Consider the following 70234-nt stretch of genomic DNA (forward strand, 5'->3'; position numbering starts at 1 on the left):
GGTCCCCCCGGGCCGAGCCCTGTCCCCCACCTGCCCTTGGGACAGACATCGATGGGCGCATCCAGCACCAAGGGGCCGGGGCCTGGGGCTGGGGCCGGGGTGTCCCGGGGCTGGGGCCAGGGCCAGGGCTGGGGGAAAGGCAGCTGGGCTCTGAGGGTCTTACTGCAACTTGGCGATCACCAGTTCCTCCTGGAGGAGGAGAAGGCGTCTCTCGCTCCTCTTGCGGCCCCGGGTCAGCCGCACGTCCGCGCTCAGCACCGCCTCGGCGTCGGCGAGAGCCTCCCTGCAGAGCAGAGAGCGGCGGGCATGAGAAAGGCCGCTGCCACCGCGGGTCCCGGCCGTGCCCCCGAGGCACAGGGAGAGCTCACCTGGAGCCGCAGCAGCAGTTGGCCTGGCCCATCCTGCCCGGGAGAGGAGGACCCTCGCCGTGGACCGAGGACGCGGGCCAGTCGGCGACAGCGGGGATGGGAGGCGAGGTGCCGGTGCCGGTTCGGTGCCGCTCGGTCAGATCCTGCCTCCTCCCAGCGCTCCTGCGTGCCAGCACAGCTCCGTGCTGCTGTCTCTGGCGGCCGTGGGCTCCAACTGACCAACATTCCGAGCCCAGCGACCAACATTCTAAGCCCAGCGACCAACATTCTAAGCCCAACGGAAAGTGGGAGGGGCACTGGGGGGAGAGTTCTTTCCAATGTGGCCGTCTCTGCCTGGCACTGGGAAGCCCAGGGCTCGACAGAGCAGAGGGGAAGGGCTTGGGACTTCTGCAGTCTTTCTTGCTAGGACCTTCATGCCCCAGAACTGTGCATTTCCCTAAGCCACTGTGTCTTAGTCACAAGTGTGTGGCTATCCCTGGATTCCCCTTGCTTGTCTATGTAGCACCCTTCCCATTCCCGCCCTTCATGCACATCTCCCTGTGCCACTGCGATGAGGATTAGAATTGTGTGGGTTTTCTCTAGCCAAAGCAGTGGTCAAATTGGGGAGGCTCTCTCTTGGCATGGGACAGTGAGAAAGAAGATGACCATGCTGATAGGGTGCAGATACAGTTTCCAACTTGGTAACGGTAACTTGGTGTTTTGTGCTTTCTGCATTGCTCTGTGTGCCTCAACACTTCACACTGCAAGAGAAAGGGAATGTCATGGTCTGGACCCAGACACCAATATGGACCTCCCTCCCCACGAGAGGGAGAGTCTGTGCAGCATCACACTTTTGCTCTGCCCTCATTAAGACGAAAAACACTTTCACCCTAGACGATTCGTCCCTGAGAAAGACAGCTCTCAGACCATGCAACACTAGCTGGGACAAACATCCTCTCCTGGATAGTGGCATTAAGATAGGCTGTGTATTTTGAACCGTCTGAAGGTCATTGAAGAATGGCCTTGTGAGAAGGTAATCTTGGTGAAGCTGTCGACGGGGCTTCTACGGACATGGGCTCACACACTAACAGACATAGCCATGTGCCACTTATTCTCTTGATCAGCTAAAATATATGATCCATTCGTGAATTGATCTCTTCCTGAATAAACCTCAAACTTCTAAAACAATGACCTAACCAGCTTGAAAAGGCCCCAGGACAGAAACTGAAGCCATAGTCTTAATGGTCACTTTCCTGAAGAGAGATACTGACTTTACAACCTCACTCTGGTTATAATCACAGGATTTATCTTTGCTGCTGCTGCTGCTTTCTCCTCTGAGGCTGGGATTTTGTTAGAGCTATTTTAGACCAGGTCCATGTGATGCAGTGCTGACTCTGGTCAGGACTATTCCATGCTCCTGTCTAGAGGCTGCTGCTCACTGTTTGGAGGGAGGAAGGGAGCCTAAAACTTCCTATTTTATCACAAAACTGTCTTTTTATTGGTAGCCCAAAATATTATTGTTTTATGATCTTCTCCAAATAGAAAAATCCCTTACGTAAGTCATTTCACCTGCAGCTGGTACCACTTTCACAGCCCTCTCGATCCTCTTCTGTGAGTGCATTACAGGTACAAGCACGTGGCCATCCCGTGGGGTAGCATGTGAGCAGACAACAGAGGGCTGAAGTCTTTGAAGTGGTTTGTTGGCAGGCAAAACAAGCAGGAGAGGCTTTCCAAGCGCTCATGGTGCTGCAGTCAGAAAAGCGTGTCAAGAAAATGTGTGGAGATGAGCTGCACGGTGAGCGTGGGGCTGCCTGTTCCTGTCATACCCAGAAAAGTTACTGTAATTTGTGGTTCTCCTATTCTGGGCCAGTGGGATGAAGCTGGGGTATAACCTTGAGAACTTAACTGGTCGGGAACACAGAGGAAGCAGTCAAGCACAGAATCTGAGAGAAGTGTAGTCCTGAGCATGTCCTTTATCAAGGTGCCTTGAAGACATTCTCATAGTACAGCACACAAAAAAAGAATTGGGCAGCACGTGGAAGAAGACTCAGAAGAATGCCAATACTACTGCAACTTACCATAAGAAAAGTTGCAATTTCAGCATTTCTTTCTGTTCTCTGTTCATTCTAGCACTGTTCAAGACAATCTGGAATGTCCAAGAAGTGACTGTGTCTGGTCCCGCAGTTAGATGAAATCTCCCAGCTGTAAAAACAGCTGCTGCTGCCTATTTATCACACAAAAACATGATTTCTTGATGGTAAGTCTAGTTCCATGTTGCTCTTTGCTAATGTCAGCAGATGTTGATGTTAATATATACAGCATCAGGAGCAACAGAAGGAATCACTGTGGCAGCTGTATTTTTTCCTCTGCAATGAAGGGCATTCCTGCCTTTTATTTGGACTTTGTCTTCAGAAGTAGAAGCAATGCACTACAGTGTACAGGTTAACATCACTTCAGTAGGCTTTTGTGAGTAAATAACAGTCCCATAAGCTCTAACGACATGAGAAATGTGGGATGTGAACTAAATATGATAAACCACTGAGTACAGGAAAAAACCAAAATGAAAACACCATGTTTTGGGATACAACTGACATTTTCCAGCAGGAAAAATTCACTGTGTGCAGCAGAGTTCCTGCTAGGATAGCAACAGTGCACACTGCGGTTACTCTTTGGACAGTTCATGCTAGCTCATCCTACAGAATGGCCGTCTTGCCAGGATGATTCTGAGTAAGAAGTTTTACTGCCTGCATGCTCTGTTAAGTTAGCCCATATTTGGGGTTTTCTGTTTGTTTTGGTTTTTTTTCTTGATGTTTGCTTGCTGTTGTGTTGCATTACAAGTTACAGGAGCCTTACATTGAAGGGAAAGAAAAACAATGTTAATGTATGAAGCCCTTTTTGTGACTCTAGTGAGCACTTACTTATGCCACTAATCCCATGAAGTTGCTTGCATAATTATGCAGCCAAGTTAGAAGTTACCCACATGAGTCAATTTACTCATGAAGGTACATCATTGTTAAGGATGATGTTGTTGTTCCAAACAAGGCAATACATTTTGCTTTCTCTCTCAGCACCTGCTCCTCAATAAATAGAAGAGGGCTGATCTGGAGTGAGAATTGCAATACAAACACCCAACTACCTGGAGTTTTGTTCTGCAGAACTCATGTTAAAATCGGGACTCATTCTAATTGGGGTCTGTCAAACAAATAGAAAGATAAGCCTTGCTTTTGTAAGACAAACATGAAAGAGGTTGATTATCAGGCCCGATTTCCCTTATATAGTTCACTGCATCCCAGGTTACATACATCTTTTCATTTAGAAGTCTGGAGGTGAAGTGAATGCTGCGTGTGCTTTTTTGTTTATTTATTTTTTGTTCTGTACAAAACAATCATCTCATGTGGAACCTTGCAGATGGCTTTGCAATAGATTGTAGTGGGTATATACCCCCTTACTCTAGTCTCACTTCTAGATTTCAAGTTAATTGTTCTTTTGTATTCAGAAGGAGAAAGCTTGTTCAAATACCAACTGCAATTGCCGGGAAACTGGCAGGCAGGCCTGTTGCTTTCTTTGGAGGAAAAAAAAGCAGCTAATTCTTGTATTCACAGGCAAAACATTCATAGCTTTTTAGTAGGTGATTTTTAAACTATAAAGACGTTAGAATTAGGTGAACACATCTTTGTTTTAATGTGCCTCACTCAACACTTTGTATTGTTATGTGTGAGGGATACATTTTTCATGGTCAAATTTCAGCTATGTTGCATGTAAATATAGCAGCATTTGTAAAAGCTGAGAAACACAGCATGTTCAAAGTTTCGTACAAATATGTGATGGTAACCTACCTTAATTGTCATTTTAATCAGTAAGTACATCCTCACGTATCATTCCTGAAGCAAGTGAAGTGAGGTGACAGTTAAATAACTCAGGCAATTAGACATGAAACACTGTGAAGTTTTCAGGTGGCTGCTTTTGTTTCATAAACCAAAATATCAGAAATCCATATACCCAGTCAACAAGATTTGATATAGCAGTTATTTATAGTTTATAAAGGGAAAATGGGGTTTATATGGAATATACACTTTAAGTGAATTCAAGGCACAAAAAGTTTAAAAAAAATTAGCAGAGGAGCTATAGGTATGTTACCGATGGATAAACAGAAAGAACATACATAGGTTTTTTCCCTTCATTTCTGAAGGAAGAAAACAGCTACAGTGAAAAGAAGGATGCACCAAACTAACTTACAACCAAGGGAATGTGGAATAAAGCAGCAGGAAAAAAACGGCTTTGTGAGACAGGGGTAGCAATCATCTTAAACGCCTAAGCATTTGTATGTGTTCCCTACTTTTTGTGGGTAATCGCTCATAGTGTAATAGTGTGTGTTCAAAATTCTATTCATCTTGTACTTGCATTTCACATTTTAAAAATTCGTAAGCAAGAAGTTTTTTATTGTTCTCCTGCAGTAGAGGTGAAATCCAGAGGCTTACAAAAGTCAGGAATCTCAGCAGGAAAGAAGAAAAAGATCATTTGGTTGTAATCTTTAAAACTAGAGTTATTCACTAAAGCCTTTTTATAAGACAAGCATCTAGAACACTTTTGTTTCACGGGAAAATAATAAAATCGGTAGAGGAATGGAAGTCTTTCAAGAAGGAAAGAAAAAAGGTGGTGCTGATGTTACCCAGCAAAAATTGTGATTTCTATCTTGGATCTTGTGGTGTTTGGTAGGGTGTTTTAGTCCTGGTTTTTGTATTGCTCAAAGTCTGTGAAAAAGCTATCATCTTATCTTGAGATACAGGCTGAAAATATATTGGCTATTGTAAAATCTCTCTTACCTCATTACATGTGGGATTGGAGGTATGGGTCTGATTTGCATTTCATGAATGTTTGGGGTTCTTTGTGTCAGGACAATATCTCACAAGGCCTTTCATGCTGAGTGCAGAAGGGAACCTGACTCACAGGTTCCTGCCCCACGGGGCTTCATCGTCCTGCCCCTTTGTCCTTCCCCTCCTCCTTGTCCTCGTCCTCGTCCTCGCCCTCGCCCTCGCCCTCGTCCTCCCCCAGGCAGGCGGCCATGAGGCCTGCGGGGGCCGGGGCCGGGCCGGGGCCGGTGTCCCTGCAGGGTCAGGCAGCAGGAAGGAGCGCCCCGGGGCATGCTGGGAGCTGTAGTCCTGGGGCACGGGGCTGCCGGGGGCCCTGGTGGTTCCCGGGGCATGCTGGGAGCTGTAGTCCTGGGGCACGGGGCTGCCGGGCGGCCATGTTGGTCTCTGCAGTCTCTGCTCCAGCTGCGGCCCGGCTGAGGTGAGGGCTGGGGCTGCCCGTGAGGCGAGCGAGGCCCTTGGGCGGGCGTGGGGGTGTGGGAGCCGGGCCCGGCTGAGGGAAGGAGAGAAGGGGCAGGGTGAGGGGGGTCACAGTCCTGGGTTTGTGGGTTTCACACAGACTCCCTCTTCAGAAAACACAGCCTCTGTGTGGGTCAGCGGTCCCTGCAGAGCTTTAGTATTTGTAGCCGTTTTTATAAATACACAGCGGGCTCACACGGTGCTGTGCTTCTTGTAAACTGCATCGCTTTTATCCCGGCTACAGCCTGGAGGGAGCAAGTGCCAGCCGGCAGATTAAGATGGAGATGAATGCAAGCGATACACTTGCGATGGTGATCCTGCCACAAGGCACGCTGCGTCTTTGTTATAAGTTACGACGAAAATTTGTATGCCAGCCCGGGGATAAACCAATCCAGGTTTATTGTAGCAAGCAACAAGCAGGCAAAACAGCGCTGGGTGGCCGGGGAGTCTCCGCTCCACCAACGGCACACACCTGATGTGGTCACGTGTTTGACAGTTAAACAGTTAAGTGTTACATATGTATGGGAGTTGCAGGTACGCCTATACATATGCATGACCTATTCCCGCTTTGCATTCAAATTAATTCCAAGAGGTATTACAATTAGTTCCGAGAGGTATTACGATTAGTTCCAAGGGGACACTCCCTCAAGTTTATCTGTCCAAGCCACGGAATCGGCCTTGGCCGGTTTCTGGGACCAGTTCCTTATTTTCTCAGAAAACTGCTCTTGAGGAGCTATATGATAAGGTAATCAAGACTGGCTCATCCTGCTTACTTAGCTCAATATCTAGTTTCTGCACTTGTTACTGTGGTTATTACAGTTAAAAGCAGCTTAGTTACTAAGTTGTAGAGATCAATATATTTTAACAATCAACAGGTTTGATGAACAAATTGGTTATGCAAAGTTTATTACAATTCCCCCTTTTTGTTTTTCTTATTTTGTTCCTCAAACTGGGCAAGAGCTTCTCGAGCTAGGGAGAGAAGGGGAGTTTCTTTAACAATTTCGTCTTCTTCTAGGTGCTTATAGTGTCTTCTTATCAACATTAGGTGTACAGCTTCTAATTGATTTTTTATCAATCCAGTAATTCTATTCAATATACAAGGTGCAAAGGTTAATATTAACATTATGAGAACTAGGACAAAACTAAAAGCCTAAGTTATGTAGACATGGGTCTCTGGGTACGAGTTGACATAACGATTGATTAAAACTTGGGGCCCCGGTAGCAATTACTTGCTGTAATATCATTTGATCCTCCCACCTATAGAGCGTCCATTTATAAGGTTGGTGGGGGTTCCCTTTACCTTGGGTTATCCCTATCAGCATTAGTAACAGTCTTATCATCCAAATGCTTAATCTTAAGTTCAAGAAAAGTGGTGTACCCTTACCCTTGCGACAGGTATTCCGAGTTTGTTGATAATCATTTTGGTTTTTGTCTTTACCCCTGGTGAGAGATGGGAGACTTCGGGGAAGCTCTGAGGACGTTTTGTTTGGGAGTAATAAGTCAAGAGGCTCCGTGAGCCTTCTCTGGAGGTGGTTCATCAACTTTAATCCGAACAGCAGTACGTCTCTGCCTTCTTCTCTGCCTACTCTGTTGCTTAGAGCAGTGAGGTGTACCATCTTCTCGGCAGCAGTCGTATTCTTCAGGGGAACCTCCTTTATATTTGATTCGCTTTGACTTATATGCGTCCCAGTTTTTATCCTTCACTTTCTAAGCTCCCCACCCCACTCTGACCACTGTTCGTCTGCAAGATATTGGCAGTATTTCAGCCTTCGTTGAACACGGCTCGTTGGCGTAAAGACAACACCTCTCAGGGTTTATGCCTTTAGCAAAAATATCCCACCACTCTTTGGAGTCCTTTGTAATTTTCCCGGTTGATACTCCCACACGTAATGCTTGCTCAGTTAATTCCCGTTTGTAATAATAACATTCGTGGCAAATACCACTAGAGGGGAATACCCATAGGAGCAATGTGTGCACCACTTTTCTCTACAGAGTTTACACCTGTAACATACAAAGGGATAACATATACAGTGAGGATCTTTACAAAAGATAGTCTCACTCATCCGCTTTTCTTCGGAACTTAATTTTCAAGCTGTCAGGGTCTCTGGTCGCCTCCCAGTGAGAATTCTGCATTGGTCTTTTGATTCTGCTTGCACGAGTCCATGCTCTTTTGGCAGTCCGGACTGCAGGATCTGTAGTAAGCAGAACAAGAAACGGTCCCTCCCAACAGGGAGTTAGAGATGATTCTTTCCAAGTTTTGATCAATACCTTGTCTCCAGGCATAATTTTGTGTATTGCAATATCTAATGGTGGCCTCTGCACTATCAGTCCCTTCTTTATTAGTTCTTGCCGTCTCTTCATGAGTTTAATGATATACTCCTGTAAGAATTTTTCTTCTATCTTTGGGTGTTCAATCGGCATTTCTAGGTCATAGGGCATCCCCTATAACATTTCAAAAGGAGAGATCCCAGTGTTTGCTCTGGGTTGTGTCCTTACATTTAATAGTGCTAATGGTAAACATTTTATCCGGTTCATTTTAGTTTCAATGATTAATTTAGTCAAATGTTTCTTCTACTATAGCTTGTAGGCAAGTAGGCCATCCCCTACTAACTGGATCTAATAATTTGGAAAAATAACCTACAGGTTTCTTTCTTCCAGCCCATTCTTGGGTTAATACCCCAAAGGCTGTTCCTCCTTCTGCATTCACAAACAAATAAAACGGTCGTTTAGTATCAGGTAAACTTAATACCGGAGCATTTACAAGGTCAGCTTTGAGGCTTTCTAGACTCTGTTCATCCTTCTGAGTCCGTTTTATTAATCTTACTCCTACTAATTTCTGATACAAAAACTTCACTTTGTTGCTGTAATTTTCAATCCCTTGTCTACAGTACCCTAAAAGTCCTAACAACTGCCTTATCTGTCTCTTGCTTGTTGGTGCCTGGAGGGATAAGATACCATTCACTCGTTCAGGATCTAATTTCTTAGTTCCCTTACTCAGCCAGTGTCCTAAGTATTTTACTTCCTCTTCAGTAAACTGTAATTTAGACTTTGAAACCTTGAACCCCTTCAGGCTTAAAAAGTTCAATAATCTAATGCTCTCATTTCTAACAGTCTCTTGATCTTCCCCAGCTAACAACAGATCATCTACATACTGCACTAAAGTTACCTCTGAGGTTGATTCAAAAGTTTCTAGTACTTGTTCCAGAGCTTGCCCAAACAAATTTGGTGATTCTGTAAATCCTTGTGGAAGTACAGTCCACCTTAATTGTTGTTTCCGGTGGGTTTCTGGATCTTCCCATTCAAAGGCAAAATAATTTCTACATTCCTCCTTCAAGGGGCAAGCCCAGAAGGCATCTTTCAAGTCTATAACACTGTACCACTTCAATTCCAGGGAGAGTTGGCTCAACAACGTATACGGATTAGCTACGACTGGAAACCTGGTAACAGTTCTTTTGTTTACTTCCCTTAAATCTTGAACTAAGCGATAGGAGCCATCTGACTTCTCTATGGGCAGAATGGGGGTATTGTGTGGTGACATGCAAGGTTCTAATAATCCCTGCTGTAACAACCTTTCGATTACAGGCTGTAATCCATGTCTACCTTCTTGTGCCATGGGATATTGTTTGACTCTAATTGGAATTTCCGTGTTCTTAATAGTGACTTCAAATGGAGCAATGTTTAATCGTCCTACTGACTCTGGAGTGTACCACACTTCGGGGTTAATTTTAGCTTCATCCTCCGTTGTCAAGACACACAATTTTACTGCTATTTCTTTGGTTTTTATTTCCAAATTAATTTCCAATTCAATCATTAAATCTCTTCCCAGTAAATTAGATTCTGCTTCAGGTACCAACAAAAAGGATCCTATTCCAAGTCGAGATGGAGCTTCTATTTTTACTCCCTTTATTAGTGGTACCTGAAACGGTTCCCTTTTTGCTCCTATTACTTGTAATTTCTCCGAGGACAGTGTGCATCTTCGGGGCACTAACTGGACACTAGATCTCTCTGCCCCAGAGTCCACAAGGAACTCTACTTCTTGATGCTGGGGACATAATTTTAATTTTATCAAGGGCTCTGTTTTCTTAGGGGTCCCCAGCAAATAGATCCCCTGACCCCCCTAATCTTCTTTAAGCATTTAGTGGGGGTCTCATCTTTCTTCTGGTGTTCACTAAATGCTTTATTAATATTCTGTCCTCGAGGAACAGATTCCTTAATGCCTTGAACAATTATAATGCGCAGATCTGCCATATGAGTTCTATGTTCTGCATTTTGGTTATCCCAGTTTGGCCGCTGTAGTGGCCATTTAATATCTGCGCCTGGACCGTGTTGGTGCTGCTGATCCCAAACTCTCATTCCTGCTCTTCGAATCATTTCCCTTTCCTCTGTTGTGAATAGTATACTTAAAATTGCCTGTAACTCTTCCCAGGTATATATATATTAGGACCCAAAAACTGGTCCAACCTTTCGGATACTCCCAAGGGGCCTTCTAAAAGGTTCCCCATCTCCTTCTTGAATTCCCTTACATCTCCGGAATTCAAAGGTACTGACACAAATCCCATGCCAGGCTGTGGACCCCCTATAGCTATTTCTCTCAAGGGGTATAATCTTTCTTCTAACTGCTTTTCTTTCTGGTCTGACTCCTCGTTATTCCCCTGTTCTCCTCAGGGGAACTCGGAGGGTCTAAGTCTGGGGCTGGGGCTGTCGGGGAAGAGGAGGAAGGGGGGGGTTGGGTCAGGTGCGAGTGTAGGGGGAACATAAGGGGGAGGAGGTGTGGGAAGTTCTTCGGGGTTTTTAGTTCTTTTTTTTTTTTTTTTTTATGGTTCTTTTCACTTAGAGCAAATACATGGATTTGGGTATCTAATTTTATCCATAAATGAGCATATTCACTCTCTTCTAAACTCAAGGGTTCCTTAGAATTTACATATATGTTTAAGGCTTGACATATCCAATCGTCAAACGTCCCCAAAACAGGCCGAAATACCTGATCTCCTCTGATTTGTTTACCACCCCACCCCTGTATGCATTAATATATCATTTTCTCTCTGCTTTTGCCCTGTCTGGGCAGCCAGTCATCCCAATGGGCAATCATTACCCTAAAGGACTATCTGGCGGTATCATAGGGAGACTGACCTTAGGATTCCCTATGGAGTCATCCCTCTTCCCAGGCGACCTACACCCCGGGGAACCCACCATGGAGTCAGAAGGCTTGCTTTTCTTCTGCCCCATCTTCCGAAGTGCCTCTCTCTCACACACACACACGTGCCCCTCGTTCGTGGCTCATGCCCTCGTGGGAAATGAGAACCGCACTACAAGAGGGTCCGCACTCACTTCGCTCCTCTCGGGAGCGTCTCGTTTATGCACACTTTGGGAAACCCACCCCGACTGAACGGGAAACGCTTTCAATACTCACTTAACCTGGAGTCTTCGTCCGGATCCTCGTGCACGAAAATTATGGGGTACTGCAGTGTTCTTTTGCCTGCTTGCCAAATTTAGAGTTCAGAGGTAAGGGTCTTGGAAAGGATATCGTCCACTCCGGGGCCATCCAAGGATGGGGCGCCTCCCCAGGGTTTAGATTCCAAACGAAGTTAACCTTATCCGAGTCACGGCACCAAATTGTTATAAGTTATGATGAAAATTTGTACGCCAGCCCGGGGATAATCCAATCAAGGTTTATTGTAGCAAGTAACAAGCAGGCAAAACAGCGCTGGGTGGCCGGGGAGTCTCCGCTCCACCAACGGCACACACCTGATGTGGTAACGTGTTTCACAGTTAAACGGTTAAGTGGTTTTCAGTGCCTGCTTTGGGAAAGAATATCCTCAACTAGTCTAAGGTACAGATCTATTAGAGGAAAAGGAGTATGAGGTAAGGAGCATCATGCTGCATTTATTGCTAAACGTCTGCTTTCATTTCATTCAAACTAGAAAGTAAACAAAGATTGGACCTGCCAAAGAATTTGTTTCCCAGAGTGAGCATTCAAGCACTGGGGAGCAGTTTGCAGGATCAGAACTTCAGCCTGCTCTGGGTGATAAACCCTCAGGAGAGGAAAGAGAACCCCCACTTTTTTAAATGCATCTCTACTTATCTTAATAGTTCTTCTTGTTAGATTGTGTTGGCGGTCAGACTCTAAGCACGTGACTAAACTGTCAAAAAAATCAAGATATTTAAGGATTATTTGCTGTATTAAATGCTCTTACAAGCAGTGCACTCTATTGCCCTGTGGATAGTATAACGTCATGACTGGCAATTTTCCTTTTTTAGTACAAGGACGCATGTGTGAAGGCAAATCGAGGGTACAAGTGGTGCCCCACAGCAAACCAACCTGCCAAAACCCAGGCATCCACTGTTACAAACGGGAAGAAGCTATGGGCCTTTGCTTCAGACTCTGCAAAGGCTTTACCAAGCCCGAGGAAAGTGACAAGAAGTGACGAAATGCCACAGCGTAACTTCAGGATGGCAGGTGAGATTTCCATCCATGTTCCTCACACGTAGCTGCCTTGTTTTGTTTGCGGACGCGGTGTTGGAATCGAACTGCAAGACCAGTTTCCTTTACTGCACCTGGTACTGTAGTGCAAATACCTTTCATGTCCCAAATTGAGTTGCCAAGACTCTAGTTAAACCTCTGCATAACAGCCTCAAATTTCCTAAGTGCATGATTGCTTTCGATAGTCGAGTCCAGATGTGTGACATATCATAAGCCGTACCCTGTTTGGGGTCCAGATTTGATTGATGTTTAGTTCAGGCTTATCTGCTGTTAGAGCTTTTCATAGTCATAAAGGGAAATGCTGATTGTGTGCATTCTTTTTGTCTTTCATAGAGTGTTGTACTATGTTTAGTAATTTGCTGTTGACAGAAATAATTTATGGTTGTCTATGAAGTTGGAAGTGCTAACGTTCCTGTGGATGAATGTACCCGTGGAGCTAATTTCTTGTATTTAAATCAAGAGAAGCGTAATGATAGCTTGGAGGGCTGGATTCTCACCATTTTAAACATTAAAAGGTAAAATAAAATCATATCCATCAAGAAGTGGATTGCCTGAGCTGGTGAAAGGCAGATAATCTCACACTGATATCCACAAATGGCAGAACTGTAGCAATCATGAGCCTGAAGTAGAAACATTAATGTTAAATACTGGCAGCTTAAGAGCCTAACAGTCAAGGTAGAAACTGATTTTTACCCCACCACCCTTTTTTTCCTTTTTATTTTTCTTTTCTGCAGTTTGACATTTCTAATTTTATAAATACTGATGTATTTGAAACTTTGTCATATCCTACCTAGGTTATGACAAGTGTGTGGCAGATAGGACTTTCCTGCTTAGAGAGATCGTGAGCTGGAGAGTGGGAAATGGTTTTATGGAACAAGTATAAAAGGAGAAGAAGGAATAAAAAGGCTTGTATGCCTTTTTGCCAGTTTAGTGGTTTGAAAATTCCTGTAATGAAATTTCTTCTGGCTATGAAGGAACTGTGAATTGGGATCAAAAGAAAGTGTTTCCTGCTACATCGTTCTGATATATGGGAGACCAGTTCTAAAAATCTCAGGCCCCTTCATCCCATTCTGGTTTTGCTCTCAGAGGAGTCACTTTTATGCTCCTTCAGGTTTATTGACTTAACGGAGAGAACAAGGAGTAGGTGTTGGTCTGCCTGGCTGCTGTCCCCCACTGCTCCTGCCAGGATATCCAACTGTAGAGCTTCTGAGTACAGAGAGATCTTGAATCAACACCTATCAGAGCAGAGGACAGAGAACTTAAAGAGTTCCTGAGAAACTGATCTAATCCATTGTTTTATCTATGGAGCCATTAATTTCTGAAGAAGGCCCTCTTTTGTGCTACATGTGACTTTGAAAAGATGACAGAGATCGGCAGCTTCAGCAGTTCCCTGGATAATATTCTAGCTAGGATGTTCCCTGTCAACCTCAGCTTCATCAGTTCTTGTGTCTTTACATTTATAGTTTCTTGCCAGATCTGCATAAGGCTGTATGACTTAAATCTTCATATGAAAAGTAGCACTTGTCTTGACATGTGAAAATTGGGACCCCAGCTAGTGCTTATACAAAAAGAGGTGAAATTTGTGCCAAGAAATACTTTTCTAAAGACTCCTCAGTCTGACTTCGATACTGCAACTGAGTCCTGCTGAGTCTTGTATAAGCACATGCATCATAGCAGGCATACAGAAATCATGCTGTATGTTAGAAAAGCAGTGACAGTTTTGGTGCTGCTGTTTTCAGTAAGACAACTTCAGTGCATTAGTCTTGGTCACCTAGCTTGTGTATTTACAAGTGAGTGAAACAGTGAATGGCAAGGGCTCGAGCACTGCTGAGAAGTCATCCATGCGTTTTTATTGCTAGCATACTCTGGCATAGTTTTGATCTGCTCCAACCTAGTAATCTCCCAGACAGTTCTCAGGAGTGGCTTGAGTCAACAGCATATGCTAGGATCTGTTCCCAATAGGCACTTTAGATGTTACTGTACTATTTTGAGGACAAAAAAAATTCTGGCAAGTGAGTAGAAACTGCTGTGTTGCCAACCTGCGAACCAGAGATTAGTCCCTAGCCCATTTTATTTACTCTTTTCCTTCTCTAGACCAGTGTCAATCTCAAAAGCATCAGGGATTTATCTGGAAGTGATACAGTCTATCTGTGGGCCTTTTTGAGTGTGGTAGCTGTGTGATACATACAGGACATTACTCTTGTCCGTTTAGTTAGTTGAGACTATCTAGTGGCCTAGTATCTCTCACAGGTTGCTCTTTAGTCCAGATGGTGTTCTTTATCTCAACAGTACATTCACTGACTGGAGATCCTTCCCTGAGAGCATTCTCGTATTAACATTTTCATATAGTAGAAGTTGTTTTGAAATTTAGGTCCATTTAGGTCATATGGAGATCTCGAGAGTGAACATACAATGTTAGAATCCTTACTATCCTTACAGTATCCCTTTGGGTCCTATTGGAGTTCCCAAACTATTGCAGATGAACCTTCCACATCTCCTTGGAGAGTCCATCCATTCCTGCTCCCTGAGATCCGGCTCCTGTTCAAGAGCCTGAAAGATATTACAAGATCTCATGTTTTTTTAAAACTCGAGAGTCTCAAACCATGACTGCAAACAAGCTCAAGGAAATGTGAAAATACCAGGAAATTCAAACAAAAAACATAGAGATATTTAGAAGAGAGTGGGAAGATACACACAAGTATTATGATGCACTAAAAAATGTCATCATAGTAGGAAAATGTTCTCCATCTGATAAGCTGAGTATCATTAATGCTATAAAAAGAAACAATGTACATTGCATATACCAGTACGCAGATCATCAGTATATCTGCAGATACTATATGATTGTAAAGAACCTAAGGATGGACATGTGTAATTGAGGTAATGCAAGGAATAAAGTTTCTCGTCTCCTGCAATGTGTCCTCATGAAGAATGCTACTGGGACGTATAAGCGTAGTTGAACAGGGGATTTGGCAGCAAACGTAACAAATCAGGCAGCACACAAACTGTGGCAGTCAGGCAGCCTGAAATTAGTCTAAAATCTGTAAAGATGTGGAATTTTTGAGAGTTGAAAAGCAAATTTGTGTCCCTGTATGGACACAAAGCAAAAACTGTCGTCCTTACTGTGAATTTTATAAGAAATGGCTTGCTGAAGAGCTCACAAAACAATATTGCTGAAGATAGGCAGTATGAGTTTTGTTTCAAAGACTTGGTTTCAGAGCAAAAGCTGGAATGGGAACTTTTTATAATTGCCATTTCTAAATCTTGCAAGGCAAGGAAGTAGTCATTTTCCCCATTAAATTGCACATTGCTAATCAACCCCTAGGGGGAATTCAAAGTTAAAGGAAGTGGTAAACAAGACAACAAAAACCAGAAACAATAATACCAAAGCAAAATGAATAGCTAACTCTGAAGTTAAACAGAAGAAAATTAAGATTAGACAAAATGCAATGGGGTAATCCCTTCCATTAGTGTTAAAGTGTCAGACTTAATTCAGCTTCTGATATCAATGGGTAATAGAAAGTGGGAATGCAAAACCATGCACGTGCTCATAATTTAGAGAGTGTTTCTGAAGTGATGACAAGGGAAATTCACAAAAATTGTGCTTCAAGAGTTAACAGGCTGCTTGAGTTGCTTCTAATCCAAATCTTGTTCTTCTTGTAACTGTGAAGCCCTTTTCTGCTCCTGTCTTCTGCCCTCAATGTCATGCAAAAGAACTTCATCCCTAGTATTATGTTAACATACATTTATGAATTTTAAATGCACTGTGGTTGTTCAAGTGGTCAGTCATCAAGTATGGGAAAATGAAATGATAGAACAGAAACATGCAACTGCTGTAGCTGTGATGCTTCATTAAGGTTCCTGAAATAAAAACGTTCCTGAGAACTTGACTTTGAAGTCCTTATCCATAAAGCTATTTTTCAGAAGTACTACCAGAAGTACTACTAGGATGAGCTGATCAAGTCAGACGAGGTCTTTTAAGGCATAATGAACTATATAGTATCTTCCTTGCAGCTGCGTCAGCTTCCATAGGAGTTAACAGGGGGTTATTTAAACAGGATGTAGACACAGGCTGGCAGAAATTTGGATTCCTTATCAGCTCTGTCACGTGCACTACTACTTACAGTCATCAAAAAAAACAAACAACAGTTTAGTAGAAGAAAAACATAGAAGGACAATTGGTTTGATATCAGGATATTGGCTGCAAATCAAAGTAGATGTGCTTAAGTACACAAGACCACTGTAGCTAAGAGGCACTTTTATTGTAAGCATCTCTTTACAGACACACATGACTTTCTGAAAAACTCTTTTAGCTGAAGTCTATCATTTTTTTTTCAGCAAAGAGATGATTTTTATTTTTTTTTTCAGATTTATGAAAACTGATTTGATACATGAGTTGTGAGCTTAAAATGAATACCTCATCAGATGAGATCTTTTTCAATTTTTTAAATCCAAACTGTGGGATAAATTACTATTCTGAGAATTTATAATTTTTTTAAAAATTGCTGTTGGCTTGTCAAAAATATGTTTTTCATACAGTGAAATATTTTCATTCAGATGCACCAGCAGCATATAGTAAGAGTTAGGGCGGAGCAAGTAAGGATCTTGGTTTTTTTGTTTGTGAGACTGCATATTAGGAATCTAGAAGAAGAAAACCAACCAGCTGGATAGAGAGGATAACTGGTAACATTTGTTTGCAATAAAGTTAAGTCTAAAATCCATTGGAAAAACCCCCGCAGTGGTTTGTTTTAATCCCTTAGTAGAGAGAAAAAAATGGAAATCATGTAGAAAGGTAGGAAATCCTGCTTGAAAATTTGAAATCCAGCAGATGAATTCCTCCCCAAAGTAATAAATATGTTAAAAGTAAGTTAACTGAACAAGAAATTCTTTGAAGCTTTAAACTGAGCTTCTCCTGTCTCTCTGTTCTTCTTCAAAATTGTATTTGAAATTTTTCAGTTTACAGAGAGATTGTAATCATTGTCTCTGAAGACACAGCCTGAGGCTGGAGCTTTAGGCTAAGATTTTATTTTCTATATATTAGCATTCAGAATGTTGGGGAGAAGAAAAATACCATTTTCAAAGTGTACATTCAACGCCATGTATGCAATTCCTTTACTGTCCACTGGTTTGTATAGTGTTAATTTACTGGCAAGTGATCAATCAAAATCATAGTGCACAAAGAAGGATGGAATCTTTTTTACTCTCTTCTACCGGTGCTGGAATTAAGCACTTCAAAAACTTTGAAAACCTAGAAAAGCACTTTTACAGCTTTATTCAGTAGGGTGAACAAGTAAGTGTTACAGATATAAGCATATGTCATATCTACTGAGTAAAACCATTTTTTTTGTTTTTCCTGGTCCTGAGAGGAAAGATATTCTAAATATACTGCTCACTAGTGTTGCCTATTCCGTAAAGCTCACATACTTTGTTTTCCACTAATATTTTTAAATGACACAGAAGTTACTGCTCTTCAGTCATATCCCTGCATTCAATTACACAAGAACCTCATTCATTAGGTGGTTGAGAAAAGCTTTGTATTTTAGACTGTGAAATGATGGTAATTAAATGACAAGGATACAGGAGAAAGTTTATGTTTGTATCTCTACTCTCTACCTTCTTTGTAGAGCAAATAATTAAAATTTAGAGCCTAATTACATACAAATGAAAAAATCCGAAGCTTTCTGCACTCCAAATAGGAATGCACTGAAATATCAATAGCTCATTTTATATAGCTGAAGTATTAGCCACTACTTATAGAGCATTAAAATAAAACACTTCAAGCAGTTTGTGCTCTATTTGGCAGTCAAAAGATAGCTTTCTACATTGTTGATTAATAGGCTGGGATTCAACTATACAACTTGAAATATATTTCATTAGCAAAATATACAATGGTTTGTCTGTAACAAGAAAAGAAAATCAACAACAAATGCTGAACGGAAAAGCAAAATAAATATATTCTCTTTAATAAGATGTGGCAGGAAGAGGTAGGTCTAACACAAGTGTATAAAGCCCAAGAAGCTGGTTCTCTGCAACTTACTTGGTTCCAGACCCCTTTGCTTGTGTACTTTTCTCCTTCTCTTATCCTGTTTTATTCGCAAATAGTACTTTTTTTCTGTGAGCACTACTCCATCTGCGTGCTCTACAAACATTTCTCCTTCTTCTTGATGGTCCTAAGACTCATTTCTTTACTCTTAGTAAACTTAATTGCTTTAATGTTCTGCCTTTCACCTGACTTGATCCCCATCCACTGCTGCTTGTTCTTCTCCAGACTCCTGCCTTCAGGCACAAGGGCCTGGGACACCCCACCCGTATCAGTCCCCTGCCGAAGGAAAAGTCTTCTCTTCTGAGAGAGAAAAGAAGTCCCAGTCTTCCCAGGGACAGAGCTGGGAAGGGCTGTCTGGAGCAAGTCTTTGCTAAAACTGTTTGAGGACCATGAGCAAATTCAAGGGATGGAAAATCCTGCATTTCTGGGCCTGGGGGGTCCCCAGGGTGCTGCTGCGTCCCCAGCACATGTCCCCATGTCACCGGAGCCCTCTGTGAGGTCACAGTGGTTGGGCTCTACATCTTCCTCCTGGGGCTGGTGCTGCCCCAGTTGCTCATGGCTTTTGCCTGGAGGAGCAGCGTGTCGATCCGTGGGATCCTGCTGCCCATGCGGAGGATGAGAGCGCTCAGAGGTGAGGGGCTGGTGGGAGGCTGGGGTCTGATACGTGCTGGAGGCAGTGTCTGTCCCAGCCGGGTGCTGGGGGCTGCGTCCCATCACCTCTCATCCTGCTGCCAGGCACGTCCCAGAGGGTCCTGGATCCATCCTCTCCCTGCCCTCCGTGAGGCAGCTGGGGACCGCTCAGAGGTGACTTGGGCTGGCCGGCTCTTGTCAGGGCTGCCCAGCCCCAGCCCTGCCGGCCTCTCCTTGCGGAGCCCGTGTCCGTCCCCTGGCCAGCTCAGGGCCCCTGTGCTGGACTCACTCCAGCGCATCGCTGCCGTTCTGTCACTGAGGAGCCCAGGATGGGCCCAGTCCCCCAGGGTGGTCTTCCCACTGCCGCGGTGAGGGGAAGACTCCCTCCCCTCATCCCACTGACTTCCCTCTTGCCAGTACAGCCCAGCACAGGCTGGTAGTGCTGGGGCAGTCTGGGAAGATCCTCACCCCTCCCTGGCGCGAAGCCCTGCAGCCAGCAAAGCCATTTCTTTCTTTTCTTGCAGCTCTCTGCTCATGCGTGCGTTCCCAGTCCAGACCTGCGCGTTCTGAGGACAGAGGCGGTGTGACGGGGACTGTCCCTGCGGCCGTCACTACCTTTGTGGCCGTCGGGACTTCTCTGCTAAAGCGACTGCAAGACCATGAGGTGAGGTGGGGGTTGAGGGCTCCCCTCCATGCCCCTGGCTTCCCCGGGTGCCGTGGCAGAGGGGCGTCTCACCTGACAGCACCTCTGCCCTCCTGCAGGCGCTTTGTCCCCAGGCGCCGATCCTGCTGCTCAAGCTGGACTAATGCCATTGCTCCCCACTCCTTTCCCCGGGAGCTCCCAGTGCTGGGGCTCCTGCCCGTGCGAGGAGCAACACTGGGCCCCAAGGCGCAGGGTGCTCACGGCTTCCCCTCCTCGGGGCATGGTCTCGTTCCCATGCCTTCCCCTTTGCCACGGTCCATTTGGATCTCTCAAATGTACAGGACAACATACGCTGTGATTTCAACTTTATTTCATGAGCTCAGTAAGAAATACAATGAAAAAACATGACAGGGGCTCAATTCCCTTCTCCCAGACTCGTCTATCACCTGAATTCACTCCTTCACCAGTCAAGTCATAAGGTTTCATAACTTATAATCTGTAACTCTTAATATCGTGCACCTATGAGCAAAAAAAAGAATTTTTTTGCTATGAACCTATGAGCCAACCAAGAGAGCGCTCACCCTTCCTCCTCCATCACGGTGTGGGCGTCCCCTGTGTCGCACCGGGAAGCATGAAAGCCTCAGCAGTTCAGCTGCTGTTGGATCTGCTTCAAAAGCTTTTTGAGTAAGCTGATGTTTTATACCCTCCAGCTTGGAGGCTGGGTCTATACCATTTCCTTACGTTAGTGGATTCTGAGGAAACTGCCAGACAAAAGGTAATGGCTGCCGGAGACAGCCATCCGCAGCTGGTAACGGCTGCATCATGGCCCTTTAGCTCTCTCTGGCCACCCGTCCTGCCTACGCGGTGCTCTCGCTTTGACCTAATGGTGCTGCTCCCAGCATACACCAGGCCTTAGCAGGAGCTGGGTTAGCCAAAATCTAGGCAGGAGTTGAGTGAACAGTCACACCCTTCCTTGTCCGGCACTTTCCCCCTGACCTCCGCCATCCCCCGTTTTCAGGAGTGACCGCCCAGGCTCCCATGTGGCCTTTTGCCCCGGTGGAGTCGATCTCCCTGTCTGACTCTCTGCTCGTGTCAGAGGCACCGCGGAAGATCCTGCTGTTCCCCGTGGCTGTCCTGACCGATGCCTGCAACTCGTCCCTCGTGCCCGTGTCACGCAGATGATTTGGGGGGCAGCAGGTCTCTGTCGTGGCTCCCTGGGAACAAGGGCAAAGCAAGTCCCATCACTCCCCTTTGTGGTCCGTCCCCAGGGTGACCGAGTGGAGACGTACCGGGAGCTGGAGAGCGTCTTGTGGGGAGACGACGGCTGTTTGACGAGTGGCGTTGTGAACCGCCTGATAGCAGAGGCGTTGAGTGACATGCGAGCAGCCCAGGTGAGCTTGTTCTCTTTCAAGGCCACCCAAGCAGCCTGCCTCTGCCCCTGGTTTTGGGGGAAATACAGAGTGGCGCAGAGATGTTCCTCGGTTGTTCAGACCCAGCAGAGGTCCTAAGGGAGAGGCTCTGGGGACTCGTCGTGACAGGGAATTTGGAGAGGGGAGTGTTGTGTTAAAGGGTAAAGACTTTGGGCAGAAAATAACCCCCCTTGCGTTCCAGCTTGTCTTTAGATGTCCGAGGGGCTGGGGGCGGCTAGGCTTAGATTCTGGGTGATGCCCAATTCAGCACTGTAAGTCCGGTCGCGTTCAATATGTTGAACTAACACGATTACGGACGCACAAATAGCGCATTGTACTTTCAGTTTAGTGGCGTTCAATGAACTATCACAGCCAGACTTAAGGAGCTTGGTTGCGTTCAATGAACTATCACGGCTAGATTTTAATGAATAGTACAGTTTATTAAAGCAACAGGAGTACAGGTTCTTTTGGATTGCCGATGATAAATACACTGTCTGCAAGGCACGTGCAAATAATAATACAGTCGACTACAAGCGCATTAAATTATGGAAGGAAAAGAGCTCTAAAGAATTCTAAGTTTCCCGGGAAAGCACTCGGTACAGCCGAGTGTTCGAATCTCACCCAAGAGGTGTCCCTCTGGGGGGAAGAGAGGTTCAGCCTGTCGACTGACCCCAGAAGGCAGTGATGTCCTCCCAACTTGTCCACGACGGTATCTTTCCTAATAGTCACCCTTTCTTTGGGCCTTTTTACACTATTTTCCTATTTAGGTGGAGCTCGAGTGACTCAAGTCATGCATGCCTTTACTTTGATTGGTATTAAGTTCTCTCGCTTTGCTTTTAAAAGGACATGCTAGAAAAAAATTCAGAGCGCAGGCTCAGTGAGGGGTGGTTGCACTTTGGAGGCGGGTAGCTTTTGGGATGGAGGTGTGTTTTGGTATTCTAATGAGCAAAGTTCACCCAGAGGACGTGATGTTGCGTGTCAGTACCCCAGGACAGGGCACTTAGGAGATAAATCAGAAGTAGGGCAGTAGATCGACAGAACCCCCATGATTTTACCTCCTTGCTTCCGTGGATTCAATGCAGGGACCTACCCTTCCTATCGTTCCAGTTCCCTATCCCTGCGATAACATCACAGAGACTGGCCGTGGCGTCTCCGCTCCACTCCACCCTCCGTGTTACTTCTCTTAGGGTCAGCACACCAAACTGCCTTGGTGTTGCTAACATCTAAGGTTGCAGGTTACATTGCACAGAGAATTATTAGGGAACCAATTCCTTGCGTGTCCACTGCATTCCACCCTGGAGGTTTTGCCTTCCCTCAAGGGGGTGCGGGGAACATACTGATAAGTCGCTTCTAGCAGTCACTCCACAGGGAGGCAGGGAACTGTGCAGAGAAGCGGACTCGGGGCTGTTTCTAACTGAGCGACAGCTGGGTTCAAGCTCAACACTGTTTGTCCTGGTTTGAGGAAGGGCCGTGGCAACCCACCAGCCCCACGGAGAGGTCCCAGGGGGGTCTTGAGTCTGTGGCAGTTTGATCCTGGCATCTGCATGGAGAGGGAGAGGAGGCAGCAGCACAGGGCTGTTCTGGGGCAAAGCCTCCCTCATCTCGCCAGGGAACTGCTCGCCTATCCCAGGGTACAAGAGGCAGCAGCCGCTCGGCCCCGAGCACAGCTGTCCCGAGGGGTCTTGCAGAGGAGATGGGGTCATTCAGCCTGCCCTAGTGCCTCAGCCTTTTTCTCCGGAGTGTTTAACCTGTGACGCTTTTGCAGGGTGTGACAGGTGACGTGAAGATGGCCGCTAGTGACGTCCTGGTAGCTCTGGCCCGCTCCCACTTCCACTTTGTCATGTCCGAGCTCCAGAGCCACCTGAAGGCCATGAGGAAGGTCCCTGATGAGATTGTGCTCCTCACCTTGGGCAAAATGGCCCGCAGCTATGGTATGGCACCCTGGGCCTTGGGTAGAGATCTGTGATAACAAGGAGAAGGGATCCTCCCCCTCCCTAAACGCCCTGTGTTGAACTGGGGGGCTACGGAGTTGCCGTGCCTCCTTGCTCCGCGCCAGGGCCAGTTGGCAGCTCTGCCTTATCAGCCCGATCCCAGTTCCCAAAGGGTGGGAACCTGTTGGAGACAAACCCGCGGGGTCTTGGCCCCCCACCGTCCTCCCCGTTTCCCCAAAGGGCTTCCCCCCGGGGAAGGCAGCCCGTCCCACACCCTCCGGCACGTCCTGCGTGGCCCAGCAGCCCCAGCCCTGGCAGGGATGGACCCCAGTCTCCCGTGTCTCTCACCGACCCTCTCGGTCCCTCTGTCCCTGCCTCCTCTGCAGCCCTGCGGTGCATCCCCTTTGTGGGAATGACGCTGCTCGCCCTGCGCACCGTGCTGACCCAGGTGGGGAGCGGCGAGGTCCTGCATGCCATCTGCAGTGGTGAGTGTCGGCTCCTTGGCTGGGGTCTTAGGGGCAGGGGCGGCCTTCGATGCCTCCATGTGATCTCAGAGGGAACGTGGTGGGTGTGAGCCCGGGGCAATCCCAAACTGCAGCGAGTGTGTAGGAGGAGCGGGGGAAGGCCAGGAGGTTTCTGTGGGCGGGACGCGGCAGCGCTGCACGGAGAAACTCCTGGGTCCCTTCCCACGGTTTCTGTTCCCCCGCTTCCCTCTGGGATTAAACTCCCTACTCTGAAAGGGCGAGTATGAGGGAAGGGAAGGGAAAAGGGAAGGGAAAAGGGAAGGGAAGGGAAAAGGGAAGGGAAGGGTGTGCAGTTGGAAATGCTGGAGGGGAAGGGGCCGTTGAGGAGGAGAAGGTGCGATGGGTGTGAGGAGGAGAGAAACGGTGGGGTGTTTGAACCCAGGCACCTCAAGAGCACAGATTGCCCTTGGATCCAGATCCAGATCCAGGGAAGCCCTGCTGAGCCTGGGACCGTCCTTAAAGCAGGCTTGGGCGTGAACGCAAGGTACCGTCCCTGCTGCAGACTCTCACGTGCTCCCTTTTCCTTTGTCCTGGTGCAGTCCTGGAGCAATGGTCGAAAGGAGTCAGTACATACCTCTGCAGCTGGGAGCAATGCCCCTTCCCTCGCAAGGGGGTAGCACAGTTCTGTGAAGCCATTTACCCGGTCTTCCGCTATGTGGTGGCAAATTGGCTGGACTGCAAGGAGGAAGAGGTGAGAAGTGCTGCTTTCCACGCCCGGGGCTGCAGCAGGGATGTCCATGGCGCTGGGTCCGTCTGTGCCCAGTGGGGTGCGAGCAGAGGGCCGAGGGGAAGGGGGCTTCCCGACGGGAAGCAGCCGAGCCTTGGGGCCTTTCTGCAGGGAGGGCTGGGGTAGCAGGGTGGGGAAGTGCTCTCTCTCCTCTGGAGCGAGCCCTTCTTCTGCAGGGCAGAAGGGAAAGGGAAACCCCTCCCAGTGGGAAGGGCAGACCGGTGTTCAGGGGATGCTGAGCACTAGGCAGACCTTCAGCCCTCCAAGCGGAGCCTCTCCCTTCCCTCTTCAGGACAAGCAGGCTGTCCTCGGGGCAGTGGCTGCCATGCTGGGGGTCCTTCTGCATGAGGAGCAGCACCGAGAGCAGACCTGGGAGCAGCTCCTCTGGCTCCTGCAGCAATACCAGGAGGTCCGAGACAACTCCCGGCTCACCGAGGTGAGATGTTGCGCAGGGCCTGGCGTGGCTGCTGGGGTGGGTCTGCGCGAGTGCTAAGAGGCACTGGGGAGCTGTGGGGTGCCAGGAGGAGCTGGGAAGCCCTTAGAGAAGGAACAGGAAGAGCAGAGGAGGCCTGAGGTTTCCTGGGCTCTTTGGGCAGAAAAGGAGAAACCCGGGGCAGGGCGGGAGGGAGGCAAGAGTCCCTGGGGCTCATCTGCTCAGGAAGGGAGGCACTGCCAGCTCCCTGGGGCTCTGTGTGCAGGAAGAGCTTTGCCCGAATGCCCAGGGCCATGTCCAGTCCCATGCGGCGACTGGCGAGGTCTGATGAGTGGGAAACTGAGTTGTCAAGCCCGGGCTCCGTTCCGAGGAAAGAGACCCTCTTGATGCTGCTCTGCTCGTCAGGCTTTTCCCTGGGAGCTGATGTTAGGGGCTCCCCTTATCCCAGACGTGCTGGGTTTCTCCATTCCCAAGTGCCTTTAGGTGGCTTGAGCCTCCTCTTCCCCCCCGTTCTCTTGTAGAGCCTCAGCTATGTCCTGGAGATCCTGGAGGGAGTTCAGACCCCAATGCCGCAGGGCACGGCTCTTGCCATCAGCACCGCTGTGCGCCGCCAGGTAAGGGGAGCCCTGCGCCCTGCCGCAAGCCTGGGGCCTGCACCCATGATTGCCACGGAAGGGAAGGACCTGCCGGCTGGCAGGGCAGAGCAGGGCGTTCCTCCACTGGGACCTTCCTGCAGGCCTGGAGCATGCCAGGACTTCGATCCAGGTGCCATCTTAAGGCTGCAGGAGGCCTGATCCTGGCTGTTTGGAACGGGCCTGAGCGGCAGCCCGGTTCCCACAGCCATTTCCCTCTCGGCCAAGTCGCAGGAGGACTCTGGAGCGCCAGCACCCTGAGGGCAGCCTTTCAGCGCTGCTCAGCCTCAGCTCCTGGGCAGCCTGGGCTGCCGCAAACCTCTGTGTGTGCCCGGGGCCACCGTGGGGTGGGCTGGGTTTCGGCTGTGGGTCCCATGCCCAGAGTGCCCAGGGAGAGGAGAACGGAGAGCGCCATTACTTTTCGGTCCCTCTCAGCACTGATGCCGCTTTCTCTAAAATGGATCTTGCTCCCACAGCTCCCTGATGTGACCGAGGAGGCTGGCCCGGCCCAGAAGGCAGTGCTGTCCCGCTGCATCATGCTGCAGGGTAAGGAGAGGAGACTGGGCGATGGCCCGCCGTGCCGTGGCAGCTCTCTCCCTGTCCTTGGCTGTTGGGGACAGCTGCCTGCTGATGCAGAATGCGATTTCTTCCCCGCAGCACGAATGCGCCCCGAGGAGACAGGCATGTTTCTGCACTCCCAGCTGAGCGGTGGGAGTGAGGCCGGTCGCGTGGCAGCCCTGGGCCTGCTGGGAGCGCTGGCCCGCGCTGACGGTCAGTGCCACAGACCAGGGACGCAAGGCAGGGGTTGGGGCTGCTGGGCTGACAGCAGGAACGGGCCGAAAGTGGTGCACCTGCACCCAAAGGGAGCTGCGAAGAGCGGGTCCCCCAGCCGAGCTGACGCCCCGCAGCAGGGCTCTCCCCCGGCAGTTAGAAATGCCGGCACACCAGGGACGGCGCTCCACGGGCGTGTAACACAGGCAGGCTGGTGGGCGGGCAGGTGGGCTGCTTTGCACAGGAGCTGCTCGTACCCGTGCTGTTTCTCTTGTTCTCTCTGTTGCCATAGCCTTCGGTCCCTGTAAAATAGCCTCTGGAAGTGGGGTTGCTCCGACTACGCCGCTGCTTCCCGTGAAGCCAGTCAGGCCCCGCTCTTCTGTCCCATTGGAAGCTTCAGGGGATCCCTTCTGCCACTGGGGCTCTGCCTCAATGCACACCTCTCCGTATCTCTTCCAGCACCTGCGGTGAGAGAGAAGCTGCCCCAGCTGGTGGAGGCCATGCGCGCCTTGTGCAGTGACCCCAGTGCCCAGGTGAACTGGTTTGGGAAGAGAGGGTGCCACCAGGGGAGGCAGAGAAACCCTTTCCCTTGGGACAGAGCCAGAGGGCCTGGGGAAGTGCTGGCGCGTTGCCCAGGTGGTGGCTGATGGCTCCTCCCTGGGGAGAGCTGGCAGGGCAGAGCGGGGAGGTCTCTGGGCTCTGCGGGGCAAATGCCCGTCCAGCCTGGTGCTGAAGCCCAGCCCTGACGCCAGGAGCGAAAGCTTCTGCCGTGGCCTTGCCACCTCTCTGCGAGCCACAAAGGCGCAAACTCTTTGGGTTTTGAACAGGAGGGTCATAACCACACTCTCCCCTGGCAGGTGCGGAGGGCAGTTCTGGAGTTCAGCAGGGAGCTGCTCAGCTCCGGATCCCAGAGCTGCTGGCCATGGGATGTGGTGGGGCACATCTTCAGCGAGTTCAGCCGGACCTCGGGCACACTGGTAAGGGCAGAGCAGGACACCCAGGGCTGGTTGTTTTGACCAGTGCCTGGACCGTGCTGAGGGCTCCTGCCGGCGGCCTTGGCCTTGGAGAGCTCCATGCTGCAGAGCCATCGGCGCTGGCACTGCCGTCAGAGCCGCTTCCGAATGGCCGTTCCTCGTGGGTGTCTGTGCCGATGTTGGTGGAGATGTCAGTGGATGATGTGGGTTTACACCTCGGCATGCCACCCAGCACTGTGGTGCCGAGCTGTGCCCACGGGCGCCTTCGGCAAAGCCGCCTTGCAAAGGGAGCGTCTTGTAGGGGCAGGACATCTTCCGTCCTTAAATGCTGATGGACGGTGAGCAAAACACAGCCAGTGCGGACAGGTGGGCCTGGCTAGAGGAGCTTTCTGTGGTGTTCTCGTGCTCTGGCCCTCCAAAGCACACCCTGCCCACCCAGTAACAGTCTGGGGGCCCACATCCCTTCTGGCAAGGGGACGGGCCGTTTGGCAGTCCCTGTGGTGAGCGTTTCCCAGCATTCAGCTGGGTGCCCAGGAGGTGAAAGCTGGGGATGGCCGAGCCTCCCGCTGACTCGCCGAGGACATTCCCTCTGGCCGCACCTTCCCTCTAGCTGGGAGATCCATGTGCGTCACTCTGAGGCTCGGGGAGGCTCTGCTTTGGGAGCAGGGCAAAGGAAAGGGCTTCTGGGTGCTCCTCCACATCTGTCGGGCTGGGTGTGCTGCCTCCAGGGCTGGCACTGAGCACAGCCTTGCTGAAGGGCACGTTCCTCACCTCTGCTTTGGTGGCACGACAGCAGCATTTGGGCCCCAGGGGACCGAGTCGGCAAGCAGCGGCACTGTCTGCTCCCAGGCTTCCCAGTCCTTCCCAGGGTCTGGGACCCGGTCCTCGAGCTGGGTCCGTCTGGCCATCGGGAGGGGGGCAGGCACAGGAGCAAGAAGAGCACTGGTGAGGGGTGCCTGAGCCTCATCAGTTGGGAGCTGAAGGTAATTGGGGGTTTGCCAACTCTGTCTTACAGGTGGCAGGAGGCCTTTTTGCCTGGGAAAACCCAGAGGATGGAGCAATTCGAGCCCTGTGCCTGGACATCGTGGGCTCACTGGACGTCACTCTGAGAGGGATGACCAAAGTAAGTTGCCCTCTGTCCTGCTGCTGTGGCCGCTTCTTGCCTTCAGGACATTTTTCCGTGTGCTCCCCCATGCCCTGAACCTGTCCCCTCCTGCGCTGAAGCGCACCAGGCTCAGTGAAATGCAGACCGTCCTTTTCGTCTTCGCGCTGAGCGGAAATGCCAGTGTGGCGAATTGCCCGGTTCTTCTCTGCAGCTCCTGTGGCCGAGGCTGCTGCAGTACGTGGTGCCAGCCCAGTACAGCGGCATGCTGATCCCGCTCTCCCGCTGCCTCCGAGCCCTGGTTGAGAGACGGGAGAGAGCGGGGTGCGAGGAGGAGGAGCCGGATGCCATGGACTCCCAGGAGCAAGGTAGGAGCCCCAGCGAGTGCTGCTGCTGGGTTTGGCCAGGGGTCAGGCCAGCCCGCGTCTCCCTGCGCCCCACCAGCCCTGAGCAGGAGCCCAGGAAAAGCAAAGGGCAGAGACAGGCTCTGCTGCTGGGCACGAGGGGCTCTGCCCTGCGTGGCCCCTTGCCCGGCGCAGAGGCCTGGCTCTCCTGCTCGCAGCGCTCTCCTGGTGAGCCGGGGCTCGCTCCTGGCCGTGCTGGAGCTGCCTTCATCTCCTGCTGGGCAGCCCTGGGGAGCCCCCCAGCCAGCGCTATTGCAGCGCAGCTGCTCTCAGCCCTCAGCCCTGTGTGGGGCTATCGGAGGCGTGAGGCTCGTCGGCTCACCCAGCCTTTCTGCCTCCCCACAGCCCGGCTGCCGGCTCCCCAGGCCCTGCTGGCTCGACTGCTGGTGAGTAGCGGGGCCCTGGGGAAAGAGCTTTTCTGGCCAGGGGTGGTGGGAGATCCCGGGGTAGAGATGCTGTTGAGGCCAGCGCCGGGAGCCCCCAAGGAGGAGGCAGCATGCCCGAGCCCATCAGGGATCCCACTCCGTTCTCAGGGCTGGCAGCACCCTGGGTGAAGCCGTCGGCTGCCTGCTGCCAGCCAAGCGGCACCGAGCTCCCTCCCGAGCTCCCTCCTGGGAGAAGCTGTGGCTCTGGCGGCAGGAGCGACCCTTCTCTCCTGCCCTCCTCTAGGTGGTGGCGGCAGCTCCTTACCCGAGCCGCGAACGCGCAGTCGCTGCCTTGCAGCTGCTGCAGGCCCTCCACGGCAGGATCCACAGAGGCTTGGGGGCGGCGTGGGCGACCGAGATCCCCCTCCTGCTGCAGTACCTGGAAGGTAAAGTGCGGGTGGGGAGGGAGAGGCTGGAGGGGAGGGAGGGGGGCAGGAAAACGCAGCTGCCTGGCGCGACGGAGGGCAATTGTCCCCAGTTCCCCAGCACTTGCTCTGCTGCCTTTCCCCTTCCAGGGAGCCGGTGCTGAGGCTGGGGGCAGCTGTCCCCTGGCATCAGTTCGGCCCAGGGGATGGAGGGGGCCGTTGATGTCCCCTCGGAGGGCAGGTGTTGGCATCACCCAAGGATGGTGTCTGGGAGAGGGACGTGACTGGTGCTCCTGGAGGGGGTGCAGCCCTCGGCTTTGGAGGACCAAGTCCCCAGGCCAGGCGAGGTTTGCAGCAGCTGTCCTCGGCAGTAGCCTGGGAGAAGGGCTGGAAATGGGCAAAAGGCAATGGGTGGCTCGGGAGAAAATGTGTGTTGGGACTGGGTGGTTGGAGTTGTTGTGGGAGCTGCAGTCGCTCAGTGGGAATCTGCTGCGGCCAGTGCGTCCTTCCCCAGATTGAGTCAATGCCTCTGACGACCGCCCCTGGGATCCCTCCTGTGTCTTTGGCCTCGCAAGGGCTTTCGCGTAGGCCCTCTCTAGCCTGATGGCCTGGGACTTTTGGGAGGTCGGACTGCAGAGGAGAGCGCCAGACTCGTCTTTGGTGTGAGCTTAAATAGCTGCGAGAGCTTTTGCTTCCTCTTGCTTCCTAGGCAGAACTGAGAGCTCCCTGGCCTCTGCAGAGTGGGAGCGCCGTGTGCTTAAGGTATAGCATCCTTGCGGGGGGTGTCACAAATCGAGGGGGGAGAAGAGGCAGCAAAGTTGTGGGAGGAAGCTCGGGGCTGCTTGTGTAGGCACCAGGAGGTGGGGGCACCTCCTGAGCACCCTGCGCCTCCCCCGGCAGTAGGTGCCTGCCCACTCAAGAGGAGCTGCTGCCTGCACACGTGCCACGGCTGATGGCTAATGCCCTCTAACGCTGTGGCACGCGCCTTAGCGCTGCCTCCTCCTCTAAGTCCGGCCTGCCGGGGGGTCTCACATGAGGCGTTAGGAGAAGAGGGAAGCTGGTGAAAAGAGGCTTGGGTGGGGTGAGGGAGGAGACTGCCGTTCCCGGCAGCTCTCCCCCGCAGCATCCCGGGACACGTGAGCGTGGAAAGGGCCCTGGCCAAGGTCTGGGGAACACTCGCTTCCTTTCCCGTTCACACCAGTTTCTGCGAGCGTCGCTGGAGCCCGTGGAGGACAAGGCCTGGACCGTAGGCCTGAGCCAGGAGCTGAGCCAGCGGCTGGGCAGCTCTGCTGCCGGCTCCTGGGAGGAGGTGTGTGTCCTGCCCGGCACTGGGGCTGGAGCTGGCGCTGGTGCTCTGCCCACGCAGGCAGATTTCACTGCTTTCCTTTCCCTCGTCCCCAAAAGGCGTTTCCCCTGGGCTGCCCCAGCGGCTGGCCACAGCCTGGCATCGTGGCCGGCTCTGCCTGCTCCCGGAGGTGGTGGGGTCCATCTGGGGCCAGCCCTCTCCTGACGGGTCGGGCCATGACTGCATCTCGGGCTCGGCTTCTTCTCTTTCAGCTTTTCCTGTACAAGGCTCTTGGGACGGTGCTGGCAGCTTGTCAGGACCTCAGACACGTCCAAGGGCAGGTGCTGAGGTTCCTCCAGGAGACAAACCCTGTGGAGCTGTCTGAGGCCAAGGTGAGGTGATGCTCCTGTCCTGAGCAGCCCCTGGATTTTCCTGGGGGAGAGGGAGGGCTGCTCCTGGCCCAGCTCCAGACCTCCTTCCTTTCCCCGTTGCTGCTGTTTCCGGCTTGCTGCAACGTCATGCCCGGCCACGGTCGCTGGCCACGGCTGAATGCCTGGACTGGAACCGACTCCCCGTTTCTCCGTGGTTGCAGGGAATGATTTCTGTTGTGTCCCACGCTGCCGAGAGCCACTTCCACCTGGTCTTGGGCACGGTGACTATGTTCTCTGCCGCTTTCACCAGAGACTGGTCCCGCCAGGCTTCCACGGGCTGGGAGGTAAAGGAACGAGGGGCTTGCTGGTTGGCTTTCCTTTTTTGGCCTTCTTTCCACTTCTACGCCTGCAGCAGCCACCCTGTGGCAGCTGCCTTGAGATTAACCTTCTTGGAAGAGCTACCCGAGACCTGTGTTTCAGAGGGGACATCCTGGCCTTGGGGCCCCTGAGGGGTCTCTGGAGAGGATGGGGTTTGGCACCTGGTGGATCAGAGCCACCCAGCTGGGGCAGCTGCAGCAGTTGCTTGCTTGCTTGCTTGCTCGCAGCCACATTGCCCTGACTTAACTTCAGCAGGAGCTGGTGACAAGGGGGTGGGCACAGTGTGACACTCTGCCCCTTCCTCAAAGCTGAGGGCTGGGAGCAGGAGCCTGGTGAGGTCTCGTTGGCTCTGCTCCCCACCTGGGGGCTGTGGGGAAGCCTTTCTGGGCAGGGCAGGGCCCTGCAGAGAGAGCAGTGCAGCCTGGCCTGGGGAGGTGAGCAGACCGGGCTCATCTGCGCCACTGACCCGCACAGGCTGCACGGCTCTGAGCAGGACCGTGACAGGCTATGTCGGGTACCTGTCCGCAGAAAGGTTCCAGACAGCTCCCCGGCCTCTCGAGTCAGTGGTATAACAGCCAGCAGCGTGTGTGATGCTGGCTGCACCTCCTCCCTCTCCGAGAGAGAGAACTCAAGCTGCGGGGTGGGAACAACTCCCAGCCCCAGCACTCGCAGCTCGGGGAGCTGCTGGGAGGTGCTGGGGGAAACAAAGAGCTGGCGAGGGTGCGGGGCAGGGCCTGCCGCAGGAGCCCGCCGCAGGAGTCCCGGGGCTGATGTCTCAGGGCATCTCTGTCGACACAGGTACAGCGGCGGCAGAAGATGGAGCGAACCCGGACCATTCGTGCTGCTCTCATGCGCACCTACAGCGGCATTGCGCTGCATGCCCCCAAGGAGCAGCTGCTCACCTGTGTGGATAAAGAAATCATGGGCAACATCCTGAGGCTCTCCAGAGATAAAGAGAGGGTAGGAGCACAGGGCGCGTAGGGTGGGGATGCCCGGGTGCCCCAGCTCCGGCCCCTCGGGGCTGGGGTGTACCGAGATGGGCGGTCTCTTCCTAAAGACCTCCCAAGGAGGGGTTTGTCCTCAGTGTCCAGATGCAAGCCCTCTGTGGCTTCTCCCTGCCCGTGCTCCTCTTCCACCTCTCAGCCCTTCAAAGAGTTCAAGGGGTGCTTTGCTCTCTTTGGCCTCAGGACTTGCAGCTCAAGCTCGCCCTGGTGCAGAGCATCACCGAGGTCAGTTGTGCCATCCAGGCTGTGGGCGACTGCGGCAGCTTTGAGCTCTCCTTAAAGCAGGAGGCGATGCGGACCCTGCTGGTGAGTGTCCGTAGCTGGAGCCGTCACACGGGGGAGTTTTGGGCTGTGCCGTCAGCCTGGTTTCCCCAGAGGCATGATGGCCTCTCGGCTTCACGCGAGCTCCTGGAGCTGTGTCCGCAGCTGGTGGGGCCCTCGGGTGCTGGTACTGGGTGGCTGTGGCTGAGGAGCAGGGTCCCTCCTGCAGTGCCTTTGTGCCTTTGGGGTTCCGTGGGGGAGATGGGGCAGCGTCTGCCCAAGCCTGGCAGCAGAGCCTGTCCCCGGGGCGGCGGGAGGGCTGTCCCGTGTCCCTGCCCGCTGCCAACTCTGCACTTGTCTCTGGGACTTGCAGGACTGGATAAAGAGGGAGCCCTGGGACTCCCTGGTGTATGGAGTGTTTCAGGCCCTGGAGGAGTTGAGGTGAGGTCTGTTCCCCAGGCTCTGGGCACTCCCAGTGTGCCCCAGCCCAGCTTGAGCATGGGGCCAGGAGCTGCTGGGGCTGTGGAGTGGGAGGGTGTTCCCCATTCCAGGTGTCTCCCAGAAGAAGGGAGCCCCAGGGGTTCCTTAACCTGGGGGGGGTGGGGGGGTTGCCTGCTGCCTGGGAGGAGGTAGGAATTGCTGGAGCTGAAGGCAGCGCTCGCTGGCATGGGCTGGGGGGGTTGGATTCGGGGCCCTCGATTAGGAGGGACTCAGTTGTGGTTTAAACCACCCTGGAGAGGGCTAGTAAATCCCCTTTCTGTTTTGTCTCCCTTCTTCCTCTGGCCAGCAAGCTGAGGCCGCCTCTGAGCAGGAAGGAAAATGGCAACCTGCTGGCAGTGTGCTGCCAGAGTGTTTTGTCCCATCCTTCCGAGGAGCAGATGAAAAAGGGAAGGAAGAGTGTGAGGGCAGCTGTGAACATGGAGGTACCCACCGGCCAGTGCCTGCCCACCTCTGGGTCAGGATCCCACCTCAGCACGCCCTGGCAGCCCCCATGATGCATAGCCTCAGCTCTCCTTTGCTGCTTTTAGCTTCTGCACAGGAGAGGCATGGAAGATCTGGGCCACCTCATAGAAACCCTTCTGGAGGCTGAGGCGACCTCTGCCTGCTTTTGCAAAGTGTTCCACGTGAGTAGCCACGGGGCAACAGGGAAAGCGTTGCCAGGGCAGAGAATCGAGACCTTAGTGGGTGATAGGAGGTGGATACCTTTCCTCCAGACAAATGGGGCTTTGGCTCCTTGCTCTGGGGCTGTGCATCTGGCCGGGGCTGGGGGTCAGGAGTGCCTGGCCACTGCAGCCTCAGGACAGGCAGCGAAGTGGGCCCTGGTGGAGGGAAAGCCAAGAGCCAGCCCTGAGCTGGGCGAGAGCAGCCCTGGGGGGAAGGCCGGAGCAGGGAGACGCCAGCAGGGAAGCAAGACCTGACACAGGGCAGAGGCGGCTGCATAGCGCGAGGCGGTGAAGGCTGCAGGGCCGGTGCTTGGTGGGGCGGGGGATGCGCCAGGAAGGGGCCAGAGAAGAAGGGAGAGGGAGAGGGATCTCGGGGAGAGAAAGATTCCTGTTGCGAGAGAGATGCCCCCTGCCCCAGGTCCTGAAGGGCTGGCTCACCTCAGCCAAAGAATGGGAGCGGGAGAGAGCCCTGCGGGTTTGCACCCACGTGCTGGGCGCTTGCAAGGAGCGATGTGAGCTCACGGTGAGTAGGGACCCTCCGCGTGCCCTGGTGCCCCATTCCCACCATTCGTGGCCCTGGAAAGGAGCCCTGCCCAGCTGGGTGCTGGCTTTTGGGGCCCCTGGGATTATGGGGCAGCCCTTCTGCCTGGTCGCTGCCCAGGGAGCAGGCTGGGCAGTAGAGGCGAGCGGGCGCTGGGACTGCCTGCAACCTTTTTCCTGCTGCTGTCCCCTGCAGAGAGGATGTCCCTACAAGCAGTTCGGCTCCCTGGTGGGACTGCTGGGGTCTCTGACCAGCGACTGCCTGGACACGTGCCACCAGAGGGCATGGGTCTGCCTTGGCTACCTTCTCCAAATGCAAGGTGAGGAGAGCAGGCGCTTCCCAGCCTTGCTCAGCCCGATCCTCCCTCCCTCCCTTCCTGGCCTGGCGCCACCGGGGTCCCGTGGAGGGAAGGGGGAGGCAACGTGCTGGGCTGGTTTTGTGCCCCCACCCTGTTAGCCCTCTGCCCCCCTGCCCATCTCAGGAAGGATCCCTGAGAGAGTGTTGCCGAGTCCCACCTCCCCGGGGCGTGCGTGAGGTTGGGTGGTCAGGGCCATCCCTCACTGCTGTCTGAGAGCAGGACGTCGTCACCAATGCTGGGGACTGTCCCCCTCCACGTCTGTCCCTCTCCACGGTCCAGGCAGGAGAGACAGAGGGTGGTCAGACAACTCGCTCGGATGAGGTCCCCGACGTTTCAGAGGGTGCCTTCCCCCTCGCTCCCTGCCTTCAGCCTGGAGAGACAGGCAGCTACCCAGGCAGTCTCCAAAGTCATCCCTGGCAGGGAAGAAATCTCCTGGGGAGCACAAGAGAGGAAGCCAATTTGCTGCCCAGAGCAAACTGGGCAGGGAGGAGGGATCTGAGCTGCAGGCCCAGAGCGTGCTGCAAAGGGTTGTGTTTGCACCCTTTCCTCTTCAGGCAGCAGGGTCTGCCTGTGCTGAGGAAGTCACAGGGAGGTTTCCTGCCTCCCAGAGACGATGGCGGCCTGTGTGGGAATAGGGGACGCAGCTGCTAGGAGCAGAGGCTGCTGAAACCCTGAAGCCCCAGCAAAAGGTTTAAGGAGGAAGAGGGCTCTTTCCAGCCCGGGGTTTGTCAGCCATTTATCAGGCTCAGGAAATCCCGCTGCCCCAAGTTCAGGAGGGCCCTGGCTTTCCCTGTGGCCTTCCCTGCCACCACGGGGGTTCTCCTTTATTGGTATCTGGGGCCAGAGGTTGGCTTTCTGTAGACGTGACTCCTCTTCTCTCCTGCTGTTTGTTCCAGCCAAGAGCATGAAGGTGCCGCAGGCAGATGAGATCCGGTGCCTTTGTGAGGAGCTGAACAGCCCGGACACCGAGACTTTTGCGGAGACCTGTACCCAAATAACAAAGGTAACTGGCCCCGAAACAGTGGGGTGGGGGCCCAGCTCCTGGGCTCCTGCACGTCTCCCTGCTCCCCTCCAGAGTCTCTGTCTCCAGAGCGGGCTGTCCAGGACAGCTGTTGTTAGCAAGTAGCAGGAGGCTCTGAGGCAAGACCGTCCTTTAAGGCACGCTGGAGCAGACACCGTGATGTGTGCGTTTGCACACACGTGTGCGTGCGTGAGTGCTCTTGTCAGAATACCAATTTGGTATATAAGCAAACAACAAGGGGGTAGACACTTCCAAATCGGTTAGCTGCACCAGATGTAAACAGCACTGTAGGCACAGCAGGAGGGCCAAGAGACTGGCCCCTCCGTGACTGCTGAACTAACAGTCCCGTCAAGTTGCCTTTCCTTTCCGAATCGCTGGGGCAGAGCTGTGATGCGGGCTCTCCTGTTCCTGACTTCTCTCCAGGCTGTTTGCAGGTGCATCCCTGCAGCACAGGCTGTGGACTTTCTGACTGCCATCCTGGACAGCTTGCTGCATGTCATGCCCCCACGTGCAAGAGCAGTGAGAAAGTGGGTGTTCATCTTCCTGGTGGAATGCAGAGAGGAGATAGTCCAGGAGGTAAAGGAGAGCTTTTTTTCCATTAGACTTCGTCTTTTCTCCTGTTGGCTGTTGCACTGCACCCTGTGCAGTTGGCATGGGCTCAAGAAATGCCGCCTGTGTGCCGAGCCAAGGGGCTACTGATGGTCTGAGTCATGCATTAGCACCCGCTGCTGGCGCCTGCTCCGGCTGGTGACAAGGCTATGGGCACTTCTTGTCCAAAGGCTGCCATTGGTCCGGGTCCTTCCCATGAGTGAGGCACTGGGAGGCACCAGCCTTGCCATTCCTCCCCTTCCTCTGGGGTCACTGTCAGTCCTCCCTGCCCTGGGACCCACCTCACCCTTCTCTTTCTTCACTGGTCCCCAATTCCATCTACTCTGAGCTTTGCTGGGCACGCTAGGTTTTCCACAGGTTGCATAGTTGTTCATTGCTCTCACTGCTTTCCCCGACTGTGGTGTTACCCAGCCTGTGAGGTGCCCTTCCTTTAGCCACTAGTTGCTGCCCATCTGTAGCCTGGGAGCCTCTGGCCTCGTGCTGTGCCTGCCCTTTCAAGGCTCCTGTTCTCCTCCGCTCACGCTCTGCTGCGCTCCGCTTGGGCTCTAGGGCCACCAGTGGCTCAAGCAGTGCAGACTAACTCAGTCTCAGGAGGGTAGAGGCAAGGAAAAGCGTCCCTGGAGAACGGGGTTCCTCTGGAAGGAGACACGTGCGCTTGCAGAGGCCCTGCAAGGCATCTGCGGGGTCTCAAAGAGCGTGTTTGGTCGTGGTCTTGCATCGCTACGGACACATGGGGAGAGTTAGCCAAGCGCTGAGCGTGAAATGGGTCCGTGTCCTCTGTGTGCACACAGGGCACGCAGCCGCTCATGGGGTTGGGCCTGGGCACATGCAGCGACCGAGGCTGTGCATGTGAGCGTGTGCATGCGTGTGCGTGTGTGCATGCAGGTGCACGATTGCCAAGAGCACACTGGGCTCCAGATGTGAGCCAGGGTCAGGCAGGGTGGAAGGCGTGAGGTTTCGAGCTGGATCTGGACTCTGTGTCGAGGCAGCAGGCATCGCTCATGTGCCGAATGACTCTGCCTGGGCCCCACAGGAGGGGGTAAAGGAGCCCTTCTTTCTCCTCTTCTTCCATTCAGGTGCCAAAAATCCTGAACACCCTTTACAGCTACATGCAGCAGAGCACCCACAGGCCCTTCCTGCTCCGTGCAGTGTTTCTCCTCACCCGCTTTCACCAGGAGCCTGTAATCAGCAGTCTCCTCCAGAAGAGTCTGCTCATGGACAGGTACGGGCACTACCCACCTCCCCACTGTAGTCAAACAGGGACCCTGCAGCTTCCTTGCCCTGGGGGGGTCCGGTTGAGAAGCAGGTCTTTTTTTTCTGCCCAAGCAGTCTGGAGTGTTGCAAGACTGCGTGCTTGTGTCTCTGCTGTGAGTGGGGCATTGTAAGCCCCACTGCAGGTGAGGAGGTTTGAGGGCACCGCAGGACCGCAAGGATAGGGGCTCAGGGGTGAACGTCTCTTCCCTTGCAGTGACACGGTGGAGCTGTGGAGGAGCCTGGGGAGAAGCATCCTTGGGATTCAGATCCTGAGGTGCTTAGTGGAGAAATTAAACAGAGCAGGAAACGACCGCCTGGGGACGGACTCCTCCCCTTGTGAGCAGCACAGCTGTCAGACTGCTCTGGAGACTCTGACGGTACGTTCAACGGCAGACACCTTTCTGCAGCTCGGCATCTGCTTGCTAACTCACGCTTGGGCGCAAGGGAGTCAGGTGCCCTTTGCGGGTGCCCGTGGAGATTCGCAGGGCGCTGTGCTGGGCCGGCCTCAAGGAGTGTGGGGAGCCAGGGCAGTTTGGTACTCCTGAGCCACAAGGCTGTCGCAGAAGTGACAAGTGCGGACAGTGACCCCCCACCCTGGGCAGGCGGGGGAACCAGGCTGGTGGGAAAAGGCCTTCCCTGAACAGGTGGTTCTTGGTCATGTTTCTCTGCAGATCACCCGTGCCATCTCCGAGGTGGTGTTTGCCCTGAGGAGCACGGAGGAGCTCAGGCGACTGCTTCCCCACCTCCTTCCCAGCCTGCTCAGGTGGGCCAGTGAAATGCTGGGTGGGGAGAGGCAGCTTTTGCTCATGACCAGCTGGAAACAACTGCATGTGGAGAAGCCGTGCAGGTAAAGAGCCGAAGGGGCAGATGGAGGGGCTGGCTTCAGTTCCCCGTGCCAAGGCATGTGCCTTTGTGGGGCTGAGGGAGGGCTTCGCCTGCCCCACTTCCTAGATGTGGAAAGCGGTCGTCGCGGTTGGTTTTACTTCTGTTCCTTCGTGGAGCAACTCCAGCTCCCAGGCAGGAAGGTCTTACGCAGCTCATACTGCGGATGGCCGTCCTCTTGCCTCCTGCATACCCTTGTGTGCACAATAGCATTGCACTCCCTCAACGGACCCCCGCTGGAGCAGTGACTCTTGCGGGCACTGGTGTCATTCTTGGCCAAAGGCTGGTGGGAAGAGGTATGAGGTGTTGGCCTTGGTTGACACCTAGCGTGGAGTCAGTCTAGAGGCGTGGGTTTTCTTCTGCTTCGGTGGGTCTGGGGCATGAAGAAAATGCCAGTGTCGTTAGCTGCAGTCTGGAAGGCTGTGAAGCATCATTCCAGGGGTATTTAGCTCTGCTGCAGATCAGTCTTCCCCGAACCTGCTGCGATTTGAGAGTTCTTGGGGTTTCTGGCGGTGGTGCTCTTTGGACTTGTTTTGTTTGATTGGGTTTGTTTATTTTGCACTTTGTTTCTTTTGCCAGGATTTTCCTTTCAGCTATAAAGTTGGTGCTGGGCAAATGCATGGCGCAGAAATGGACGCAGCTGCTCGAGATTTGGGGAGTGTGGGCTCGCCTGGAAGTCCCCGTGGCTCACCCTGAGGGGGTGCGTCTCCTGACCAGGTAAGAGCCCCAGGGATGCATCTGGCCAACTCCTGCAGGGCTGTGCCCAGGGAAATGGCCGCTGGGACCCTCCCGGCGTGCCCGGGAAGCCGTCGGGAGCTGAAGAATAGTGTCTGCATCAGCGCAAGTGAATTTTGGAGGCCCGGCCTGTGGCCTTCCTGGGTAACTGTGTCCCTCGCTTGTGACCCCTGCGCAGTGTCCTGCTCAACGCTGGAGTCGTCTCCCCCTGTCTGGTGAAGAACCTCTTGCCGTGGCTGAATTCCTGCTCAGTTCAGCTGCGGATGACAGCTACAGCTTTCTTTGCTGAGGTAAGGCAGGAGATGGGGAAGGAAGGGGTCAGAGGACTTTTACCGAGATACTGCTGCTTGGGATGTCTTTTTTTGTGGGAAGATCCCTGGCGAACGGGTCCCTGGAGCGGGGTGGCCAGGGGAGCACCTGGCCGGGACCAGGTCCCCACGGCGCTGCCTGTGGTGTTGTTCCAGATCTCTCGGGACCGCAGGACGACAGGGACCTCCGAGCGAGGCAGGCACTAGAGCAATCCCTCTGCAATACCTGGCCCCAGCCAGCACCACGGAGTTAATTAAAGCTCATCAAAAGACACCGAAAGGGGAGTGTTCTTTCCCTAATAGCACCCTGGCAGCTGGTGAGACAACGTGTGGGTGACACCGAGGCTGGGGGCTGCCAGCTGTGGGGCCCCTCTCAGATCTTCCCGGGCTGGGGACAATGGAGTCATGCCAGGACAGAGCCCAGAGCAGGGGTCTCCCCGTGGGGTCCTGGGGCCTTGGCGTGCCCTCCCACTGCCCATGGGGATCCCCTCGCCACCCCTCCCACCGCGGCACGACCACCTCCAGCACCAGCCCGCGTTGGTGCAGGGAACAGCCCGCGAGAGCCCCGACCGTATCGCCACAGCAGGCTTCGCCCTCCCGGTGTCCCATCACGCTGGGACCCCCCACAGCACTGCCCAGTGACACACTGGGGGGAGTAGGGGGCACTGGGGGGAACCGAGGGGGTCACAGGAGGTTACAGGTGTGTGGGCAGGGGGTGGAAGGGGGGCACTGGGGGACGAGTGGGGAATGGCGGGGGGACCTTAAAGGGTCAGCAGCGGCACAGGGGCCGAGCAGAGGGACGGAGAGTAGCATCTGGCTGGCCCATCGGACCCCTGCCCGTTAACCCAGGCCCCACTGGTGCTGTTCCTCACCCCCAGCGAGCCTCCGCACATCTGCAGGGGGCAGGGGCAGCTCCACACAGGGAGGCCACCAGCAGAGACGTGGTTTTGTCCCTTGGGCTGCTGTGCACGCTGGCCCGGCTGCGAGCCCACGTGAGCCTCAGCCCCCTGTCCCGCGGGTCCCACCACACGCGCGTGACCCAAACGGAACGCTCTGCAAAGTTCGCTCAAAGGAAGCACGTGCTTCCGCCTTGCCCAGTCCTTCCTAAAGGTGTTCCTTGGTAAAGGTGAGGATGTAAGCGGGAACGGAGCCCCTTTCTGGGTTGAACAGCAGGCTGAGGGGGGCTCCTGCTGTGGCGGGGGCACCGGCAAGGGCCAAGCTGGCCAGTCTTCCTTCGTCCCGGTCTTCAGAGGTGGCAACCTCCTGCGTGCTCTGGGCTGGCACAGCCTTGCCCGTGAGCCAGAGGAAGCTTCCCTCTCCCCGAGTCCAGAGTCCTGCCCCATACACGGCACCCTGGGGCAAAGGGCAGAGGAACCAAGAGGTTCCCCTCCTTCGCAGGGTCCCCAGCGTCAGCTGTAGCATCGCGCCTATCCTTTGTAGTGCCCAGAGCCTCCTGTTTCGGGCCGAAATCCTCGGTTTTCGGGTCCAAACCCGCCCTTGATGACCCCCAGCCTTTCCTCAGGGCCCACAGCTCCATGCTGAGGCTCTCAGCCCTAAAGGTGGAGTTCGTTGCCTGGCAACCTCCACCCAGCAGTCCCTGGGGAGTCAGTGGGCCCAGGACAGCCAATCGCATTTGAGGAGGCGGGGGCAAGGCATGTGATCGATAGGTAACCCACCAGTCAAGCTTCGAGGCCTGCAGGAGAGGTGGCAAGAGGGGAAAAAGCCGGGCTCCCTGCCGGGTGTGTGTGGGGGGGGGGGTGTTGGTTGGAGGCGGGGCATGCCCGCTCCACCAATCACAGCTGGCAAGAGCAAAGCAGAGATGACTGATGAGCCGCCTGACCCATCACTGGATGGGAGGAGCGATCTCATGCAGCCAATCGGAGGAAACATCGCCTCAGGGAAGGGCGGGCCCCAAAGCAGGGCACAGTGGCAGCCGAGGGGAGCGATCCTCCGAGGCAGCACCGCCTGAAGGGAGGAGACTGGCAGCCCTCCCCAGCTGTGCTGACCCATGGGAGAAGAAGGTGGGGCCTTCTCCTGGGGCCAGGAGTTTCCTCTAGGCACCTGCAGTGCCGAGGGCTCCGGCAGTCCTGGGAGCTGAGTGTGCCAGGCGCAGGGCAAGCGGCTGAGCTGGGCGTTCTCCAGCGGCAGGCATTTGGACGAGGGGGGCTCGGCGGGAACCCGTCTTGCCCTCCCGCTTCTTCTTGTGCTTCTTGAAGTGGAAGCACTTGTGCAAGGCTCCAGGAGGAGTTCATTTGGTGCCCGCCCTTGCTAATTGCAGGTGGGTGGTCTGCAGCGGGCAGGGAATGGGACAGGACTGCTCGCAGGAATGCCGTGGGAGGGGAGGTCCGTCGCTCAGGGAGACAAGGATGAAGGGTGGGCATTGAGGGTTGTGGTGCTTCTCTTCCCAGGTCACCATTACGCGTGAGGAAGCTCTGCTTCCCTGGCAGTGGCCGAACATCTGCCTGCCCTCGGGAAGCCAAAGGCAGAAATCAAGCAAGCAGTCGGGATGGAGTTGCAGGAATAGTCGCCACCTGTCGACCCCAGCTGTCGCCCCAGTTCATTCTCTGTGTGGAGAGGCAGTTCAGGGTGCCAGGAAAAGGTAATTTAAGGGATCTCCACTGCTTATCGGTTCTGCTGACTCTCATGACTTTACTGGCATTGTGGCATTTGGTGCTAATGCCAAAGCTCTTGGGGAAATCTGTGTCAGGGTATTGGCATCTCTTAGGGTTGTGATCCTGTGGTAGGGGGGAAAGCTAAAAAAATGAGACACAACTGTAAGTAAAGAAGCAACATTGAGGGGGGGGGGGGAAATACATTTTCCCAAAACACTTTTGAGGTTTAGGGATTTGGTTTGAGAACTCTTGTTTTGGTGACACACTTGCTAATAAGTCCAAAAAGAGATTTATCTTTGCTTTCATTGAGATTTTGACTTGAGTGCAGTTAGTGATCTGCTGAAACCTTAAATCACTCCTGTCATCTGACCAATTCTCTGTTTTGTCTCTACTACTGAGCTGATTTTCTTTTCTCAAATGTGGCATAAAATTTGCATGTACTTCCTGGAAATTGAAAGATTTAACAGTGCTTTGTGGAGTGCTATTCAGTCGATGGGCGCATGGCACACAAGAATTTAGGGGTAAAAGTTCTTTTAGAGGTTCTGAGGGTTATGGTCCTGCTGAAAGATTAGTGAGAAATTCAGCTACACAGTTGTCAGGACTCATAAAACTTGCCAAGACTGCAAATATGTGATGTCTGGGCTTTGGTGTTGACTAAGCACAGTGCAAACACAGGTGGATACAAAAGCTGGAAACAAGAGCTTAGGTATAAAAGAACCAAACCAAACCAAAACCCAAGATGATGGAAGAGAGAAAAATGTCCTGCCAAAAATACTCCTTTAATTATTCACCGACAGAAAAGACAACTTCCAGAAGAGATTGTCTTCCTGGATGCAACTGTGAGAAGAAACCTAATTACTGAACCAAAATAGTACACATCTTGTAGGATGATAATAATGCATTAAGTATAAAATAAATAAAAAGGCAGAAGAAGCCATGCTGCATTTCCTTCAGATTGTGGATTGCCTCTCTTCCAAAGATACTAGATGTTTATCTGCCCAGTACTAACAGCACTTAAATATTATTTGCTGTTTGTAAATGAAGTATTTGAATTGGAAGTAAAGGCTTAAGATTATGAAGCTTTTCACTGCCAACAAAATGTCTAGGTGCTGAAGGAGCTGGCTGCTTGCTGGTCCCAGGGTGCAGGTAAAGCTACTTTCTGATTATCAGAGATGAATCAGAATCTCGGACATTGCCTGACTCTTCATCATCTCGGTATCGTGCTGAATATCAGTAGCAGGCAGGGAAGGGGGTTCTTGTGTCCCTGTCTGAGATGCCAAATTGTGATTTCTGCTCTCTGTCCCAGGTACGTGCCTGTGCAGGCAGCTAGATGGGAGCTTTCCCTCTGCAGAGCACGGCTCTCTGCGGTTTGCAGAGAATAATGTTTTCTACAGCCTTGTTTTCAGCTTTAGGCAGGTCTGGCTTCATTTTTCGGGGGAGGCAAGAAGGCTTGCCTTCTGGGAGTGTGTTTCACCACTGTCCCATTTTTGCTGAGGTCCATGAGTGTCCCTAGTTGTGAGTAAAGGAGCCCTGGTGGGACTGTGGGCTGGAGATGTGCTGCTTTTTGCCCCTTCTGCCCCTCCTCTGAAGATCTGATAGCAGAAGTGTCTTTGAGACAGGTTTTTTGACCTGCTTCAATGCAGTAATGGATTACTGAGAAGCAGCAGTACCAGGGAGTATGAATGCAATTTTCTCTTGCATGATTTGGCTGAAGATCAGAAATGTGCTTCACTGAATAGGAACATTGTTGATTAAAATGGCATGACTGTTGATGCCATATTACAGCGGTATCTTGCAGTGTTGGAAGCTCAAATCTATCTTTTCGTGTTAACTTAAAGCTTAAACTCTGAGAAGACTGTAGGAATTTAAAAATCACCCTCTGCAACCTATGCAGACCTTGAGGTATGAGCCAGACTGAGAGGAGTGAAGAAAATGTGTTCATGCTTTTTTATCCAGCTGAAAGAGCTCTGTATAGCTTTAAATGCTGTTGCATCTCATTTTTAGTTGAATATAAGCTGATGGTAGTAGATTAGGTGTCAGATATCTTGTGAGGGCAACTACCTGGCAATGACATATTATTAACAGTAGTTTAAATGATTGCACTTGTTTCAGAACAAAAAGTGGAGTTCTGTCTATTTTTAATCTGAGTTTCTGAACTATCTGATTGGAACTTAGTACTGGGGAGGCCTTCAATACAATTTTTTTTATGATGATCACTAGAGTGTGATGGTTGTCGGTTATTTTTAGGTGGTGTGGTCAAATCAGAGGTGTTTGAAAGCTTACCCCTCATCTAATTGGGGTGGGTTTTGTTTGTTTTCGGTGCTTATTTCTTTTGGAAAAGCTGAAGATTAAAATCTCTCTGTATATACCCATGCACCCCTTCTCCATGGTGTTTACATAAATGTTTAGGCTGTTTTCCAGGCTGTTTCCTTCGTGCAAGACTGGTTGGAATCCCCTTAAAACACCCTTTTACCCAGCACCTGCGAGGGAGGACCACAGTGTTTGGGGACCTCGGTGGTCCCAGTGCCTGAGGATGGTGTGTGCACACACACACACATTTATCTGGGGTGTTCCTGCAGCTCCCTGGGACTGGGCTGTAGCCAGGGCCAGGGTTTGTGAAACCCCTTGTCTGAAGATTTCTTGGGACCACAGCACCCACAAGGGCAGGAGCAGAGGGACAGGGAAGAGAAGCATTTAGCAATATTTAGCAGGGGCTCTCACCAAACCAGGCTGATCCACTCTCCAGCTTCTCCCTTAACTTGGGGGGAATCTGCTACCACAGATGTTTCTGGCGTTTGCCGCATCGGGAGGATTGTCAGTGGGCTGCACTGGGAGCAGGTTATGGGAAATAAGAGCCTGTAATGGTCAGACTACAATGCTGGGAGATTTTTACAGTAATGCCCGTGCTGCAAGAATCCAAAGGTCAGAGAGGAAAATTGCAATACCAACTTCAATTAGTGACTAAGAAAGGGAATGACTTTCATGATGTGTCAGACTGTGCCTCTAAGCCCTATGAGAAGCTGCCACCCTTCTCCGATGACAGGTAGCGTCGTGGCAGTGGCTACTGCTGGGCCAGGAGCAGCAGGCAGATGCTGCGCAATAAAATGAGAGCAGAGAGCAGGCAGGCTTGGTCTGTGAAGGATCTGCTATCCCATAATTCATTCCCTGCCCTTATTCACCGGAGGCTGAATGTGAGGATCTTTGTTCACTGGGGTTTTTTTGTTTTGGTTTTGTGGTTTGTGGTTTTTTTTTTTTTTTCTCTTTCTTTTGGTTTGGTTTGTGGTTTGTGTTTTTTTTTTAGGGGAGTTTAGGAGAACTGACTATGGGCAGCAGAGAAGATCTGGTGATTCAAAGGATCTTTTTTCAGTTGTTCATGCTAGAAAGTTCTTGGGGTTTTTTGTTTTGTTTTTTTGTTTGCTTCTTCCTGCTGCCACTGAACACCTCTGGGATCCATTACATTTTACGGGGATTGTTGCTTTGGAAGATGGCAGGAGGTCCTGTGGGCCTTTCTGCCAGCCAGCCCTGCAGGAGCAGGGAAGCTCTGCTGGGAGGAGGCCAAGGAAGGGTGTCAACAGCTGCTGTAGAAATCCAGACGAGCAGTTCAGGTACATAGGAGGGATCAGGGGTACAGTCCAAAGGAGCCACGCAGGGATGTGCTTGAATGATGACTGTTCCCTCCCACCCCAGTGCTATGAAGGACATTTGTGCCCAGGTCTTGTACCAAGGGACTGTCATACCCTCGTGTACGGGGACCCCTCGTACACGCACCCTGGCACGATTAACTTTGCACAATCTTGGCCCCCTTCCCTGTCTTCAGGGGAACCCGAACTAGTAAAACGTTTTTGGCTTGTTTTTCTTCCTTGCATGGTGAGGATGGACCATGGCAGCATGATGTCCTTACAGTGTCACTTGGTGGGGAGACTTGGACTTGTCCTCTACAGGCTGGACACTAACTGTCCAAATGACTTCCTAGAGCTGGCTGCAACAAAGAAATGCAGTGTCATGCTAAGGAGGAAATGACAGCTGGATAGCTCCCTCCCAGAAGCTATAGCAAAAGAAGAGAATGAGAAAAATGAGGGATAATTGTTCCTGACAATGGTGTCTTTTAAAATCAAAATAGAGATTTTTTTTTTCCTTCAAAATAGAGATTTTTTTTCCCTTCAAAATAGAGATTTTTTTCCCTTCAAAATAGAGATTTTTTTCCCTTCAAAATAGAGATTTTTTTCCCTTCAAAATAGAGATTTTTTTCCCTTCAAAATAGAGATTTTTTTCCCTTCAAAATAGAGATAATTTTTTTTTCCCTTCAAAATAGAGATAATTTTTTTTTCCCTTCAAAATAGAGATAATTTTTTTTCCCTTCAAAATAGAGATAATTTTTTTTCCCTTCAAAATAGAGATTTTTTTTCCTTCAAAATAGAGATTTTTTCTCCTTCAAAATAGAGATTTTTTTTTCCTTCAAAATAGAGATTTTTTCTCCTTCAAAATAGAGATTTTTTTTTCCTTCAAAATAGAGATTTTTTTTTCCCTTCAAAATAGAGATTTTTTTTTCCCTTCAAAATAGAGATTTTTTTTTCCCTTCAAAATAGAGATTTTTTTTTCCCTTCAAAATAGAGATTTTTTTTTCCCTTCAAAATAGAGATTTTTTTTTCCCTTCAAAATAGAGATTTTTTTTTCCCTTCAAAATAGAGATTTTTTTTTCCCTTCAAAATAGAGATTTTTTTTTTTCCCTTCAAAATAGAGATTTTTTTTTTTCCCTTCAAAATAGAGATTTTTTTTTTTTCCTTCAAAATAGAGATTTTTTTTTTTTCCTTCAAAATAGAGATTTTTTTTTTTTCCTTCAAAATAGAGATTTTTTTTTTTTCCTTCAAAATAGAGATTTTTTTTTTTTCCTTCAAAATTTCTCAGGAAGTTTTTGGTGATGTTGGACTCTCCAGTGCAGAATGATCTGAACACCGCTGCAGTGTCCTGATGACAGGACTTTTCCAAGCACTCAGCTTTAGAAATAGTCTATGGAAAGATGTCCATGTCCTGGGCATGAGATTTAAAAAAAAAAACAAAACAACCAACCAAATTAAGAAAATAAAATTTGAGCGGAAAGTCCTCCTTTCTCCCCAGTGCAATAATTCTTCATGGCACTTGGAATCATGCTCAAAAATGTTGAATCTCTTCCCCTTAAGTTTGAAAGATGGAAGAAAGATTTGAAAATAAACATGGAAGAACACCTGGTCTGCAGGAAAGTTTTTGTGGGGACAAAAGTTATCAAAAGCAGCTTGGTGATGTGATTTTTTTTTTTATTTATTTTTTTTTTTTCCTATTGCCATTTAGGTCAGAGGGACTAATTTGTATGTTTTTCTTAAGAATGCTTTCATGTGTAAAATTTAGATCTCATAAATCAAGACTCAAACAGGACAATAGTAAGGATGGAAATGTTTTCTTTACTGGCATACTGGGGACAGACTTTATAGTAGAGAGTGTTGCAATAGGACAAGGGGTAATGGTTTTACACTAAAAAAGGGTAGATTCAGACTAGATACAAGGAAGAAATTTTTTACAGTGAGAGTAGTGAAACACTGGCACAGGTTGCCCAGAGAGGTGGTAGATGCCCCATCCCTGGAAACTTCAAGGTCAGGTTGGACAGGGCTCTGAGCAACCTGACCTAGATGAAGATGCCTGTGCTCATTGCGGGGGGGGGCGGGTTGGACTAGATGACATTTGAAGGCCCCTTCTAAGCCAAACTATTCTATGATTCTACGCTAACAAGTTTGGAACAATGTCATCCAGTTCTGGGCTCAGCAGAGAGGAGTGAAACATCACTGGAGTCAGGGTGCCACTTGTTTCTATTAAACATTTTGTTAGAATCTTTCTTTTCTTACTGTAGTTTTGTACAGGCATTCATCTGCCTTTTCCAGTGTTTAATATTCACATGCTGGAAGAGTAATTTAAATGGGTAATAGATACAGAGTGTAACCATTAAATCTAGTTCATAACAATGCAAACTGTTGGATGGCAACAATTGCAAATATATGCCTGGCTTTGCAGGATGCCAACTCGTTGGCTTGGGACACAGAGCTCACCTTAAGTGACAATAAACATTTTATATTTAGATGTTCATTGCTGAGCCAGATGAACACAAAGAGCTGCAGCGTTTCATTTTTTTTTTTTCTTTTTGTTTTATGTAGGGGCCTTATGCGGACTGGCGGCAGTCCCGGAGAGAGATCCAGCCTCGCTCGAGTGGAGTACACCTGCAGCTTTTAATCAGAAACGACAGCTATAAAGCAGCACTATGTGCAATACCTCTGAGACCTGTACCCTTGCTGGTGCTCACACTTGCATGGAGGAGGAGGTGAGCAGGATGCCTAGCAATAAGAGAATGATAGCATTTGAAATTTCTGGAAGAAAAAGAGTTATTTCTGTCTGTTTTCTTCATTCCTGTCTTTTCTGCTCCTTCTAATAAGCAGTGTGGCTATGTTGTCGGAAGGATAAGCTGAGAAGTGGGTTAAATGAGAAGGTTTTCCTCTGGGGGGAAAAATCTGGAAGTGGCTTGGACCCATATTTTGTAGCTAAATGGATTGTAGCTGTAAAAACGTGCCGTAGCTAGACGATGAGTAAGGCTGTGTCACAAACTGGAAAAGTTGTGGCTGACTGAGGAAATCTGGAGGGGTTTTTGTGCTTGTGGAGTGTCTGTTTTTTAAGAGCTTCTGGAGAGCTGGATAGCTTCAAGAGTAATGTCAAGTCGTTTTGGGGTCCAAAAAAATGCTGAATTGCTGCAGGAGGAGTGTATGGGGTTTGCTGAATCTGAAATAGCTTGTGAGCACCACTGGAGGCACAGTGTTGTGGGGACACCCCCAGAGGTGCAGTGCCCTGGGCAGTGGGGTAAGGGTGTACTTGTGTGGCTGTCACCTTAGCCTGTTTGTAATTCTGTGCTTGTGTGGGAGCTGCCTGTGTCTAGGTGAACAGTACCTCAGTCACACCTTCCTTCTCATACTGTTTTAATGCTACCGTATTTTAATTTGTCTCCCATTATTAATTAATGGATTGACTCCCCTTCAAAGCAGGTTACTGCTTTTTTCCAAGTGCTGAACTGAAAATGGTGACCAAGTCCTGCATACAATGATACTTTCTGCTAGAAAGTCATTGGAATGATTCAGGCACCCACTTTGGTGCTCATCCATTAGGGGAGGACTTCACGTGTGCTGTACTTTGGGAAATAAGTGTGCATTTATTTCTCCATTTAACTGGATTTTTGTGTGAGTGAGATTTGTTAATATTGTTGTATCACTGATTTTGCTGGCTTGCCGTGGAAATCTTCCCCAAAAGAGTTAACAGCTATTTCTAAACAAGATCCTCCAGACCAGATACATCCTGAACAGCTGAGTTGACCTGGGAAGTGGTTGTAGCCTCAGGTGGAGTTGCCATTACAATCACAATAACTGAGCTATCATATAATCAAATTCTCCAGCTCCCTGAATTGCTGATCTCACTTCTAAGCTTTCTGTAAGTGGAACTTCTGAGTCCTTGATGTAAGAAAAGCCTCGGCAGCTTTTAGTTATCTTTTTGGCATTTTCCATCAAAATTTCTGACTAAACTTCACAGCTTCCAGCTGCCTACTTGGCAGTAGGTTTAGGGAGCTGAGCCAGCACTAATGCCAACCCCATGGGGGTCTGCGCTTGCCCTCAGGCTGTGATGGCTGGTGTGATGCTGGTGGTGCATCTGGTGCAGAAAAGGAGCCTTCCCACAGACACAGGAATAAGGCACGAGTCAGCTGGCACGCTCAGCTCATGCTGCTGTAAATAAGCTGAAGTTTTTTGAAGGCTGGCCTCAAAGTGACAGCCTTTCCATTGTCACAGGAACTTGAAAGTCAATAGTAAAGATTGTAAAGTAACAAAAGTCCATGATAAAGATTTCATCTTTGAAGACCGCAAACAGCAACCCGCGTGAGGAGTACCTGCTCTAGCCTGAAGTTATTGAAGAGAAAAGAGAAAATGTGTTAGTTAGCATTCAGAGGGTAACAATTTTCTGATTTATATTGATTGCATGAGCTAAAACCAAGAAGTACTGAATGCTTATCTGGGAAGTACAGCAGAAAATTGAACTTAAAGGGGATTTGGAGAATGTCTGTTGGAAGAAAAAAATTCTCTTTTATCTATGCAATTTCCTGAAAATAAAAGCACCCACACTCCATATTCCTTAATCTTTTATTCCTCTTTTCATTTCTACTAGTTGTGAAAACTAGAAGACAAACTAATTTGTTATCCTTGTTTAGCCAAAATGATTTCCTAGAGGAAAGAAATATTAAGAAATGTCTAATGTGCAAAACCAGCAGGATTTCTTGCAAACTAGGACAGGGTTTATCAGGCATAGCATACACATGGCCATTTCACCCTCCCAGGGTTTAACAGAGGGCTGAGATTTACCTGAACTCAAAGTTGAATCAGGAGAAATGGATTTGCCCCAAACCAGGAAACAAGGTTTGTAGTTGTCTCAATAGATACAGTGTGATATAGCCCAGGGGAGGTGGAAAACACTGCAATGGTTTCTGCTGATGTTATATGGAAGGAAAAAGAAAAGCAAGCTGAGAGAAAACCTATCAGATAAGGGAAATATCCAGTCATGATCCTACTGTTTGCAGTAGGGTAAACTGCAGCTACTCAGAACAAACATAAAAGTCAGAAACCTATGGAAGAGATGAGATCATCCAAAGGTTAGGTACAAAACCAAAGCAGCTTCAGTGTATTGACATAAGCAGTCCTCATATTGAATGTTAAAACATTTCTCTTCTATCAGCTCAGTGCTAAACAGAAGCTGTAAAATGAAATGATAAAGTGAATCAGATAGAGCAATGTATGTTTGGCTGCTTATTGCTGACAACTGGCCCTGGCAAAAGCTGAAATGGTTTTGTGGGTATCAGCAGGCTGCTGCATTCCTACAGTATTTGCAGTTAATGAGATTATTGGGTTGTTGTGTGATGTATAAAAAAAGCTAATATTCTGTCTACAATGCCAAGATGTCTGGGCAAGTCAGAGACATGGAAAGATAAGAGTGAAGTTATGGGACTCATATATTGGGATGTATATTTCAGATATTTTATCCATTTTCTCTACTGCTTGCAGAGAATAGAGATGATTTATTATGAGGTCCAAAAATGCCATTAGTATGCTACATTTGAAATGCATGCCCTAATCTTATTTACCATTGTCCTGTGTGAGGAATTTTAATTATTCTCTAAGGTTTAAAGGAAAAATACCTCCTGGAAGAAAAAAGGAATAATGCTGCAGTAAACTGGCTTTCTCCAGTGTAAGCTTTCAGCCGTAACAGAAGAGAAAATGTGGAAGTGTGTTAGCAACATTCATTTTTCACTACATTACCTTGTGGAAGCAGTATACAAGAGCTATTAATATTTTATTACAGATATCTGTAACTGTGTTTGCAGTTGACTGATCTGACTGTATGATAAGAATTAAGTTGGCAAACAGGTATTTCTCAAGTACAGTCCTGTCTTTTTGTTTGTTTGTTTTCATGGCCAATTGTTAAGCTGTATCAACCAAGCCACTATGTTGTTATGCAGGGTTTTCCATTTCACACCACGCCTTTTCATGCACACGTTGCATGTGGTGAGGTGCTCAGAACAGAGAGAAACCTGCAGCCCAACACGGATGATGATCTCCTCTGCCTGCACTCCTCTCAGAAGCGATGGCATATAGATGTAGTACTCTTACTGAATACATAGTGGCTGGGTTGGTGTGGTGTTTGGGGTTTTTTTGTTGTTTTTTTGTTGTTGTTGGGTTGTCATGTCCCCGTCCCCCCCAGCCCCCCCCCCTCCGGTTGCTTGGCTTTTTTGCAGTACTACGTTATAGGCCTGATCCAGCTGAAAATTCCCCCCAACAAAAAGTCTGCTTTTTGTCATCATTTTATAGATGAGCTGAAACCAAAAGATACTGAATACTCAGGTCCTGTTCAATACTTGCTCAAGGCTGGCATGCTGCCACAGAGCACAGCAGGGCTGGGAAGCGGAGCTGGCTCTGGGGCAGCCAGGGGGAGCATGGGGGCAGAGATGCTCTGTTGTGTGGGGCACCCTTTGGCTCTCTGATCTGACCTTGCAGATGGAGGGTGGGTTTCTGTGTGTGTGTGTGTGTTGGGTTCCCTTTTTTTTTTTCCAAAATTATACAAACTTAGGATAGATAACTAGATAAATTCATGTGTGTAGCTATGTTCGAGTCAGTGGGAGAAGGAAGAGCTCTTTTGTTGAGTCTAGAGCTGGTATTTGCTAAGAGTAACTATGGTGGTGCAATTATGAAATTTTATTGTTAACTGACTGTACCATATGCACGTTTTTGTTTTTATTATGCTAATAATTTTCACTGTTTTGAGCTATCTTCTACGCAATTTTCTGGTTCAAAAAATTTCCCCAAACAAGCATTTAATAATTTTTTTTCCACTACCTTCTTGAATCTCTATATAGGAAGAACCACGTAATTTTTTATTTTTTTTTTTTTTAGCGTTCAATCTCAAGCCCCTGGGATACAGTTAATTTCTCTGGCTCTGTATCACTGCTTTTCCAAGGATGTGAGTACTAGATGGCTTGTTTGAAAAACAGCAGCTGACAACTGCACTTAGTTTCAGACAGCCTTAAACTTTTGTTCCTCATTTACTTGAGTCTGTCGAAGATGCATTTGATACGGAATACCTAATTCTGGTACAATCCTGTTCTTGTAAGGTTTAGAATGTACTGACACAGAGACTTTGTCACGTACGTAATGAGTTATTCTGATAATAATAGAAGAAAATTACTTGGAAAGGAATGCCACATGTACGTGCTTAGAAATTCTTGTATTAAATTGAGTCCAATTTGTTATAAGTTTCAAATGTCAAAGAAAATAAAATCAGCAAAACCAGATATATGCGTATTTTCCACAGGGCTGAACAAAACCATCATAGAAACTTTGGAACAGAGTTTTGTGTTTGGACACCTTTCTATTGTACTGTCTCTTCTCTGTCAATGTTGGGCCATTCTTCTCTCATAGCTGAAGTTCACTGAGATGAGAAGGTTGAGAGCACTCTGCTCTTGTATAGCCACTTTTTTTCTCAGTATGTGTAATGGTCCCCAGAATGAATCCTAATAGCGTGATAATCTTGCTCTGAGCTCAGAGGTGAATTTTGGTCTTAAGTCGGATTTACCTAGCTTTCTTTGAATACTCAGGATGTGGAGAAAAATGCTGTCCTGGTGTCAGCTGGGATAGAGTTAATTGTCTTCCTAGTAGCTGGTACAGTGCTATGTTTTGAGTTCAGTATGCAAAGAATGTTGATAACACACTGATGTTTTCAGTTGTTGCCAAGGAGTGTTTAGACTAAAGTCAAGGATTTTTCAGCTTCTCATGCCCAGCCAGCAAGAAAGCTGGAGGGACACAAGAAGTTGGGAGGGGACACAGGCAGGGCAGCTGACCCAAACTGGCCAAAGGAATATTCCATAGCATGGGACGTCACATCTAGTATAGGAACTGGGGGGAGTGGGGGTGGGGGGATCGCCGCTTGGGGACTAACTGGGCATCGGTCGGCAGGTGGTGAGCAATTGCACTGTGCATCATTTGTATATTCCAATCCTTTTACTACTGTTGTCATTTTATTAGTGTTATCATTATCATTATTAGTTTCTTCTTTTCTGTTCTATTAAACCGTTCTTATCTCAACCCATGAGTTTTACTTCTTTTCCCGATTTTCTCCCCCATCCCACTGGGGGGGGGCGGGGAGTGAGTGAGCAGCCACGTGGTGCGTAGTTGCTGGCTAGGGTTAAACCATGACAAATGCCTATCACAAGGTAAGAAATAACATATTAAGGGACCTTGAACCTGCACTTAGTAGCCGGATAAATTCCTTCTAACTGGTCCAGCTGAGGGCAGAGGGGGTCCCTTGCATGAATGAGGGTGGCAGAAGGTCTCTGATTTGCCTTAAAACCTGCTTCCTTGCCTATAGGCTCACAGAGGAAAGAGGAGTTAAGTTCTGAGAAAAGACAGCAGCAACCCATCATGCCTGGTGGGACCTTGTAAAGCAATTTACAGCCTTTGGCTGTCCGCTTTTTCACCATTAGAGAAATGCTATTTTCTTTTATTTCACCTTTACGTTTTGCAATGCGTGTTCCACTGTTCACTGCAGAAAATTATCAAACGTGTGTACAAGAGAGTCTGTATTAATACCTGGGCGGGAGATGGGGTTTTGTGGGCTTTTGGACCTCTCTAGGAGTAACTTGGAGCATCCAGGGCAGGCAGGGAGATGGGTTTATATTTTCAGTGAGTGCATCTGTTTGTGTAGGGAGCAAGTTCCCTGGGTGCAATTTTGGTGCTGGCTGTGGGAGCCAAGGGCCTGTCCTGGGAGCTGGACTTCTCCTAGGGCCAGCCCTGGGCCACTGCCAGCCGTGATTTGGGCATTGGAGAGATGCGGAGCAAGCACCTGAGCTAGGCTGTGGGTGTACAGAGCCTCAGCGGTGTCCCCCATGGTTTGGTGCTGGCGAGGAAGGGTGGCAACTCCCTGTGCTGCTACAATTGGGGTTGCATGTGGAGAAGCCTGGGGGTGTGCTGCCTGCCGTCCCATGGCGGGGGGGTCAGCCTGCTGCTGGCAGCAGGATGGGGCACCCCGGCTCACTTGTTGCATCTTCCATCCAGATGAACACCGTGTGGCCAAGGTGTGTGACTCGGTTTACAGGAGGTTAAAACTGTGGTGTGTGCAGCACGCTGGCATTGTTTCTTTTTTGCACATTGCAGCAGTATATTGTGCAAGTGAGTTACCAAAATATCCTGGAGCCCACCCACAACTTCAGCTGAGAATGGATTGTGTTCATCAGCTTTTTTTTTTTTTTTTTTCTTTCTTCATTCCACTGAGTCTACTCCCCCACAATTTAGTGAAGCAGGGATGTGCCTTCCTCCCCTGGCATAATGCAGCATGGCTCAGGAATATAGAACCAATTTGTCTGCGTGACAATATGAAAACTCAATAGAATTACAAAAATAGAGTTATTATTTTTTTAATCCCCCCACCCCCACCCCACAACGCGAGTGTGTATTATACTTTTCTCCTCATCTGGTTAAATACGCACAACTCGCATAAATGACCCTCAACATGAAGTGAGAGTTGTTTCCTTTAGGCATGGAATTATTCATTTTTAACTTGATACTGGTGCATCAAATTGCATGCAATTTAAGGGTTGATAAGGTATTTATGTTTTTCCTTTAGACTGTAAATGAAACAGAGTTTTCAGACACATTAACTTCTTTAAAAAACAATTCTCTGTGAATTTTGCGTTTTTGAAGTATGCCAGAAAATTTCTTCTCAAAACAGACACTATGTAATACTTGCTTCTAGAAATCAAATTACATATTGGGAAGGTATAATAACAATTGCAACACACAAAGGCAGCACTTAATATTTTCCTAGTCTCACCTACCATTGATGATGACAACCTTTGTTTTTCCCCTTGGGAGTACAATTCATGGTGACCTTGTGACACCATTTTTTTTCTGGGCTGTCATAGAGGAAGAAATTGTGTCATCTGACGGAGGTGCTTCAGAACTTCTCCAAATCCAAATACTGTCCAGGCAAAGGTTTTGTTCTGTTATCTCCCTTTCTCCTCAGCCACCCTCAATCCATGTTGTACTTGTGCATGAATTACGTCCAGTTTGCAAAAATATTGACTGCTACAGAATAGCCCTAGTTAGTAAGCAGAACCACTAGGCCAGAGAGAACTGGGATTTTCCCCCCCCTTCTCCGTAGTGTTGATAAGTTATCGATTCCAATTCCAGCTGTATAAGGTGATTTTCTGCAGGTTTTTTTCATGCATCAGTCTGAGCTCAGGTCCCAAGGCCAATAATTTCCTGCTTTGCCATCTGTCAGTGTCAGTAGCCATAAAGATACAGTTTTTGGGGGTAGCTATTCACAGGGGCCATGGTGGCAGATGTGGAGGGCTGTGCTGCGTCCCCCAGGGTGGTTCCTGCCCTCTGCTTGAACGGTTACAGCTGCAGAGGCTGTTCCTCCCTGCTGCCTTGCAAATGCCATCTGACCTTGCCTGCAGGATGTCTGCCAATAGTTTGGGTTTGAGTATTTTAAATGGTCCTCTGGTTTGCCCAGTATGTCATTTCCTTTATTGGCGGGCTGCCGCATTCCCCTGTACCGCTCCTAGTATGGTGACTTCTCAGGATTTGACCCAGAGCATGCGTATTTATTCTTCTGTCAGCACCTCCTGTTCGACTCTGTTCGAATTTGACGAAGCAGAGCTTGCTGCTCATTATCAGGACAGCAGAGGGAAAGACTTGCCACAGAAAGCCCTTGTGGTGCAAAGCTAGTGGAGTTGAGCATCCTCTCCTGCCTTCTCTCAGTTTGCCACTCCTTCTGGCATTGCAAAAGGGCAAATCCCCTTTGTGGTCCCACATGTATGTAAGACCTATGACCTGTGCCATAGAGAACCGCACAAAGAAATAACCTGGGTGCTAAGCTGCTTCCCAAGAGTCAGATCCTCTCCAGAGGGGTTTCCACAGCCTTCCACTTGCCTCACTGCTGCGAGCAGTACACTTGTTCCCAGGTAAAAACCCTTTTGCCATTTTGCATTTGTGGAGTCCACCAGATTCAGATTCAGGAGGACTCTACGCATGGCAGTATTGGCATGTGAAGGCAGGACAGACCTCCCTATGGCCTCCTGAAGATGCAACAACAAAATATCCCAAGCAGCAGAGTTGCACTTTTGCATCACCTGTTGGGAAAGCTGTTACCTGTAAAGGTTGTAACTATAATGCACATTAGGGCTGTGAGTTTTTCTATGCTGTACAGATAACGTCTGGGAGCTATCACTGCAATGAATATGAAAGTGCAGCATAGTGCTTGGCCTCTCAGCTGAGCTGTTGAATTTGTAGTCCCACAGCAGGCAGCAACAGTAAAAATGGGGGGTTTGTGCCATTGACAGTGGCAGTGATTTCTCATCCCTTGGACTCAATAAAAACCTGACACTTCCTTCACTGACATAGTTAATATTTTCTCAATAGCATGTCAGCGTGCATGTGATCAGAATCTGGCTCCTCTGACTTAGAAACTGGACCGTTTCAGCAGCAAATTTTGCTAGGCAGCCATCCAGTTGACCTAAACCATTTTTAACATGGTAATTTAGAGGCAAAAGGCAGTTCTATATACTTTGCTACATCCTGAATCATCTGTGCTTGTTCTCCCTGTAGTTGCACTATGTCATTTTAGTAGACGTATTATAGCTGAAGCATTTACACTCAGCTCCAAAAGCTCTTTGAATGTTCTTCTAAGAAAAGGCTGCTTTATAGGAAAATAGAGCACAAATTATTACCAGTCTGGAGCTGACATGGAGATTTGGCACTCCAGCTGGAGTGCTTTCTTTCAAGAGGTATTTCTATAAATTCTGCCCTGTTCCTGATGAACAGGCAGTCTCTGTTGTCAGTGTCAAACTGTACACTTGTCAGACGTGATAAAGACAAAGGAATATATACAGTGTGCGCTGGCTGATTGCACATTGTCTGGAGCTGTAGAATTTTCCTACACTGTTACTGCTTTCAGGTGATTTATTTGTGCAATTTCTTGGGGAAAGTCATCTGCAGGTTTCAAAATGCCTAGTGTTATGATCTTAGGGATTTATTCTCACTGTGTAAATGGGGACTATCAGTGTCATCTGTGAAACTACACTAAGATAGTATGGAAAAATAATCAAGACCACTTTTAGAACAGGGACCTCAGCAGAATGACTGCAGGTTTATATTAACACGCCTGGCATATAATGATGTGACTGGAGAGCAGTTGATAGTCTATCTAAGAAGTAGTACTACTTTTGGATAAAAATTATTGAACATTAGGGGCAATGAACAGAAGGTTTTAGAGGTGTAGTGTGTAGAATTTCCCACATCTCTTGAAAATAAATGTCTTATTTTCATGCTAAGTACTGTCTTTTTCATCTTCTACAGGAAATACTTCAACTCTCATGGAAATAAGTAGGGAAGATAATTGTAGTTTCTTACTCATTTTTGCCCTCAGAGGAAGGAGACCAACTTTTCTTTTAAGACTCTTCTTACTGTAATTGAACCAGGGTAATTACTATGCAAACAATACCTACTTTTCTCATAGCTTCAGGAAATTTGTGATCTCATTATTTGTTTGCTTGTTTGTTTTCCACTGCCTGCAAATCACTACCTAGATAAAGTAAAGATTAGCCTGGTGAACCCTGCCATAGTTTGGACAATACGTTCCATCTGCAGAGTGGTGAGGTCTTGGCTGCAGGAAAGGCTGGGCAGTTTAAGATGCCAGCTTGTTGCTCTCTGATAATTTGTTAGTCCTTGGCTGTGAGGAATAAGCACCTTTCTGGCTGATGTGGTGGAACAGACCATGGCTCAAGCTCTCTTCTGTTGGCTGGAAGAAACCATAAGGTATTTGCTATATTAATGTGTTTTTTCTTTATGCTGAAATTGCGTGCACTGGTGTTGAAATTTTTCCTTAAACAAAACTGATAGTGACTTGTTGTCCAGCTTTTGTATAATGGTGAAACTCTCCAAAATCAATAGACTTTTCTCTGGGCTGTGTGATGGAAAGCATTTCTAGACATAAAACAGCAGTGCTTAGTGTGGACAAAAAAATCCTTCCATTTGCAGGGCATGCGTAGAGGTAAAGACAGTGAAATAAATCACCAGTGTAACATGGACACATTGGAATAAGTTAATTCTTTTCTCTGTCAGTCTGTAGCCTAGAAATACGATGCCGTGATATGAGGAAGCAACTTCTTGTAGTTTTCCAAAACAGTGGTTTGAGTTTTGTGTTTCTCAGAAGTCCAGCTGCAAGCTCTGCCCTTGAGCTGCCAGCAAGGCTATTGTGGGGAGCAGCTCCTGTGGCTCGCTGGACCCTGGCTGTCTTGGTACCGGCTCCTTCAGAGGAAACAACTCCACATTAAACATGCTGCAGCTGTGGCAGATGACCTTCCCTTGCTGCTACCTTTCTTTTAAGGTGGACAGCATTGCTGGAGTGCTTTTTTTCCAGCTGACACAGCATGTTTTATTTACTGTAGGAAGCAGAAATATCTATGTCACTTTTGGTCTGACTACACATTCCCCCCCCTCTTTTGTTTTATTGCCTTGTTGGTCATGGAAGTGCAACCTCCTATTGTTTTGTCTTTGTTGCTCTATAAATTACTGAATATTGCCATGTTTCATCAGTTCAGAGCCAGGCAGTTGTTGCGGTTGTAGCAAGCAGATGTTCTGCACTTTTATATCCTTTACTTTCAATGTACAGATCATATTTTCTGCTGATCATAAAAAAAAATGACAGGGGCACATGGGATTCTTTGGATGCTGAATATACATGACTGTTTTGATCCAGGTAGTGAATTCAAACAGAAATATTCTATTTATGAAGGAATCAACTGCTAAAGTACTAGCACTGGTGCCCAGTTTGGGGTCATGGTAAAACTGCAGAAGCAGAGCCCCCAGGAGAGCTCTGTCACTTACTGTCAAGTTCCTGAAACTAAATGAAGTCCAAATAACTAGCATTTAGTATTACTTAATATTTCTTTTCATCAGATCTGGCAGTATCTCTTCCAGTCCTATAGGTTTCTGAAATGCTGTAAAGAAATTAACTGAGCCGAAGAAATAGCTTTACTTTATAAAAACTGAAGGTGTGAATATCCTTTAGTTTTGCACTACTATATGCACAAGATCTTTCTGCTCCTTAGTGCCTCCACAGATAATTTCTCAGCTGAGGCCCTCTCATTAACCCCCTAGGAAAGGATGAGGCCTTGAACTCCTACTTGCTGACCAGAGCAACCAGAAGTCTTACAAATAATGGGCAAAATGCGTTGTGTCCTTCGTAAGTACCTGCTAGTGTTGAGCATATGCTGGTGAGTTCAGCTTGGATAGGAGATATCCTTTAGCTATATACCGCTGTGTCTTCTCTGTCACTCTATGTTTTCTGCACCTAACATCCCCCTCTGTTTCCCCAAGGTGAGAAATTATTTTTCCTTACACATTCCCAAGTGTGCTGATCCCCAACTCAGCTTGTCTGTAGTGAATCGATATTTGTGAGAGACAAAGCAAATGCCATCTTATATTACATGTGTACTAAAGAGAGAGAGAACAAGAAAGAAGCAGTATCTCCATATCTGTATTACTCTCACTCAAACCACAGACTTCTCGACCAGTTCAAGTCCCATCTCAAATGAGGAATGGACAGCTTATAAACTGTCTGCATCAAACTTATTTGCTGTGACTTGGTCCTTCCACGGGGAGCTAGTTTGGTCCTTCCTAACAACAGACAGAGTTGCAGAGAACTCGGCATTTCCCTTGACTGAGTTGCTAAGTTTCAGTCTACCTGTATCATCAGAAATGTCCATCCTCTTTACTTTAGCAACTCTAAGCTTACTTTTTGAGTGACTAAAAAGCCCACTTTAGCATATTTTATATGCTCTCCAGTCCCTCAGGCTTCTCAGTTAGCAATTCCTTCCATACCCTTTTTCTTAACCAGTATAATTTTGCAGACTCCTCCACAGAAAATATGATCTCACTGTAATCTCCTATACCTTAAAATAAACCATAACCCGTCAGTCCATTTCCCTCTCTCCATCATCTCTTCTTTTGCCCTAAAGCTTAATGAACTGCTTTCTGGTGTCTTATTATAGATACTTCCCAGTTTATCCTTATTTCTGCACTGAAATGCCTTCAGTAGTGACAGACCTTTGCTGGAGTTCTAACGGCATTTTCCTTTTTTCTGGTGATGTGCTATCTCTGGAAATCTCATATATGGACTCAGATTCAGGGATCTGTGCGCACTCAGCAAATGCAAGCTAAGCTTGTAGCATTTTGGACAACTCTTTGGAAATTCAGTTAACAAAATTCAGTCTCTTGCCCTTTCCTTGCTAAAGGTCACTTTCTCTCTTTTTTTTTTTTTTTCTTCTCCAGGCACTGAAGACAAGACCACCCAGTGTCTTTGTCACGGCTCAGCCTGCAATGTGAGTGTTGTTTCAGTGTGTCGTCCTCACACCCTACTTCCAGGGCATCTGTGTTTTGCTGTTCTGTTCTGTGCAGCAGCATCTCTGTGTCCGCACAACTAAAATTCTGACTCAGGTTTCATCACCTCATGTTTGGAGTTACTTAGAACACTCACACTACATTTATATTTGTTTAAAATGCTGCACCTGAGATTCACTTCTTGCCTTTGTTAATTTAAGTACTTCATCACTCTTCTTGCCTCTCTCCACTGGCTTGCTTTCCTCCCCGTATACACTGTAGTTCTTCACTTTTTAAGACCCTTCCAGGCCTGCCCCATGAGGCTATGAAGCTGTTAACTCTTGTTTCTGCCCGGAAGATGATGCCAGTCTTTTTCACCCTCCTGCTTCACCTTTCCTTATGTTTCTTGCCAGGAGTGGGCAAAGTTCCTTGTAACCCCAGGAGGACAACTCGGTTGGGTGCCTCCTAGGCTAGCCTTGAAATTCCCTTTAGCAGTGATGCCTGTGTGACAGCAGACGCCCCAGTGCGCTGCCTTGTTCTGGCTTGTGTTTGTGCCCCGGTGCTGCTGTCTTCTAGGCAGTGGTATTTGAGGGGACAGAGCCCGCCTTGCTTTTGTCACCCAAAAAGGAAGCCTTGGTAGCAGTGCACTGCTATAATATGAACAATGCAGCTTACTCGTTATGAAGAGTCTGGGTTATCTATATGCATAAGCTTCTCCTAAACAAATTGTTTAGACTGAAAGTATCTACATTTTAGAAATGTAATTCTATAAATCAAATTGTTTTCACCGATCACACTTCCCTTTTATTGCTGTTTGTTATTTGAGGGCATATGATAGCTTTCTGTAAAATGTCGCCTTAATTGCCTTCTGGATATACCCTATAAATCCTGACAAATACTTTTAAAAGTGAAAACAAAGGCATATTTTTCTTCTGTCAGAGCTTGCTCAACAAACCGCCTGTACCTTTTCCATGGGGCCTTGCAAAATGGTGTTATGTCAAGAAGAATAATGCTATTTAATTTATGAACCATTAATATTTATTGCACATGCAATCACTGGCATTTTGTGTGTGAGAGCTGGGCAGCAGCTAATAAAATTGGGAAGAGGCTATATATTTACCAGGACTACCCAGATAATTCATATAGGATAATTTTTGATTAATTTATTTCTTTGTGTTGACCAATTTCCTGGTAGCGGCCAACGAGTTGTTTGGGGTTTTTTTGGTTTTTTTTTAAACTTATTTGCTAGCTCATAATGAATTGCTCAATAATTACTACAAATAATTCAAGTCCTTTGTTATTAGGGATTTGTAAGTGTGTTGAGGAAACTTGCTTATACCACTATACAATTAACAATCGGATCTCAGTCTTATTTCTGAGCGGAGATCTGCTTATTTCTCACAAAGATCAGGACTGGGGACTCCTTATACTGTATTTTGTATCAGTGCATCTGGAGACCCTGCTGTGTAATGGTGCTGCCCCAAACCACACATCCGATTGCCCCGTGCGAGGAATTGGTTTTGCAAAACCTTGTACCGGTGCTTAGCTTTACAATGAGTCCCCCTGCAAACTGTGTGTGGAATACTGGCCCAAAAGAGGGCTCTGGTGCCACAGTATCATCTTTTGAAAACAGTAGCATTAGTTTGGGGGAAGAAATTAGATACATCTGCAAGTCTTTGTAGAACAGGTTGCCTGAAAATAACTGGTAACAAGGTTTTAAAATTCAGGTTGTGTTGGTTGCTGCTGATAGGTGTCTGCTCTTTTCAGTTCCTGATGGGGAATAATATTATGTTCTTGAATCACGTTCTGGTTGCAATGTAAGTTTTATTTCCCTAAGTAGTATATGTGGCTTACTTTAGAATTAGCTGCTTCTAAGACGGTTCTAGCCAATAGATTACTCTGGGAGGTGCTCACAGAAACATGTGAGTATGGGTGAGAGCCATCCACATAGAACAGGTGGGAATTCTGACCCGTTTTGATTAATGTTTGGGGTGGGGTTTTTTTTGGTGTTATTGTTTTCTAAATATTGTGATACTTGCATCTGTAACAAAGTGGAGTCTGTGACTATCACTGAAGAGATTGGTGGAGGAATATTATGCCTAATGCGCCGATACAAATACAAATTTGACTCCCATGCAGATTGGAAACCTGGAAAGCAGCAATATTGCAGCCAATTAAGAGTCACAGTTAGCAGCGTGCTAGTCAGAACTGAAGTGCTGCACCAATACAGTTCTGGCTGATACTGATGTAAGAACACAGAGATAATGGAAGCTTTTGCTACGTGCCTGTGTTATACAAAGGGATTAATTGTGATTGGATCTAGGGTGTTATTTAGATGAATTATTCCCAGTAAGATATTCACAGAACAAGAGGGACTTCAAGGTTGGTGAAGCACACCAATCCTATTAGCTGTTTTGAGAAGATCTGATTTAACTTTGTCTTCTAAATTCAGTCCTTGGAGTCTAGGAGGGGGGAAATGGCTGCTCAGGCCGTGGCCCAGACGACAAGGTAGCAAGCAGTCCTGTTAGGAAGAGGGTAGGCTGCGCAGAGGAGTGCTCCCATACAGTCCTCTGGTGTCTCATTAAACTAAGTTCTTGCACATTGGCAACCAGGTGCAAATGTCTCAATATGTGTGTGGGAAACTAGTAAGTACAAGCAAGGGAGCAGATTTTAACTACTTTTTGGATTCCAAATATGTGGTCTTGCAGAAAACTCTTCTTAAATGCATTTTGAATGTTGCCTGAATAAGGGCAGCCAGAAAGAATCTCTCGAAGTCTTTGGGGTTTTTTTTTCAGCACACTGGGGCTGGAAAAGATTCAGGGAAAACCTGGCATCACTAGCAATAGTAAGCTTCCAGCACCTGTGGCAGACCAGGGTCCCTCACTTGCATTTTGAAGTTGCACTGAAATGACAGTAGTTAAAAACTCTTGCATAGTGTCCCTGTCTGTGACAGAAGTCAGAGCTTTTAGATAGAAAACGAAGAGAAATTAGAAATATGTCATCTTTTAACTCCTGGAAGACACATCAGTTCTTTTGTGGAGCTGGTAGAGATTTGTTAGTTGAGTTTGAATAGGGAAAGCAATGCAGTGTAGTTACTGGCAACTTCCACACTAACATTTTAATGAGCTGATTTTTCTGATGTGGACAAGCAGAAGCAGCAGCAGCATTTTATTTGTTTCCATAGGGTGCATCAGAAGCACAAAGCTGTGCTTTTGAGTTATGAGGAAAGATGAACATTAATAAACAGGCAGGTCAAGAAACCCCACAATACAAAGGATTTTGTTCTTCCTTCAACATTTGTCACCAGATGCTAGCCGTCCAATAAATCTTGCTTTGAGCAATAGTTTTTAAGTCTTGCTTAGATCTGACAGCAGTAAAAGTCCCTTGTGAACTTTGAAAAGGCAATCTCAATCCAGCTGCTGGTGTTTAGGGCTACACAAGATGAAAAGTGCTGTAAATGACAGAATCTATCTTCTAATAGATTTGACAAATGTGGGGGCTGAACCTGTGCACGATGGGAGCTTTTTTATTGACTTGCCAAAAGCAACAGCTCTTGTAACTTGCACGACTGAAATAAACAGTAAAAACATGCAGTGATGCAAGTTGCTGAGTAATCATGTATCCTTCCAGTGAGCAGTAAATACCTTTTTGCTAACTAAATGCTATGTTCAAGAAGAACAAAATATAAAGAAGATGCAATAAACTTCAGAGTAAATCTGCCTCTTGGGTATCCAGTACCAGGCTGCAGTTACTGTGTGACTTTGGGTAGACTGCCTAGCTCAGGCTCCTCAGTTTCTTCATCTGAACCAGGTGGTTTGTAAGATCCTTCAGATCAATGGATGAGGGATTATTACTCATGTTGGGGTATTTTTAGGGACTTGCTAATTATTGCAGTCTTGGTAGGTTGATCTCTCCACTTGCTCACTAAAAAAGTTTGTTGCTTTTTCCACAAAGCCTAAGTAGAGGACAGGTGCTCTTCATCCGGCACTAGTAGTTTTGCTCTAGTGTGTGTGTATTTTTTTACTTTCCCAAAAAGTTAAAACAGTCCTCTTAAATAGTGTTTTAAGAACAGTGCTATCCAGGTAATATAATGTACGCTATAGTCACCAGCAGGTCAGCTTCTTGGAGAAACAGTCCTCACTGGGTTTATCAGCGTGACATCTGTTGAAAACAGGGAAATTCTACCACCAGCTGAATTTTCATCAGGGACACTTGATACCAGAGAGGAATATTGCAGGGCTGTAGCACACACTCTGGCTCCCAGACAGGTTGCATTGCTCCGCAGTGGCTGGGTGAGCATGACCTCAATGGAGACTGGGATCCTGTGCAACTGCTGGGAGTGTGGGGGCACCGGCTGTACTACATGCCACGTACCGCAAGCCCTCAAGCTGACCGTGGGGAGTGAACTTCGGAAGCAGTGGTGTGACAGCAAAGCCTCCAGCTGAGGAACGTAGAAATTCCTCAGGCAAACATTAATCTTTCAAGGGCACATGCTCTACTGGTAGCCAAGCAGAGAACTCCCCCTTTCTCTAGCAAAAGAAATCCACTTCGAATAACTAAAATCTGCGCTTAAACCTTAATAACACAATCCATGATATTTTTTGAAAAAGCCAGTTGTTCCCACGCATGCCTTTCTAGCTAGGATTGGGGCACTGAAAAGATTAAATCTCATCATTCTGCAAATCTCTGTATTAACTGACTGCAAAGGCAACAAACACAAACTGCAAAAGTGTCTCTTTTCAGCAGATACCCATGGCTGCTTCTTGGACAAAATTATCTGAATCACTGATGGGCACGTTTAACTCCAGTCGAAGCCCAAGCTGCCTATCGCATTCGTCCCCAGCGAAGGTCCCAGCAATATACAATCTTAGTAATTAGTCTTTGCCCTTGTCTCAGTGCAATTTTTTCCCCCCCCCGCTAAAAGCTTGGGTGTAAAATGCTAGCTATACAAGTTTAACTGATGTTCATTTCCCCCACACTTTTTCCTCTTAATTCTCCCTGTCTTTTTAAGAATTCCCCTTTATTCTTTCTCCCTGCTGGTTTAGGATTTTGCAGCAGCAGAGAAAATATTTTGTTGTAGTGATTGTGAAGAGTATTTTCCATACAGGTATCACTGAACTTTAATGGCACTATACAAGTGGCACTTAATTTTTTATATGACCTAGATGTTTTCTGGTCTTTCCACTCAATATTTGATTTGGGAATCTGCAGCAGTGAGCTGGAGGAAATGAACGGTATGGTAAATTCAGCAGAGGAGGAAACTTTGGAGTAAAATACTGTAGCTTGCTCTGCTCTGGGGAGATAAGTCATTGCTCAGTTGCAGTAGGGCACATAGGGATGGTGTAACGATCCCTCAGGCAGAAGCAGGAACCCTTCAGTACACAGACATCCCCACATGTTCAGCTGTGGCAGTGAATTTTGGTCCCAGGACCACTTCTGTTTGACTGGCAGGGCTGTCCCAGCTGGTTGTGAGTTCCTGGTGCCACGCTGAGCCTTGGAACTGGGGCTGAAAGTGGTACGCAAACAGCACACACTGGCTTGGGCTGCAGTCTGTCATGTATGTCTTGTATGTCATGTCTCCTACTCCCAAGAGAGAAGGAAAGAATTGCTGCTGCTGAGCATGGCAAGAGGAGTGTGGGGAGCATGTGCAGATAAGCGTCTGGATTTTGGTCCCACCCGCAGAGGCCATGCCACTCTGTAGCAGTCTTTTGCTGTCTTCTCTTTCTCTGGTTGCAACTCACGTAGCCTGGGGTGTACACATGCAAAGACAATGGTGAGAGAGAGACGGCACGGGATATGTGGTGTTCTTCCCATTGTTCTTATAAGGCACTAAGTAAAAAAGTGAAAAGCATGATTATTTATTAATTCTGCTGTGTAACAGGCATATGTGACCACAGACTTGCAAAAGACATTAAATTTGCAAAGTCAAGCCCTCAGAATACTTGTGCAACCTTGATGCAGCCCTCTGTGTGCGTACAGTTAGGAAATGGCCTTTAACTACAGAACTGCAAACTGGAGGGAAGCATCAGAGTGGGAAGGATGAATAATGGACGTGAGTTGCAAGCTGTTTCTTGGGGCAGATAATAAAAAAAAATTGAGGAATGAGGGTGCAGTCAAAAGAATGAAGCAAGGGCATGTGGAGTGGACAAGTGGTCTGGGTTGTCTATATCTGGAGACTGCAGGGCACAAGAGTTCCACATATGAATGAAATGCTCTCTGGAACTTTGGAAGAGAATTTTCCTTCAGGAGACCCTCAGTGGGATCCAAATGACCCTGTAGACAGGAGAAGGTTAACTCGGTACCAAAGGTGGGTATTGTATGGAGTGAAACATGCAATGCCAAAAGCTCTGAATTGGTCTAAATTATATGAGATAAAACAAGATAAAAATGAATCTCCTTCTGTGTTTTTGGAAAAATTGAAGGAAACTGCTCGAAAATATACTGATTTAAAATTGGAAACAGAGGCAGAACAGCAACAGCTGGCCTCGATTTTTATGGGACAATCGGCACCTGATATAAGGCGAAAGCTCCAAAAATTGGAGGGGGAGGACTCAAGAAATCTGAATAAAATGTTAGGAACAGCATGGAAAGTTTACAATAATCGGGAAAAGGAGGAGGAACAAAGAAAAGAAAAGAAAGAGAAGATTAGAGAATGTAGGTTAATAGCTGTTTTAACAGGGGGTGCAGTAAGAGGAAGAGGACAAACCCGAGGAAGAGGAGGTTTTAAAAACTTTGGTGACCAGGACCCTAATGCACCTTTAGGAATAAATCAGTGTGCTTATTGCAGAGAGAATGGACATTGGAAAAAGGACTGTCCTCAGCTGCAAACAAATCAGCAAGAGGCTGTGAAAATGATGACTTTGAATGAATGAAGGGGACCGGAGGGGAGCCCAGCTGAACCTCTGGTTACAATTAAGCTGGGAAATGATAAAGTTGAATTTTTAGTAGATACAGGAGCAGTATATTCTGTTTTGAATACTCATAAAGGGAAATTAGGAGACAAAACAGCAACCATAATTGGAGCGACTGGGAAACAGGAAAATAGACCATTCTTTCAACCCCTTGATTTAAAATTTGGAAATAAGGCAATTACACATGAATTTTTGTATGTGCCAGAATGTCCGCTACCCTTGTTGGGTCGAGATCTGTTATCCAAATTAAATGCACAGATAGTTTTTGAGGGAGGAGAAATTCTTTTAAAGATACCGGAGTCAAAGACAGGAGAAATATTGATGATACAGGAGAAGGTTAAGACTCAAGAGATGCCACAAGAAGTTGATGATGCTGTGATCCCTACAGTTTGGAACACAGACATACCTGGAAAATCTAAAATGGCACAACCTGTAAAGGTGGAACTGAAGGAGAATGTGAGGCCAGTGAGATTAAAGCAATATCCAATTAAACCTGAGGCTAGATTGGGAATCAATAAATTAATTGATAAATTTTTGAAATATGGAATTTTAGAGGAATGTGAATCTGAATATAACACTCCAATTTTACCGGTGAAAAAGCCATCAGGAGAATACAGATTAGTACAGGATCTGAGAACAATAAATCAGATAGTGAAAGATATACACCCTGTAGTGGCCAATCCATATACACTGTTAACAGCTCTAGGGGAGAATCATCAGTGGTTTACAGTGCTTGATTTGAAGGATGCTTTCTTTTGTATACCCCTGGAAGAAGGAAGTCGGAAATTATTTGCTTTCAAGTGGGAAAATCCAAACACAGGATGAAAAATGCAATTGACATGGACAAGACTGCTGCAAGGGTTCAAGAACAGCCCAACAATTTTTGGGAGCCAATTAGCAAAAGAACTTGAGATGTGGAAACAAGATGGTCCCAAACCTGGACATTTGCTCCTTCAGTACGTAGACGACATACTGATAGCTACGGAAGAGAGACCAGCGTGTATAAAGGTAACAATTGATCTTTTGAACTTTTTGGGGCTAAGTGGATACAAAGTCTCTAGAACTAAGGCCCAAATAGCAAAGCAGACTGTAATATATCTGGGTTTTGAAATCTCCCAAGGACAAAGACAGCTGGGAACAGAGCGGAAAGAAGCAATTTGCAGTATCCCGGAGCCGAGAAATACCCATGAATTGAGAACCTTTTTGGGAATGGCTGGGTGGTGTCGGCTGTGGATAATGAACTATGGTCTGTTGGCTAAGCCATTGTATGAAGCTCTTAAAGGTCCACCATTTGAATGGGGTCCAGATCAGCAAAGGGCTTTCAAGAGTTTAAAACAGGCCCTGATGACAGCACCAGCCTTGGGACTTCCGGATTTGACTAAAGACTTCCAGTTATTTGTACATGAAAAACAACACATTGCACTAGGAGTGCTGACTCAGAAGATGGGAAGTTGGAAGCGACCGGTTGGATATTTTTCCAAACAATTGGACTTTGTAAGCAAAGGCTGGCCTGCTTGTTTGAGAGTGGTAGCAGCCACTGTGATGATAATACAGGAGGCTCGAAAAATGACTTTGGGAAGAATGATGGTGGTATATATGCCACACATGGTGATATCAGTGTTGGAGCAAAAGGGGGGTCATTGGCTGTCCCTGAGCAGAATGATGAAATATCACAAGATGATGTGATTTTAAAAACTACTAATTTGACTAATCCTGCAGTCTTTCTGAGTTCTGTACAGGAAAAAGGACAACTGGAACATGATTGCTTGACTACCATTGAATATGTATATTCCAGTCAAGAGGATCTGAAGGATGTACCTATGGACAACCCAGACTGGGAATTGTACACAGATGGTAGCAGTTTCGTTGAAAGTGGAATTCGCTATGCAAGATATGCGGTAACAGCTGAAAAATCAGTTATAGAAGCCAATACCTTGCCGAGCACAACTTCAGCTCAGAAGGCGGAATTAGTGGCTTTGACAAGGGCTCTAGAATTGAGTAAAGAAAAGAAAGTAAACATCTGGACTGATTCGAAATACGCATTTGGTGTGGTCCATGTCCACGGGATCTTATGGAAAGGGAGAGGATTATTATCCTCTCAGGGGTCCAACATTAAATATAAGGAGGAGATTTTGCATTTATTACAAGCAGTACAGAAACCTAGTGCAGTAGCAATCATGCACTGTAAAGCACATCAATCAGGGAACACAAAAGAGATTGTAGGGAACAGATTAGCAGATAAAACAGCTAGGGAAGCAGCCAAAAGGAATACTTTACAATTGGCATTGATTCCCACAAGAACTATTGCATTACCAAAGGAAAAACCTAAATATTCAGAAGAGGATGAGAAATTGGGGAAATTATTAAATGCAAGGAAAAATCTGGAAGGATGG

General features: G+C 48.5%; 1 protein-coding gene across 1 annotated transcript; it reads left to right on the forward strand.

Moving 5' to 3' along the window:
• Positions 1–5584: 5584 nt before the first annotated feature.
• LOC142027659 (maestro heat-like repeat-containing protein family member 2B) lies at positions 5585–49075 on the forward strand. The gene is made up of 37 exons (XM_075021952.1): positions 5585–5636; positions 11933–12131; positions 18424–18829; positions 19353–19492; positions 20740–20862; positions 22646–22811; positions 23198–23296; positions 23875–24026; positions 24355–24498; positions 25017–25109; positions 25604–25673; positions 25785–25898; positions 26358–26431; positions 26756–26875; positions 27888–27995; positions 28189–28869; positions 29048–29189; positions 29878–29930; positions 30370–30477; positions 30726–30845; positions 31046–31168; positions 32001–32162; positions 32390–32512; positions 32841–32908; positions 33255–33390; positions 33496–33591; positions 34049–34153; positions 34367–34490; positions 35426–35532; positions 35974–36126; positions 37236–37381; positions 37628–37790; positions 38085–38260; positions 38875–39012; positions 39209–39320; positions 41747–41937; positions 48130–49075. The coding sequence occupies exons 3-37, from the start codon at positions 18754–18756 to the stop codon at positions 48203–48205; spliced, it is 4782 nt and encodes a 1593-aa protein (XP_074878053.1). The 5' UTR covers positions 5585–5636; positions 11933–12131; positions 18424–18753; the 3' UTR covers positions 48206–49075.
• The last annotated feature ends 21159 nt before the right edge of the window (positions 49076–70234 follow it).

This window comes from Buteo buteo, unplaced genomic scaffold, assembly GCF_964188355.1.
Source record: "Buteo buteo unplaced genomic scaffold, bButBut1.hap1.1 HAP1_SCAFFOLD_50, whole genome shotgun sequence".
NCBI lineage: Eukaryota > Metazoa > Chordata > Aves > Accipitriformes > Accipitridae > Buteo > Buteo buteo.

Excerpts from the sequence above, each read along its gene's own strand:
- LOC142027659 (XM_075021952.1), top strand. The coding sequence starts at position 18,754 with ATGGCTTTTGCCTGGAGGAGCAGCGTGTCGATCCGTGGGATCCTGCTG. Across the intron at positions 31,169-32,000 it reads AGGCTTCCACGGGCTGGGAG|GTACAGCGGCGGCAGAAGAT; the intron begins GTAAAGGAACGA and ends CTGTCGACACAG. Across the intron at positions 33,592-34,048 it reads GCTTTTGCAAAGTGTTCCAC|GTCCTGAAGGGCTGGCTCAC; the intron begins GTGAGTAGCCAC and ends CCCCTGCCCCAG.